Source organism: Strongyloides ratti, scaffold srae_chrx_scaffold0000003 (genome assembly GCF_001040885.1).
Source record: "Strongyloides ratti genome assembly S_ratti_ED321, scaffold srae_chrx_scaffold0000003".
In the NCBI taxonomy this organism is placed as follows: domain Eukaryota; kingdom Metazoa; phylum Nematoda; class Chromadorea; order Rhabditida; family Strongyloididae; genus Strongyloides; species Strongyloides ratti.
Window position 1 is genome coordinate 772578 of NW_020171511.1, and position 72089 is coordinate 844666.

The window sequence follows — 72089 nt, forward strand, 5'->3', positions numbered from 1 at the left end:
AATTGTTATCTAAGTAATATTATTACTAGTCTTATTCGTACTATCATCTTGAAAAGATTTTTTAATTATAAGAAATAAGATTGATCTAAGTAGGTATATGTCTAATAGTAATAATATGAATTGTATAAATCTTTAAAAATCATTAAATTACAATATATAACGTTTTTTAAATAAAAAATTTATAAATTTTCAACATTATTAATACATTTCTATTAATCATTAAATAAATTTTTGTTTGAAATAATGTTATTTCTCTTTTCCTATACAATTATTTTTTTTTTATTTTAAAAATAAACAAAAATTTAATACTATATTTTACAATAAAAAAAAAGTATTTTTGTGTAAATAGTAATTATTTAAAAAATATTATGCTTTTAATGGTATCTAATAACATCAATATCAAATAATATAATTGTTGTATTATATATTATTCTACCGTTTTTTTTTTAAAATCACTTATATATTTGCATACAATAATTTTATAAATTTATTATTATTATTATTAATTCATTTTATTTTATTGATAAATAAAATTATAACTTTTAAAATATGATTAAATTATTTTAAAAAATAAATAATTAAAATAAAGAAAATTTTTATTTATTTAATATTTAAAAAAATTAAACTAAAATATATATATATATAAATGATTTAATAACCTAATGAAATTAATGCACTATGAATAGCTTCAATAACTTCATTTAAATTATTTTCATTAAAAGAAAGTGGTGGTTTAAATTTAAGAATATTTGTATAAGGACCATCAGCATTTAAAAGTATTTGATATTCTTGCCTTAATTTTAATATTAATGATAAAGCTAATTTAGAATTTGGTTCACGTGTTTTTGGTGATTCAATAATATCAAGTCCCCAAAATTGTCCAATACCTCGAACATCACCAATTACTTGTGGATGTTGATTTTTAAGCCAATTCAATTTATGGTTGAATAACTTACCCATTTTTTCTGTATGTTCTAAAAGATTTTCTTTCTTTATAGTATTCATAACAGCTAATGCAGCACGACATGCTACTGGATTACCTCCATAAGTATTAAAATAACCAACTTTACCACCAAGACAATCAGCAATTTTTTTTGTTGTAACAACAGCTGATACTGGAAAACCATTTCCCATTGGTTTACCCATTGTTACAATATCAGGAATAAATCCTAAAAAATATATTATTGTTAGAAAAAAATGAAAATAAATAATTATATTATTATTATTACCGTCATCATAAAGTTTATGTGCCCAATATTTTTTTCCAACTCTACCAAATCCTGTTTGTACCTCATCAATAATAATAAGACCACCATGATCTTTGATATACTTTGCAACATCTTTAAAATATTCTTCTGGTGGTATTATTTGTCCACCACAACTTTGTAATGCTTCACCAATAAAAGCAGCAACACCATATTCATTTTCTTTATCAAGAATATCTTTAACTTTTTGTGAATATTTTTTTCCTACTTTTTTACATTCTTCCTTATCATTAAGTTTATCATCAGGTAATCTATATTCACCACGATAAATATCTGGTGTAGGTACAACATGAACCCATGATGGTTGATTAATTGTACATCCATGATTAAATTTATATGGTGACATTTCCATTGTTGTTGTAACATGACCATGATATGCATGATCAAGAACAATGATATCACGTTTTTTAGTATAATCTCTAGCTAAACGTAATGCTAAATCATTAGCTTCTGATCCTGAATTACAAAAAAGTACTGTATCAAATTCAGGAAGTGTTTTAAGTAATTCTTCAGCACATTCTGTTAATTTTGGATTAACAAAACGTACATTACATGTTGCGGTAGATAATTGATCTGATATCTCTGATACTACATATGGATGACAATGTCCAACTAGTAAAAAGTGATATGAATTTAAGAAACAAAATTACCGTGTTGAACATTTGAAATACAATCTATAAATTTTGTCCCATTTTCATCATATAAATATTGCATAGAAGCTCTAGAAACAACAAATGGATCATCTTCATAAAAAATTTGGCATTTACTTCCAATAACTTTTTTTCTTTTTTCTAGTAAATTAATTTTTTTAGAAATATTTTCTTCATCTTCTATATTACTATTATTTTTAATATTATTTATAGATGGGACATTAAAATATCCAAGTAATTGATAAACAATATTCATAATAGTATTATCAATAATATTTCGTTTAAAAATGATAAGAATATATTTTTTCTATAACAAAAGTCAATCAAAAGTGATATTTTACTTTTTAAATCAAATAGTATTTCATTTATATATTAATTGATAGGGGTTGGAGTAAGATCCTTAAACAAATTTTTATTAAAAAGGTGGATCCACAAAAAACTTTATACTTAATTTATATATAGATGATACAAATAAAGGTTGACTTCATAAAATCTTAAAATGATATAGATGCTAATATATAAATTTGAAACGCCTATATGCATTTATTTTAACCATTATAAATATTATTAAAAAAATGTTTTATGTTTGAAAAATTTTTCTAAGTATATTAAAAATAAGATAATATATATAAAATTCATCTTTAAAAATATATATAAACAATATTAATAAAATAAAAATATGTTAATGGAAAATTATTTTTTGTTATAACTTTTTTGATTCAATTATAAAGGCAAAAGAAATATAATGAAAAAAAAGATAAATTTTACATAACAAAAAACATACATTTTTATAAATATTTATTTGTAGTATTTTCTTTCACATTACTAGTTGTTTTCTTTACATTATCTTAAAATGACATATCAATGTCTCCATTTTTTTTTTCAATTTTTTACTACAAAATAAATTTATTTGTAATTATAAGTGCATTATCTTTTGTCAATTAAAATATTGTTTTTTATATGTACAAAAATATTATATAAAATGAATTGTATCTTTGAAAATACCTTTTATTTTACAATCATTTTTTATTTTACTACCATTTTCATTTAAAGTTTTTTTATTTTTTTTTACCATTAATTTAAATGTCAAATTATAAAAAAATGTTCTAAAATATTTATAAATTTTTTTTTAAAATCAGTATATAAAAGCATAAATATTATTTAAAAAATTTTTGCCAATGTTTTTTTTTTTTTAAATAAAAGTTAATAAGAAGATATAAGAAAAAAAAAATAAAAACATATTAAGATTAAAAAACATTTTAATATTCAATATCTTCATTCTGTCATGTTTTTCTATATGAAAATTTTAAATATTAATCATTAAATTCTTTCTCACTGTTTTATAAATAATATTCTTTGAAATTATAACATTAAATGTTTATTTTTTTTTATAATATTTTCAAATGTTAAAACAATTTATATTTATTTAACATTTATTCTTTATAAAACAAATTTTTTAATAGAAACCTTTAACCTGTGATATCATTCTTTTATTAAAAAGATAAGAATATTTAGATATGATGTTATAATAAAAAAAAGTATAATTTTTTTTTATTTGAAAAGCATTTATATAATTGAAGGTATTGATAATTTTACATAAAATTTAAGGAAGGAAATAAATTGCAAAAAGTTATATTTTTATTTTAAAATTTAATACTATTAAATGAAAGAATTAAATTGAGAAAACTAATGTTTAATATAAAAATTCACGTATTTCACTATTATTACTTTATCATAATTTTGAAATATTCTTGTAACATTCATTTTTAAAAGTATTTTATTTTAAAATATTTAATTTTAAAATATTTAATCTTTTAATAAAGAGTATATTACTATTAATTTGTTTGTTTATTATATATCTATTTAATAAACATGACATATTCAAAGATAAGACAAGAAAAAAGTTGATGAATGTTAAAAATTTTTGTCTTTGAAAATAATATAACTGTCCAAGAATATATATATATATATGAAACAAACTAATTTGATAATAATAACAAAATATTAAACAATTTCCTTGACAAATCCTGAACTTCATGTGAAACACTTATTAATAGATTCAAAATTTCGTACTTCTTTTAAATGATCATAGATAACAATAAATAATTTATTATTGCATTTAATTTTTTTTACTACTTAATCATTGTCATTCTACAACAGCTTATGACAGGTTTCATTGACATAATAAAAATATAAAACTACAACTAACTGTAAAATGTAAGATAACCTTCAAAATATAATTTTAATCACTACATAAAATATAATATTATTTTGTATTATATGAAATTAATATTTTACTGACAATTGTAGCTGTATCAAAAATGCAAAAAATTTATCTCACAATCATACAATGATATAACCTTTTTATAGTAAACTTATTTTTTATATAAAGGTCTTTTTTTATATAAAATAATTATCATATTTTTTTAAGATACCTTACTATAATTTGTTATCAATTATAATAATAATTATTTTATAATATTATAAAACATTATTAAAAATTAATTTGCATATATATTAATAATCTTTACATTTAAGACGAATAAAATTAAAACATTTTGTGTTTTTATAAAAAAAACTATATTTTTTTATTTATTATTTTAAGTAATAACATAAATTCATGTTTAAAATTAAAATGTGGTACGAGTTTTTTTTTTTGTCAGGCACACGTGATCTGATGATCTCATAAATCGTATATATTAATTTCGATACTATCATTAAAAAAATACAAGTAATAAAAATGTTTAAGTTGTAAAAAAAAATTATATATTTTTTTAATTTAATAATACCAGACATAAAAATCAGGAAAAAAAAATAATTATAATGTCTAGAAATATTATTTCATTTTGTTATTTCTGCGCATTAAACCAGCACGCCTAATATAATTGTATTGATCAGGAATTTCAAGAAGAGAATGAATTGCGAATGATAACTCCCCTTCATTAGTATTTGCTTTTCTCCTAATTATATCATGAAATTCCACAAAATGAAAGTTATCCCATGGTCGTTTTGGTAAGGATTCATCAAATACTTTCATCATTTCCCATGGTCCATCACCTACACCAACAACAATAATGGATAGTGGAAAATTACAAGCTTGAACAATAGCTCTTCTAGTTGCTTTTTCATTTGTAACTTGGCCATCAGCAATAATAACCAATATAAAATACTAAAATTTAAATATAATATTATATATATATTTAACATACCTCTTTATAATATGAACAAATTTCTATTGCCTGATGAATGAGAGGTGCAAAATTTGTTGGTCCACTCAAATTAACGTTAGGTGTTATACGATTATATGCATCTAACACCTCATCAAGATCTTTACACTCTCCTTCATTTTTAATTTTAAAGACACTCCAATCACCTGTTGTAGCATCACCAAAACCATAAACAGGAATACCTTTTCGTGTTGCAAATGGAGCTAATGTTTTTCCCATAATCTTTATAACTTTTTGATAAGGATTTTCAATTCCATATTCAATTGAATGAAGATTTTTTCCATCAAAACTATTTTCACCTTGATATTTATTTGATGCAGTATAATCAATACCAAAGATAAGATTTGTTGATTCAAGACCAGCTTTTTTCATAGCGTCAGATAATTGATCTAAAGAAGTTAATCTTAAAAGCATTTCTTGTGTACTAGTAACACCAAGTGCACTAAGTAAACTACTTTGACTTTTTCTTCTTTTAGCTTCAGATTTTGAAGTTATTGATGAAAGATCATCATTTCTAACATTACGTGAACTTCTAATCTTTGGTGCTTCACCAAAACCAAATTGAATGGGTGATTTTGAATAGTTTCCTCTAGTTAATGTTCCATCAAGTGGAGTTGTTTCTTCTAAAATTTCTTTATTTTCTTGAATTTTGACATCAACATTTACTTTTTCTTTCTTATCTTCTGGAAGTGGTTCATTAATATTATCTGTTACATGTTCAGAAGCTTGACTAAGTTGATCTGGAGGAATTTCAACAGATTGAATTTCAGGAGCATATGTTATAGTATCATCAACTTCATCAATACAAATTTCAATTTTTTCAAAAACATCCTCTGATATACCACCATTTACAACATTATCAGTATTTTCTAATTTATTATTTAATTCATTAGAATTTTTTTCTAACATATCTTCTTCAAGAACAAAATTACTATTAATTGGTTGTTGTTGTTGTGTTTCGACATAATCAATAGCATCTTGAAGATATATATCAGCAGTAGCTTTATTAATTAATTCATCATATTGGGACAAATTTTGTTGGTCTTCGATTAATTTATTATTATCATTAATTATTGGAACCGTTGAATGAATATTAGATGTTAAATGTTGAGGAAGACATTGAATTTCATCTATATCTTTAACCTCTTTTGATGTTGATCCTTTTGTTGCTTCTGTTAAGAAATTTTCAATGATAAGAACAGCATCATTTATACATTCTAATGGTTCATCTTTATAAGAATTATCTATTTGATTATTACTTCTTGTTGGTTGTGCATAATTTTTTAATAAAATATTCTCATCTTTATTAGTTTTAGGTATTTTATTATTGATATCTTCTTTATGTGAAGATATAATTTCAATGCTATCAGTTTTTTTATATATTTTTGTTTTGTTATCATTATTAATGTTACTAATTTCTGGATATTCAACAAAATCATTAATATCTTTAAGTTGATTTATATTTTTACTCTCAATATCTTCAAATATCTTTTGATTTAAATAAACGGTTTCTTGTTTAGGGTACATATTATTATCTTCATAAAGATTAGATTGTTGATTAGAGGTATCAGAAATTTGTTGAGGTTGTATTATGCCAATATTATAATGTTTGCCATGATTACTTTCATCAACAACAATTTGTCTATGCTGCGGTACTTTTGGGGCAATATCTTTTGGTTTTTCATATAAAAATATAGGTGACTCAGGTTTTATAACTTCTTTCAATGCTTCATTAATTTCTGATACATCGTTATTATTTGATAATGGAATATTTTCGCATGTTTTATTAGCTGTAGTTGGATTTTCATAATATTCTTGAAGTAAAATATTTATTTCCTCAACAGCTCTTTCACTTATAGTTTCAAGTTCAGGTTTCAATTCAATAGATGGGTAATCTTCATCACATATAGGTGCACTGTGTCTTTCATTATTATAGTCGTACGAATGATCGATTTTTTCATAACTAATATCACTAAATTCTTTTTTAAACTCATCTTCAGATGGATCAATTTTAACAAAATCATTATCACTATCAGACGATTTTTTATCCTCATTTTCACAAATTTGTTTATCATTTTCTCCATTGTTAATTATATTATTTGATAAAGTATTACATTTGTCGATTGAATTATGTTGATGATAAACAGCATCTTTTATATGTTTTTGTAATTTATGTTTTAAATTTTGAGCATCACGGTCAGTGCCACCTTGGTTAATTACATCTTCCATAGCTTGTTTAATATCTTTATCATAAAGTTCTGTTAATGAATTTGCCAAATCTTTATAATTAGAAAAATCATTTAAAGCAGGAATTGTACCAATATCAGTTTGAAGTTGTTTTGAAAAATTATGATATATTTTATCAGCAAGTTCTTTATATGTTCTTTCTAATGACATACTAGCATCATTTGAAACATCATTTTCAGGATAATTAATATTTGAAAAGTTGATGTTATTTTGTTGCTCCTGTGAATTGGCTCTAAAAATATTAAAAAATTATTATTATATCTGGTAAAATTTAACAATCATACTTTTGTGATAACTGTAAATTTGTTGTATTATTATCAACATTATTTGATTTGTTAGATTCTGTATTTCGTTTTAATTGTTCCATTACATAATCTGAACTAATTTTCTGCTCATCTTCTCTATTAACAATATCGTTCGAACGGTGATTTGCTGAATTGACTGTATGAAGTATTGTTTCAGTTGTATAGTGATCTGAAAGTCTCTTGTTATCTAATATAACAATATTTTTATTGCCATTTAAAAGTAATAAATCTTCATTTTTATTTAAATGCTTATCTATAGCATTCTTTGATTTATCACTACTTTCTACATTATCTTTTTCACTTTTTTCTAATTTATTCCATTCTTTTCTTGCATCAAGAATCCAAAAAAAAAATCCAACAAAAGCAATGGCAATAGTGGCTAGTAATATTCTTGTAAACGGAGCAAATATATAATTACTATTAGATTCATCACATTCTTCCCATTCTTCGGGATCATATCCTAATTCTTCACTATATACCATTTATTTTTCTAAAATTGTTTTTATTCATAAAAAATATCTTGTTTTTTAAATCAAAAAAAAAATTTTTTTCATTATAAAAATGTGTAAATAAAAAAATATTATTCTTTTTTTTTAAAAAGATGTAAAAATCATAAAATAAAAAAAAAATTGAAATTTATATTTAAACTTTATATATCAATTTAATCTTAATAATATATAAAAAGAGTGTTAACAAAACTTATTCTTTAAAATAGATAAAAAAATGTAAATTTTTTAAATTTGAAGGTAAAAAAAAAGTGGAATCTATTAAAATAAGAAGAACTAAATTAAACTACAATCTAATTTAATTTAATAATAAATGTAGGAGTAAATTTTGTTATAATATATAATTAGATTGTGAATAAGTATCTATTTAATAATTTATAATAAAAATATATAATCTGCTAATCGACATATTATTATAAAATACTTTGTGTATTATACCAAGAGGTATATAGAAATATTATGCTTGGTTATCAGTAAATTTCAAATACTCTCACCTATCATATCTCTTTGAATATAACCAAAATATCATTCTAAACAATAAGATCTTTTATCTGTTAGGTTGATTTTAAAATATTATTTTTGAACAGAAACAATAGAAACAGAAATAATATAATGTAAAGCTAATAATTTAATGAAAAATGCCGCATGTCTTTTAGAAATTGATAATATAAAAATTGTTAAACGATTGTATATAGATGTATTTTATTCATAAAAATAAAATAAGTGAAGTTTATGTTACTGCAAAAATGATATAAAATTTTTATGCTTTTGAATTTTATTTATTTTCTTTGCCATTAAAATTTTCTTTAAAAATTATGATAAGATAAATTTTTAAATACTTTTTAAATACCTATATAATTATTATTCATATCTTTCAATCAAATATTTGAACTATTTTTTTACACTATTTGAATATAGGATATATAATTAAATTGTAAGATGTATAAAAAAAACTATACATGAGTATAATTATAAATAATTTTTAATATTTAAAAATTTAAAAAAAAATTTTTATTTTACAATTTTTATAACACTATTTTAAATCAAAATGTTTATCTCCTACACATAATATTTTTTAAATTTTTATCAAATTTAAGTAGAAGAATATATTTAAAAATAATATTCCATTTAAGTAATGACTTTTTTACAATTAAAACTTTTTTCATTTATTTTATTAATAATAATTAAATATTACATTTGAAAAATATTAAACAAGATAATATTATTATTAATTGAATAAACATCATATATATTATGTTAACAGAGAATATTAAATGATAATATATCTTAATTATTTACGTAGTCTGTTAAAAAGTTGTTTACTACCGTTAATTTAAACAACCTGAATAATATATTAAAGTTGCTGAATATTAAAAAGTAAAGTAAAAATTATTATTACATATTCTTAATTTTTTTAAACTATTATTTTTATAAATTTAATTTAAAAAAAAGAAACATTTGATTATACAAATTTTTTTTGTAAAAATTTAAACAATTTAAGATAATAATTTATTTTTTGATTTATATATTTATTTGTTATTTTATATTCAAACTTCTAAAAATCACACAAGTGATTTTTTTATATTAAATAACGTTAATTTAAAATATTTATTTTTAAGTTTAGCATTCTTAACGTTTACAAAGTATAAATTGTAAACTATAATATAACTTTTCAAGATTATTTACATTGAATTTATCATAGATAATTAAAGTATAATCTAAATAATTTTTATATAAAATTATTCAACTTTAAATAACGTAGTAGTTGAATAAATAGTGTATTTATAAAAAATACAAATCAGTTTTGTTTTAATATTTTTATAATAAACAATCTTTTATAAAAACATCAAAAAGTTGTTTTTATTTTTTTTTAAACTAATTTAAAGGAAAATAATATGAATAAATGAAAATAAATTTTTAAATAATTTTTGACAATATTTTTATTTAATAACAAATAAAAAGATAAATTTAATATTTAAAAAGTTTTATACTATCATAAAAAAATAATATTTAACATCAATAAATGTGTAAAAATGAAGTTTTAATATACTTGATAGGATGAAAAAATGATAGAAAAAAAATATATCAATTTGATTTACTTGCTTATATTACTTAAATCGCATATTACTAAAGTAAAATATTAATCTTAACATTATCGTACTGTGATATTTTAATAATTCTCAGTTCTATTTAAACTTCTGAAAATTGAGTGTAATAAAGAATATAATTTTATAAAATATTTTAAATTCTTTTGAAAATATCTAAAAAATTTTGATATTTACAAATGAAAAAATTATTTATGTCAAAAACTTAAAGAAGATAAAAAAAAACCATTAATAAAAAAATAAATATTTAAACATTATGATTAGTAAATTTTTAATTAAAGGGAAAGTGTTGAAAAATAACTAAATACTAATTTTTAAATATATAATTAAAATTTCAAACATTATTTTTTTTGTATTAATTTTTTCTTTGTTATTCTTTCTTCTTTTTATTTTATGTTATTTAGAAGTCAATTGTAATAGATGTTTTTTAAAAAAAAATTTGTTATAATTTTTGAGGTCTTTAGAAAAATATTTCAAACGATTATTGTTGATGAAATAACTTTTCTAATTTAAGTAAAATTCAAATATTTATTTTTAAAATATATATTTAAAAATATTATTTACAACATAAGTAAAATAATCTTTTTGTAAAATTTGTAATGTTCTATAGGTTTAAAGAACAATAAAAATCAACATTTTAAGATCTAGTAAACAAAAAAAAATATGTTCTCAACTTTTTATATATTCCTTATTATTTGATATTTCCAATACAATAAAAATTGTTATAAAAGAAATTGATGATGATAGTAAAAGCTTAAAGTTATAAGGTTCAACGTCATACAATAAAAATTAAAATTAAAAAACAGAAATTGTTTGTGGTTAATTCTGTGTAAAACATATTAATGTTATTTTAATAAAAAACTTTAAAAGAATTTTTGAAAAGTTTTACTAATTTTATAATTAAAAAGTTAACATGTATCAATGTTAATTTAAAATAATTTAAAAATGATAAAACAAATTAATTTAACTAAAAATAAAAGTATAAAGTTTAGTTAAAAAAATATCTGTTTATTTTTTTATCTAGAATATATTTTAAATTAAGAAAAAGTCGTAGAAATAATATATCATTTAAAATTAATATTACAATTGAATTTATATTTTATTTAAAGTGTACTAATAATTTATTTGACATAAAAGTAAGAAAAAAACAAATATTTTTTGAATTAGTTGTAAATTTGATATGAAAAGATAAATGTAACGCAAATATTGTTATAGAAATATAATATCACAGATATTAAAAAAATTAAATACAATATAATTTATCATTCATTAAGACATATTTATTATGTATGAATTATACTCTGTTCTTATATATGTATACAAGTATTTTTTTTTTGAATATTTTTTTAACTTTCAAAAGCAATTCAAGAGAAAAGAAGTACTTTTTTTTTTTTTATGTAGTATACTAATAATAGAATATTAATATATTTACATAAATTATTTTCAAATCGCATTATTAAAATACGTTGAAATACTATTTTTAATATTTAATGATTTATAATTGATAATTTTTTGTTTAAAATTCAGTACTCTATAAATTATTATGTCATTAATTAATTATACGTTGAAGGTGTATTATCTTAAGAATATCTGTCATTTATTTGCTTTTTTAAAGAATATAATTTTCATAATTTTATAGAAAAAATATATAAAATTATAAAATTAAATTGAAAAAAATTGTCCTACGCCAGTAACAGTTGTCAGGAGCCATCCAATTAAAGTACTGAAATAACTCACAGCTGAATAAACTTGAAGATAAGACGGGATCCAGTAAATTCAGCAGAAAATGCATTCAGAAGTAAATAATTATTTTAAAGTGATGTTTGCGGCTTTTTTTGTCATATGGTTCTTCATCATCTTGAAATAATTATTTGATTTTTAATGATAAAATGAGTTTATACGAAATAGTAATAGAACAGAAAATTTTTTATCAAGTTTTTAATTTATTGATTTTGACGCTGTTCTTTTTTATGACTCATGATAAATAATTAATCAAAGAACATTTTTTACAAAATTTGTTTGGTATTAACCTTACTTGATGGGTATTTTTAAGTGATAACTAATTTATTACTTCAGGATGATAGCTTTTTTTAACCAAAATAATCATTTCAAAGTGATGAAAGAAAAAAAAGCATCTTAAAGTGATGTAAATGTTTTGAACATAAGTGTAAGACGCTTCAAACTACAATTATGCAAATTTTAAAAGAAAAGTTTTATATTTTACATTAAAATATTCAAGTTTATATTGATGTAAAATAAACATTATTTAAAATATTATATATTATTGAAAGACGTTGTCCTGTTTTAGTACGTAATCATTAATTTTCAAAACATATAAAGCTTTTATTATGATTGCCAAATTAAAAATCATAATAAAACATTTTTAAAAACTTGGTGGTAAAAAAATAGCTATTGAAAAGAATAATTTATTACTTAAACATTTACTTTAAAAAAATGATTCAATATTTTGCAATTATTGTAAATCCAAAAAAATGGTATTTAAAATTTATTAAGGTTTTAATATCACTTAGAATAATAATGAGATTAATTTAATAAATAATAATATAGAATATCATAACACAATTAATATATCACGTTTAATTAAAATTATTTTAATTTATTAAAAGGTAAAAAAAGTTAAGAAACAAATGTAATTTAAGAAAATTTATTAAAGTAAAAATATAGTTTTATAAATTTGTCAAAAAAAACCCTTAAATTGTGATAATTATCTAAAAACAAACAAAGTTATTATAATAATTTAAAAAAAAAAAATATTGGCGATGCGTTTATCGGGAATCGAACCCGAATCGGCCGCTTGGAAGGCGGCCATGCTGACCATTACACCATAAACGCTGATAATAGGACGAATTTCTAGAAAATTTATCATTAAACGTATTTTTTAATTTTTAAATATTCTTGGTTACAAATTAAATTGAGAAAAATATTATTTTTTTCAATTTAGAAATACGTTAATTAAAAAAGTAAAAAAAAGTTATAATTAATAAATAATTTATTGAATTTAATACATTTATCTTAAATTTGTTTTTGTATTTTCAAAATTTTTTAAAGTTTTCTTCTGCATTATAAGCTTATATCTACTAATATTAATTACTTTTAATTGTTTACATTTAAAGCCACCAATGGCCTATTCCAAAATTTTGAAACCTAAAGAAGATACTTCAGATATCATAAATTACCTCAAATTGGTCTTTTTATAACCGACAGTTTTATCTGAAGCATTAGCTAAATCTTTTTTATTTTCGTTTGTTTGTTATCTATATGTTTTTTTTAACCTATATCAAAAAAGCATATAAACAATTTTTTAATAAATGGTCAACTTTTTTGATTTAACCAGTAAATAATTTTTATTCGTGTGTACAGAATACTGAACCGTTTTTTTAAAATGTTCAAAAAGTATTTTCTATATCTATCTAAATTCTTTTTATTAATTTTTATTTAATTTAACGATAACGGCTATTTCTAAAAATAATTATAAAAGTAATATAAAAAATTGCTTTATTAAAAATATTGAATTCTGTTTATTGTGAATTGTGATTCAAAAAAAGCATGTGAAGTGTTTTTGAGAAGGTACTTTTATTAATAAAAATATTTTTAAATTAAAAGTGCTTTAAATATTATAATTAATATTGTAATTTCTTAAAATTACTATTCATATTTTAATCTATTACAACATGAAATAAGAATGCAATATTACGGAAGAAAGTTGTTATTCGTTTAACTGCAAAGAGAAAGCCCAAAAATTCAGAAACCAAAGTGAAATTTTGAGAAGGTATTGTGATAAATTGATTAAAAAAGATGATAACTTACTATTTTTTATTTATTATAATTTTTATATCACTGAAAAAATCAAAATGATTCAAACAAATTACTTGACATCATTTTATCAGCACTAGTTATTTAATAATGTAACCTAAAGATACTGCGTATATAAAATGTCTCATTTTATATTGGACAGAATAATACTTTTAATAAATGTTAACATCCCGCAATTTTAAAATTTTATAAAATATATATTCGTACTAGTAATTTTATAAAGAGCATTTTAAAATATATATGGTATTTTTATTAAAATATAAATTTAAAAACTATTTCTTAATTTTATTTTTTTTACTTTTTTTTTAATTTAAAGATATATTTTTAAAATTGGATTATTTTTTATTCAAAATTACGATAAAATAGTGTGTATTTATTTTTAGTTTACAAATTGTCTTATATACATCAATAGTGAATATACTAAAAGTTATAATGATTGACGAAAAAATTATATTTTAATACAAATAATTAACTTAGTTCATTTTTATCATTATCTATTTTTTAGATTTAGTAAAATAATTTATTATTTAAGTTTGAAATTTCTATGTTATAATAATTTATATCACAACCTAATATAAATTACCATATTGTTGTTTTAAAAAGATGCTTTATTAAATTTAAAAAATTAAATTTATTTACCATTGAAGAACTTTTTATTTGTTTATTACATTTTATTTTTGTAATATTATTTTATAAAAATAAAAATGTTTGCCTTAAATATAATAATAAGTTTATTTTTATTTATTAATTTTTATTTTTTTTACTTTAACACATTAATTTATCATGTTTGATAAACATATTTTTAAAATTTCTACCTTAAACCTATTATTATCTGTAATGCACAGGTATTAGAAATAGTAGAAAAAAAGTATATAAATGTAAAAAATTAGAATAGTAGTAATTATTCCCTGAAAAATGATTTGTTAAAACACAACATGTTTTTTTACTCATTCTATCTCATATCATTTTTTGCCGTTAATATTATATTAATAAAAACTAATTGAATTATTTATGTTTTATATTGTCTAATTTGATGGAAGGATGATTTTGTTTATCATTTTCTCACGTGATAATTCTATCCGTGGCAAAATTGTCAAGATATCCTACTCACTTTTTTTATCTATGTGTTATCATAAAACTAAAAAGTTAAAGATTTTAAATATTCAATCAAATATTTCTAAAGAATAGTGTAAAAATTTTTTAAATTTTTAATGTGTTTATCTGAAAAAAAAAAGTAATTCAACGTAAAATGTTAACAATCTAAGAATTAAACTTTAATTTTATTTTTACAATAGTTAGAAAAAAAATTTTACCATTAAAAGTTATTTTACATGAAACACTATAAAAAACATTAAAATAATTAATTAAATTTTACCTATAATTTTTAATTCGATTAAAATATTTTTTAATATTGTTAATAATTTTAATGATATTATATGAAGTATAATATTATTGTTAATAAATTTTTAAAAATTATTAGTTTGTACTATACTATAAATAAAAAATGTTGATGTATATTTCTTTTTAAAATAACGTTATAATAAATGTATTTTATTAATATAATTTTAATAAAAGAAATTATAAAAAAAATCAAAAAGTATTACAATTTTGTTACGTGAGTTACAGTCTTAATCTTAGATACTTTTTCCAAAATATTACTCTTTTTCTTTTTTATTACTTTAAAAAAATATTCTTTGATAGAATAATTAAAAAATAAATATATTACTCCACTGCTTCCATGACAAAAAAGATATGAAAATTGTGTTAAAAAAACTATAAATTCTGGAACATTTAAATATTGTATACTAATATATAAAAGTGCTGTAAAATATGTTATAAAACAAATTGATAATACTTGAAATTTAACTTTTTTTAATAATTTTGATGTATTTTTATCCATTCCATATGATTTTGTTTTAAAATAAAGTTTGATTATATAAATAATATTCAATATAATTAAAATAATTAAAAAATATAAATTATTTATAATTAATGCTGGTCCAGCTAGTTGATTATAATCTATTGTATTATTATGAGATAAATAATCTACAAATGGATCAAAAAAAAATACATGATGTTTAATACTTAAAATTGATGATGAGTTAAAGAAAAAAAAAAATACCATATAAGTTATTGGTATTAGAAGCCAAAAATATGTTTTGTTTCCATCAAACAAAAATGCATGAACACGTTGATTAAAAGCATCAATTAATCTATTAATTACTAATGTCATTGCTGTACAGCAACTACCTGCCCATAATGTTATTGTAGATGCACCAATAAAAAGATGAATTTTTGGAGCTAAACAATAACTTATTTTTAATATTGAAAATATTGAACAACATAATCCATAAATCAAAGCCAAAATATCAATAAAGCACAAAAAAAGAATAATTTTGTAACAACTATATAAAATTAATTTTTTTTTTATAATAACATAAACGCATGGTATATAAAATAGTAGGAGTATAGTTGATAAAATACAATGAATATATTCTATGTAAGAAATGTTTTCTTTTAGTAAATTAGCTGCATCTTCAATATCACTTTTGTCACATAAATAGTATTCATCATATAAGTGTGGAAATATATTAGGATTAAACATTTTTTTTAAATTTTGACTTTAAAAAAATTTAATTTTATATATAGTAAATAATTAAATAACTATTTTTATTATAATAACTTTTTAAATATATAGCTATTTTAAAAAAAAATTTTAATACTTAAATAATTAATATATACCTCCTATAAAAACATTTTTTTTGATGTAATTATTTGTTTAATTATAATATTTAATTGCTTATTATATAATTAATTTAAATTACGTATAATTACTAATTAAAAAAATTTTTTTTTTATTTTTGCTTTTAAACATGATGGATTTTAATAATTATACATTAATATTTATAATATAACAAATTCAAAAAAAAAAAACAAAATATTAATAAATATATACAATTTTATTATACTAGATGGTTAAGTATATATTTTAAGATAATTTTTGAATTTTTATATTTATTCTAATAAATCATATTCTAATTTTTTTTCTATTTATAGTTTGCCTATTTAACATTATCATATTTTTCTTGTAAGTTAATTTTATTTGATTTTTTTTTATTTTTATTTAAACTTTAGTAACTAAGAAAAAATTGAGAAATTTTTCTAATAAAGATAGTATCCACTATTATTGCCAGTTATCTCTGGAGAATTATATAACATTAAAAAATATTTACACTAATATGACCAAATAAATATATATAATATGTATTTTAACATTAATAAAAATGATTGAAATAAAGTTACTTTTTTATTAAATTAACTAAATAAAATGATATTTATTACATTTTAAGTAAGATTGTAATTACAAATGTTTTAATAATTATAAATAAAATCAATTAATTTAATTTATCTTAACTTAAAATTTGTTTATTATATGTTACAATCAGTGAATGCTAAAAAGTTGTATAGTTAATGGTACCAACATAATAAAAACTTTTATAAAAAAATTATATTTTAAAATTTTTCACCATCATATATAAAATGCATTTTTTAAATTTCTTTTTAAATTTATTATATGATACCATTTTTAAACAATTAAATGTCTAGTTTATTTTTAGAAAAATTATATTTTCTAGACATAATTTATATTTCAATTTAATACTATATTTTATTCATGAAAAATGTTATAGATTAAACAAAAAATTCAATTTTTTTAATATAACTTTTAAGATTTTTATCTGATAAATATTTGTACTTAGCTTGAACCCAATGGGACGTCAATTTAATAAAGAAAGGGTATTTGTATTGTGTATGCTTTTTTATTTTTTGAATATTTATCTATTTATTCCTTTTGTTTAATATTCATACTTGATGGTTTAATAGTTGGCATTTTTAATAATCATTATCACTAATAATAAACTATCACACTAGATTACTAGTTTTTAGCACGACAAAGTAACTCCACTTATATTAAATTTTTAACATTTTTTTCAGTTGTCATGTTAATACTAAAAAATTACACGTAAGTTTTTTTTTTATTCATTAAAAATGAAACATTAATTTTTAGTTTTTTAATATTATATTTTTTAATACATAAGATTAATGGAAGATATGAAAATTTTTCAAAAATTTTTAAAAAAGCAAATCCTGAATTAATTGAGGTGTTAAATAATATGCAACAACCACCAAGACAAATTGGAAGTCGTTTAGATACTCCAGTAAATGTTAAACTTGGTTTTTATATTGAAAGTCTCGGAAATTTTAGGGAAACATTAATGGTAAAAAATAATAATAATAATTATATAATATTTTTTTTTAAAGACATTTGATGCTGATGTTTATATGTATATGTCATGGAATGATCCAACATTAAGACATAATCAAAATCATACAATTTTAATAAATTCTCCGAAAATACTTCTTCAAATATGGCGACCAGATTTATATTTTTCAAACAGTCGTTCTGCAGCATTCCATGATGTAACTGTTCCAAATTTTAGTATATTTGTTGATAAATATGGTACAATTTCTTATGGAACTAGAATTACTCTTAATGTTGCATGTACATTAGTATTAAATGCCTATCCATTTGATAATCAATATTGTATGATTAAAGTTTTATCATATGCATATATAAAAAATGTTATGAACGTAACATGGTTTAAAGAGAATCCAATATTATATAATGAAGAAATTGGATTACCTGAATTTGAAATTGTAAAAATTAATGAAAACTATTGTGATGGTACATATAAATATGCTAGAACTAAAGATTCATTTAAAAAAGATACTTTTAATTGTTTAACATTAAATATACATTTAAGAAGATCAATTGGTTATCATGTTGTACAAACATATATACCTACTGGATTAATTGTTATTATATCATGGGTATCATTTTGGATTGATAGGTAATAAAAATATTTATTTTTATTAATTATTTTTTTAGACGTGCTGTACCAGCTAGAATATCATTATCTTTTTCAACTTTATTAGCATTAACAACTCAATCAAATGGTATACGTTTTGGTTTACCTCAAGTTTCATATGCAAAAGCTATAGATTATTGGTTTGGATCATGTATGATATTTGTCTTCTCAACACTTCTTCAATATGCATTTGTTAATAATTATGTTAGAAGAAGTGAAAAATTTGAAAAATTATCACAAATACTTAAAAAAAATGCAAAATTAATGGCTGACGAGTATAATAAAAAACATTTTAATAAAGCAATAAATTATGATAAAAGAAAAAAATCTTTGGCATTTGATGAATTTAAAAAGAAAAGTACTATTGTTAATGATAAAATTCATGATAGTATGGATTTTCCAATTTATTGTGTAGGTTCTGAAAAAGTATCATTTTTACCACCACCATATAATCAACAGAAATTGAGTCATATAAATAGAAGAGAATCATTAAATTATCTAGTTAGAAGAATGGGAAATTCTTGCAGTCCACCAAATATAAGACGAAGAACTGAAAATGGTAGTATTAGTGAAGAAAGTTCTTTTATTAAAAAAAAAGATTTGGCATATAACATTTTTGATTCCATGGAATTTATGGATATTGAGGAGAAGAATTTTTTACAAAATGCAATGATTGATGGTGATATTCAGGGAAAAGAAAATTTAACATCTATGGAATTAAGTGGAATATTTCATGAATTATCAAGAGAATTTTCAAAAAAAAGTTTTAATTTAGATGTTTATTCAAGAATTGCTTTTCCAATTTTGTTTTTAATATTTAATATCTTTTATTGGACTAATTACCTTTTGCAGCATCAACTAAATTAAATGCCATTTTGTTTTTGTATAGAAAAAAAAAAGCAAACAAAAAATTATGTCGTTTTAAAATAGAAAAAAACTTGTTAAAATTTGCAAAAGATTTTATAATATTTTAGATGTCGTTAAAATGTTCTTTAACCTATGTGCAAAAACATTTTGAATATCATTATTTATTATAATGAGAAACTTTGCATAAATATTATTAAAAAAAAAAAAAAGTTATTTTATGTAATTAATAAATCATTGCCTATATTTTTACTGATATAAAAAATATTTCTACTTTGAAAATATATTAAAAAAATAATAATCATTCAATTAAATAATAATTTAAATAATTTATTATTGCCTAGAGACAGATGTTTGAAGTGCATTACTATATATTTATTTTAAAAAGTTAAATATAAGCATATGTTTAATAAATTTTATTAAAAAAATCTACATTTTACTACTTAATTACTATAAAAACAAAAAAAATTTTACAAAGTACATAGATATAAAAACTATTAAAATTATGTATTTATTGTATATACTAAGTAAAAAGAAATATATTACTATTATAAAAGAATAAAAATACCGGGTAATAATGGATAAAATGTTATGGCAGTTTTTCTAGTCCTTTTTTTTTATTTCCAAAAAATTTATATCCAAAAAAAAAAAATAATATTCTTATATACTCCAGTATCATATTTCTTTTATCAAACTTTAAACTTAGATAAAATAATTTTTATATACTCTTTGTAATATAAAGTATGAATAATTATAATCGAAAGCCACATTAAATTTTTTTTTTAAAAAAATGTAAATTAAACCAAGAATAAAAAGAAAAAAATATCTTTAAATTTTTGGTATAGTATCAAAAAATTATTTGCGATATACAAATAAACATTAAGATATAATTTGATATGAAAATCTTAAAATATTGTTTTTTTAGTCTGTACAATTTTTAATTATCATTGATAATTAATTTGAAGAGACAAATTAAGGAAAGGGTTATATATGAAAATACTATCGAGGATGATGATGAATTATAATTTGGGTTACGTGATCCTTTATTTTCCCAGTCATCTGAAATCATATCAACAACATTATCCCATGATCCATTATTTGGATGAGGTGCTTGAAGTCCAAGAACTCCCAACATAAGTGGATAAACATCAACAAGATCAATTGGACCAGTCTTATAATTAGATTTAAATGCTGGACCTCTAGCCATAAATATTCCTAACATATCAGGTGATTCATTATCCCAACCAGAGATTTCTTTAACTTCACGTCCTAATGCTTCTGAAACATCAGTAGATGGTATTTGTCTCTAAAAATTAATGTTAAATATATTTATTTCTATTATAATATACTTACTGTTAATAAAATTGTTCCAGGTTTAGTTATTATAACAATTGGTGCCATGTGTTTTCCATGTTTCCAATGATATCTTTCAGGAACTTCATTATGCCTATAAACACGAACTAATGGTTGTTCATCTCCTTCATAATCACCCATTGGTGCCCATTGATCACATACTTTTAATTCAAAAAATACTGTATCTTCCTCACCTTCATGAGGATAAACAAGCATCATAGATAATGAATTAACAACTCTTTTAACTCTTGAAAAATCTTCTAAACATTCATCCAAATAAAATTGTTCTTCTTCATCAAAAGGCATATAACCATGTCCAGATAATACAATAAAATTTGTTGTTTCAAACAAATTTTTTGCTTCAAGTTCTTCTTGAATTTTTCTTATTGTTACATCTGCAGCAGATAATGCCTGATTAAATTCATGACTATTTTCTCCATAATTTTGTAAAGCATTAGCAACACCATTAAATCTCATAAGTGCTAACTAAAATATATTTATATATATTATTTTTAAAAAAAAAAAAAAATATTTAAATTGATATTGTATATTACCTGTTGACGATAGGGTTGGAATTTTTTAATATGACGCATTAATGATGGAATTTCAGAAAGAAGATTTGTATCATTTTTATTTCTAAAATTATGGCGACGTTTTTTATCAACTCTTACTATTTGATCACCATGAGCTCTCTTAAAATATATAACATTATAATATATTTTTTTAAAACTTACATGACATGTAGAAAACCAATAACAATGTACATTAACATTTGCCTTTCCAGCAGTATACCAAATTGGATCAGGTTCATCAATAAACCATCTATAATCTGTATCATTTTCACCTTCATCTCTTTGAAAAAGCATTTCATTTTCTTCATCATACATAAAATCACTTGACATATGATGATTTTCAGGATATAATCCAGTTGATAATGATGTCCATGTTGGATATGACCATGTTGGAAAAATTGGTTTTAAATAATCAGTTTGAACACCATTTTCTAATAAACTTTGTATTCCTAATGAAAGTTTTGAATTTGTTTTGTTAAACAAATTATTTCCATATCCATCAATTAAAAGAACAATTAAATTTTGTCCAAGTGCATCTTGTTTAGTAGTAGCTGATAATTGATCAGTTATTATAAAAAATAAAAAAACAAGTATCTTAATAATGGAATACATTATGTACCTAAAAAATTAATAGAAATTTTATAAAAATTTTTTTTTTATTAATTAAATTAACAAATAAATTTTATATAAAATAAAAAAGTATTTTTTTTTAAAAATAAATAGTAAATTGTAACTTTTATTATTACTTTAAATAATCATTATATAAAATAGTTAATTATACAAGTAATTTTACAATTGTTAATGTTACTACTTTATCCACAACAAAATAGTTTATACTTATTAATGGTATTACAACTGATATTTAAAAGATTGATAAAGATTTTTATAGGTATTATAACTTATTTTATGCCATTTTATTAAATTTATTTAGTAAAATAAACTAATTTTATATATCAAATGTAAAAGAGGATATTATGTATAAATCTTTTCAAAAGTTGTTAATATAATCGAAACAATAATTATAACCTAAACTTTAGAATGATCCTGGCAGTTTTTGTAAAGTTTAAATAAGAATAAGTGTTCAAAATTTAAAATTATATTAACTTACTAATACTTACGAATGTCTGTTAGTATATATATTATATATATATATATTATTTGATAATATTTAAAGTATTAATTTTAATACAATGATGAATGATAATAAAAGCTATGATTAGTTGTAGAAATGTTTGAAACATTAGTAGATAAAATAACTATGTTATTTTATTTTTAAAAAGATTGGCAATTATTATTAGCAAATCTCACAATCTGACTTTTGTCATAAAAAAACATAAAATATAAATGATATATATCTTTTTATATTAAAAAGTAAATGTTACATATCGAAAATTGACTATGCTTATGATACTACTTTCAAGTATATAAAATTACATTACATTTATTAAGAAAAGATTATGTTAAACAATAAAATAAAAAAAAATAAAATGAAAATATATGATAAAAATCATTAATGATTTTTTTTTAATATAATAGAAAAATATGTTATATAGTAATTTTTATATATTATCTATAAAACTAAGTTTTTGAAATGGTTAATTCAAATATTTATTATATACAACTTTAATAATAAATAACTTTCTTTAAAACTAATTTTAAATCATAAAATGCCATTTAACTTTTAAAGAGATGATAATAATTATAAATATAAAAAAAAAAATTTATACATTTTAAAATACTTTTCGTCATATTTGAATTAAAAAATCTTTTATATTATAAACTATTATTATTTTTATGTATAAAGTTAAAATTTTAAAATAACTATTCTAAATAAAGTATAATTTTAAATAGAAAAAAAAAATTTAAAAAATAGAAAAAAAAAATTTATACTATGAAATGTTATTTGTTCTGTTTTTGTTTTTACTATTACATTACTATACAATAAATCAAAAACGTATAATTTTAATTGTATAAATATAAAATAACAGAATATCTAATGATTATTTTTATTGTATTTTATTTCTTTATATAGGTAATGTGTCCAACAAATTTGACATTTTCATGAATACAATATACAAAAATGGTAGTATTAAAAACAACAAAGGTTATTTAAAAAATAACTTCAAATATGACATTGAAAAGAGTTAACAAAAAAAAAAGAACAAATCAAATTATGTTAAAATTTAGCTTTTAAACAAAATATTTATATATTTATACATGATTCATTTTAACATTTAATTATATTGATAATTATAATCTAACTAATATATTTAGGAATGCTTATAGCTTATCATAAATCAAATCAGTATATACTTTATTTAACTTTCATTTATAAAGTAAATAATAATTATAAAACTACCTTGAGATTATTTACTTGGCACATTGTAATATGTATGTTGAATAATAAACAAATGTCATTTCGGCACTACTTAATACCTAAAATTCTAATAAGTGTAGGCTGTTTATTAGAAATTAAGAAGATGCAAAAATTTAGTTTAACAATGTGATTCTAACAAATATAAAATAAAGATACTATTAAAAAGCAAAAATTTTAAAAATATATAAGAAAATCTGTTTATATAGTGCAAAATTTTACTCACACATTTTCTTAGGTAATCAATCATTAAAAATATAACAAAACAAAAAAATGGTAATTTAAGATAATTCTTTTTTTTTTAAAATAAATTTTAATATTAATTTTGAAAAATGTTATAATAATATTTATATTAACATGTTGTTATTTAATAATAAACATTACATAATTTTGCTATCTTTTGATTATATTTAATAATATACCAACATATGTTTTGGTGTTTCTTAAAACTAATTTTAAAATCATTTTATACCATGTTACTATTAATAAAATAATTTTTAAATAAAACAAATAGATATAAATAAATGTTTTATAATAACATTTTTTAATAATAAGTAATGTAATTACAATTTGCAAATGAGGCACAAATAATATCATTAAATATATTTATTTATACCATTTTCTTAAAAAATAATAATAGTTTATTATCTATTATTTAACTTTTTTTTAATTAATTTAACAAAGAAACAAATATTAACTTCAAAATATATTGTTCTATTATTTTATTGTTGTTTCTTTTAAACTATCAAACAAATAATAAATTTTATTTCTTATTATAATATGTTTCTTCTTTTGATTTTAAAAATGCTGCTATTTATTTTAATAATATTTTTATTAAATATTTATAAACGATAAGCTTATTTCTTATTATTAACAAAAGATAAAATTATATCAAATAAAAATTAATTACTTTAAAATTAATTTTTTAAAAATAAAAGGTAAAATCTATCATATATCAATGTTTACTTAACAAAAATAGTTAAAAATAAATAAAAAAATTAATATCATTATTTACAATAACAAAATTATTTAAAATAAAGCTAACCTAATTAAAAAAATTTATATTAAGGTCAAAATATGTTTTATTTTTTTAATAATCACATTATAATTTTTAACTTTTTTTTTGATAAAAATTGATAAATAAAATGTATGAAATAATAATAAGTAAAATAATCATTAGTAAAAATATAATTAAAATTTTGATAATAATTTTAAAAATAAAAGTATTAATAAAGATAAAAGATTAACTAAATAGATAGTTACTAAGTTATCTAAAACTATCCATCATTTCTCATTTTTTAAAAACAAAAAAATCATATAAGTTTAGTAATCATTTTTAATTGATAAATTGATATAAAAATTTAGAAATGACAGGTTAAAATAAATTAATCTATTTGAAAAAAAACAAAAAAATTTATTTTATAATAGTGTGAAAGAATAAAAAAAAATGCTAATATAAATAATTTTTTTAACTTTACGATATAAATGATTTATATATAGTTATTAATCATACATAGTATTTTTTATTTTAAGAAATTTCTTTTTTTATTATAGATATTTGTTTTTTTTAAGATTCAATTTATATAAAGTTTCTACCTACTTCTGATATAAAATACTTGAATCATTAAAATAAAAGTTCAATTTATTTTTTATTAAATGTTTGAAGAAATATTTGATTTCAAATGTTGTTTCAAATTAAAAAGTTGTTAAATATTCATGATTCATTAGTAAATTTTGTATTGATATAACAAATAAATATAGGTTATTTACTTTTTTAATATTTGATTATTTTTTTAAACTTTTTTTTTGTATACAATATAAAATTGTTTCTTTATATAAAATATATTTTTAATAATTTATTACTTTTTTTTATTCATTATTTTTATGTTGATGTATAATGTGAATGTTAAATAATAAAAATTATTATAATTTTCATACAAGAATAAGTAAAATTTTCTTTTTCTCTGATTTTACTATTATTATAATAAAATATAGAATAGGGTAATATTTTATGGATCAGTAAAGTGATATTTCTTCATTAATATATTCTTATCTAGGAAAAGAAAAGAATTTTTATTATCGGATATAATTTTCATTATACAAGTAGAGTTCATTTTTATAGGAAGATATGATATATATTAAACAAGTAATTTTAAAAAGGTACAATTATGGAAAGTTTTAAAAACCATTTTTAAAATGGTAACTAAAGTAGGACGTTTTAATTAATTTAAATATGACCCATATATAAATTGTTGTATTAGAAGATATTTGTAAGTAAAACTATCTATTTTCAATTATTTTAATTATATTTCAATTTTATTAATTTTTGAAAATATTATATACAATCATGATGTATATTTTTATTTTAAAAAAATTTTTATTCTTATCAATATTATTAATTACTTTTTCTTTTAATCTGTCTTTAGCTTCAGAAGGTAATTAAAAAAATTATTTACTTAGGTTTTTTTTTCAAATTTTATTTAGATTATCGATATCATTGTCCATCAGGTCTTGCAAAAAAAGATAATACAGGTGTTTATGCACAATGTTTACCTGGTGATTACAATATTCATACATGTGGAGATAATTATTATTGTTTCTTTTCTGGATTTAATTATATTTGTTGTCCAGAAGGTAAAGATATTAAAACAAAAACTGTTAATATTGATGATATTGAATGTCCTTTTAATTCATTTGTTCAACTTGATGGAGCTGGTGAAATGATACAATGTAAAAGAAATAATGATTGTATAGGTTTAAACTCTCAATGTAATAAAGGATATTGTTGTAGTGAATCTAAAAAAATTGAAGCAACAAATTATCGTGTTAATCCAAGAAAGAAGGAAAAAAAAGTTGTTAAAGTAGATTTAAGTACACTTGATTGTCCACATCCATATCTTACAGTTTTAAATGATGAAAGTTTACCAACTGTTTGTAGTAAATTTAAACCATGTTCAAGTAGTAGTGAAGATTGTTTATCTGTTGGAAAAGTATCAATTTGTTGTGAAAAACTTAGTAGTGCTGCTGATGTAGATGATAGTGATGAAAGTACTGAAACAGGACCAAATATTTTAAAAGTTTATGAAGAAACAAGTGATGAAAAAACAATAGAATCAAAAGAAAATAATGAAAATATATTTAATGAATCAAAATCAATTCCAAGTACAACTAAAAAAATTGATACTACAACAGAAGTAACAATAAAAAAATCACAAATGTTTGGAGGTAAAATTATTAAAAATGAAGAGCCTTTAGAAATAACTGAAACGACAACATTAAGAACAACAAAAAAGAAATTAGTAGGAAATTCAATTACTATTCCATTAATTTCATCAACAAAGGTAGATGAAGAATTGACAAAAGTTAAGAAAAATGAATTAGAAGCATTACCAATAACTAGATCAAAAATACATTCATCTAAGAATATAAAAACATCCTATGATGCTATTAAATTAGAACCCCATTTTATGGGAGGTTATCAAAAAGTTGAACAAGAGGAAGATAAAAATAACAAAAGAATTATTGTTCAAAAATTTTTGATGGATCAAATTAAAAAAGGATGGCCATATGAAGATCAATTTTACTGGCCTGAAGGTTATAGTGAATAATTTTTAATAAAAATAAATAAATTTTTATACAACGCAAACGGTCAGTAAATTCTTTTTTATATTTTTTTTTAAAATATCATTTCTAACTATCAATTCTTAATAATTTTTTTTTGTTTTTTTTTTAATAAACAAACAAAACTTGTTAATTTTTTTTTTAAATGACTTTTTTGTAACCACCAATTAAATTATTGAAAAATATGTAAAATTATCAATATATTGTTAAAATTGAAAAAACTCGCGACAAAAAAATTTAAAATAAATTGTTATATAAAACAGATCAATTACATATATATCACATTAATGTTATAAAAGCAATAATCAAATAAAAATGTAAGTAACCAAATAGAATTTTTGAATGTATGAATTAACTAAAATAAAACTTTAATAAAAATTTCCTCGTTGAAGGTATTTAAACATTTTTAATATTATTTTATCAATGGTGATATATTGCGAGAAGATAAAATGATCTGTTTTATTCATTTGAACTGATCTATTCCTCTTCCTCTTCTTCTTCTTCTTCCTCAGCTTCTTCAACTTCTTCAACAACATCTTCAGCTTGTGGAGTTTCTTCTTCAACAGCTTGAGTTTCTTCTTTTGGAGCTTTCTCTTCTTTAGCTTCTCCATCAGCTCCACCTTTCTTTGACCAATCTGGTTTATCAAACTTCTTTTTAGCAACCAAATCATCGATAACTGTTTCCTTTTTAACAACTTTAAGATTAGCACGGAAATCTTGTTTATCTTCTTTCTTAGTTTCTGCCATTTTTTTAAATTTATTGTCATATTTAGAAACTTTCTTTAAAACAGGCTTAACAAATTTACCACGAAGATCATTTACAGCAATTGTAAGTTCATTAATCTCTTGATCTTTAGCAAGAACAAGTTGATTAATATCATACTTTTGTTCTTCTAATTCAACAAGACGAGCAAAGATGTCATTGTAAATTTTTTCAAGTTTAGCATGATCCTCAACTCCATCAATAGCTGGAAGTGGCATAGTACGTTCAGAAAGAATTTTTTGTCTCTCTTGTTCCTTTAACAATTGTTGTTGTTTAAGGTCTTCAGCAGCTTTCATCATAAGCAATTTCTAAATAATTAAAAAAAAATACATTTTTTAACATTAAAAATTTCTTAAAGAATTTAAAAAAAACATACACGGAGTTTCTTCTTTCTTTCTGGAGTCAAAAAACCTTTTTTTGATTTTTTCTTGTTTCCGGCTTCTTCAAGACGTTTTCTGACTTCAGCCTTCTTGCGTTCGCGTTCCTCATTCTTGCGAGCTGATTCCTAAAAAAAATAAGAAATTTTTAAAAATTATTTTAAAAAATATTTTTATTACTTCATCAGTATCTTCACCTTGACAACCTCCATAACGGATGTATTCATCTTCCTCTGGATACCAATCGTTAACCATGATTTTAAAGAATCTAAAAAATTTAAAAATAAAATTTAATAATGTAAAATAATATAAATAGTATAAATATATTTCGTAATATTAAAATTAAAAATTAAAAAAACTTTTTTGAAAAAATATTTCATACTTAACTATTGATAAAAAAAAAAATTTGTTATATTTAAAAATATACACATTTTTATTATTTAGTATATAAATATGATAAATTGTGTAACTAATAATAATAATAGGATATATCTATACAATCATTGATGTTATTGTTAAAGATACTGATATATTTCAAAGATTGAGAAGCGATATATACGAAAGAATTCTTTAGACTATAAGATGTATTATTTTGCCATCATAGAACAATATAAGAGGGATGGATTTGAAAGATTAATATTGAAGAGGATGGTTGATTTTCTTGTTTTAAATGTGTGTGGTTGTTGTCATTTTTATTAAACTATATTAAAATGAGTTATCAGAGAAATTATAGATAGACGTGGGGGAGAATAATAAAGACAAAGATACATGGCTTTCAATATAATATCTGGCAAAAATTAATGTATTTATATATATATTGTGATCAAAAACGACACTACGCAACTTGCTTATATTACGAATAAAAATAAGATAAGAGACAAACACAAGTGTATTAAAACTATGGGTGCCGTTGAAAGCTTTAGAATTTATAGATATATATTTAATCACTTCTGTTAATTAAAAGATATCATTTAAAGCATATGGAGTTTTTACAGATTGAGAGAGGTATACATTATTAAAGAATGTCATAGAGTGATAAAGTTTTATGAAAATATCTGGAAATAAAGATTTTAAAATATATATTAAGTGAGAATAATGTTTTATATCATCTTTTACTACATGGCACAATATATTTAACTTTTAAAATATGTTACTACCAATAATTCTTTTCATTTACTGTGAGTTTAACTGAAGAGAAACAGATTGATAGAGGATAAAATTAAGCATTAAAATTTTATGAAAAAAGAAAAACATATTAAATGTAAAGCACTTGATAATAATTCTATTATATAGATCATTGTCATATAATGATTGTATTTTACTTTTGATCATAGATAAATTTTATCAACATTTTATTATTTGAAATGATTTATCCGGAAGATTCACTTCATAGTGCAGAAGAATAATTAAATATAAGAACAATGATTACATATAATTCATACTTAAAAAAAAGCAATATTAAAATTAACAAAAGACATTAATTTAATAAATATTATTTAATATTTGTTCTTTTTTGAAAGACATTTGTTTTGTCAAATAGCACTTCAACGCCTACAGAAAATATTAAAAAGATTATTCATTGGATATTAAGTTTATTTTGAGATTTAAAAGAAAAATAATTTTAGAAAAAAAATTATTTGTTGTAAATTTTTAATTTATAAATATTTTTATATTTAAAAAGAATTAACAAATAACTACATTTATTAATCATTTTTTATCAAATACATTTTTAAAATATTTTGTTTAAATAAAAATTTTTTATATTTTTTTTTGTTGAATATTTGAATCATATTAATATCAATTGTTGAAATGACAATCATGATATTTATTATACAGATAATTAAAATTTTTGAGACAATGTATGATATGTTCATGTAAAAATTTTCATAGTTATTAATTTTATAAATTAAAGTACAAATATTAAAAATAAATATTTTTCTTTTGATAGTGTTATTGGTGACTTTTTTATATTAACAATGATAATAATTAGTATGTTATTTTAAAAAAAAAGATATTGTTAAAGAAGTGTTTAATGAAATAATAACAGTGTAAAACTGTGGGTGTATAAAATATTATTTTTAAACTGCGTTTTCTTTTAATACTTGGTTAATTTATATATCTTTATAAATTACTTTAATATAAATCAAAAAAGTAAAGAAATATGAAAGATGAATTGACTACACAAAAATAAATTTAGATGTATAAAGTTCAATAGATTATTTTTAGTTATTATGGTATTTTATAATTTAATAACTAACAATAGATTAAAAAGTAAATATATTACTTTTTTTTTTATTAAATATAACAAAATGTACAATAATGAAATTTTACAATAATATATAAAATAATTTTAAAAAAAATAGATATTGTATTAGCAGTGAGTCATATTCTAGAAATGCTTTTGTTAAATCTGGTAAATAAAATATAATTTGTAACAACGTCATATAAATTTGGTTGAAAGATTTAAATTTTAAAAAGCATAAAATTTTTAAAAATATCTACTTGATAAAAACAAAAACAACATAATATGTAAATCTGTAAATAAAAAAAATAATAAGATAAAAACATTTTTTTTAATTAAATTATTTTGTCTACAAAAACTTTTACTTAAAATAACAATATGTAATTTTCTAGTTTCTAAATAAAACAAAAAACGTTGTTACATATTAACAATGAAAAAATTAAGTGTACTTTTATTTATCATATTTTATTCAACCAAAAATAATTTTTTGTTTATATTTCTGGCATATAAAAAAAATTATTCTATATCAATATATAATTTAATAAAAAAAAAAGTATATATTTATGTAGATTAAAAAAAAAATTTATAATCACTTTTTTTTTTAACTATTATTTTATTTGAGAATTAATGTTTTATTATTATAATATTTAATTATAATAAACTATAATTAAATTGTAATCAAATGTTTAAATGTACAATAGTATAGATTATACTTTTATATGGTACAGTTCAAGATCAAAATATTGTTTTGTCTAATAAACTACATATCTACATAAAAGTTATTAAATCTAATATCAATCTTTCTAATCTTGTGTGCAAACACTGAAGGTAGATGTTTACAAAAATTTACCTTCACAATCAATTTCAATGATTGTTATAAAATATATATGTATATATATATATATATATATATTATACATTTTAGGTGTGTAAAGCATTATAATTTAACTATAAGAAGAAGTTATTATATTTATTACACTATAATAATTTTATGAATTTTTAAATATTAAATTATGATAAACATTGATTATTTATTTTCTTTGTACAGTGATATTTAAAATTTTTTAAACATTACTAATGTTGATAAACCATGTGTATGTAACTTTTTAATCATTTTTTTTGTTCGTTACAATACATTTTTATAATTGATATATTCATCATAGTATTTATTTTAATAAAATAAATGTTAAAATAATAATATAAATTATTCTAATATTATATTTATTTTTAAGACTAGTTAACTTATGTACATAACAATATCATATAAAATTTTCATTACAATAAAATTTTTTTTTAATATTATTAAAAATTTTATATACAAAAATTTTTTTGATCAATTATAATATAATGTAAAATGTAATATTCTCAAGATAACATTAAATTATTTTGGAAGTAAATTTTATTTATATAAATATAAATTAATTTTTGACCAAAAACAAATTTAATTTTGTATTTAATATACGTAACATTTTGTTTGTTAGATGTTAATTTATTTATAATTATTATTAAATTTTCTACATCAGTTGTCACGTTAAAATCAAGATTGAAATGTTGTTTTGTATAAAAGTAAACATGTATATATTCTACTGACATTTATAATAACCTTCAATTTTCGAAATATCTTTCTGATTTTTTCTACCATATAAGATGTTCATTATAAGATATAAAAAAAATTGTCATTTTAGAAATTATAATAAAATTACTAGTAGTCTCATGCACATTATCATATTCCGTTTTTAGTTTTTTGATTGATGTAATTAATAAATTAATTTATGAAATATTTATATCATTGTAAAAACATTTATTTTTATTCCATTTTTATAAATTTATTTCTATCTATATTTTGAAAGTTTTTATTTTATAAAATGAATTATTTTAAATTTATCAATAAATTATTTATATATTTTTATATAGTGTAATAAAATAATTTATGAAATGACTTTTTTTAGATGATATAAAATCGTTTTATTTAAAAGATATTGTGTTTAATATTTGTTAAAAATTTTCTATATATATATCAGGAAAAAATTTTATAGTTATTATATATACTTTTTTTTTATTTTAAATTATTTGTATTTTACTCATTATTATTTTTTTTTATTTTAAATTTTAAGCTAATTATTAAAAATATATCAATTGTAAATGTTCATATTTTGTAATAATAAACGTAATTTTTCTAAAATCATTAAAATTGCATTTACATTTGCTAAAATAATAGAGTAAATTAATCATAAATTAATTTTTTTTTTTTGATTTAGTAAATTTAATATTTATTAAAGTTTTCCTGTTTTTTTTATATATTTATGTAATTTTAATTTTGCCATTTTTTTAATGTGGTTGTTAATTTAAAGAGTCATTGAAATAATAGAATTTTGATAAATGATTTTTATATATGATGTATATCTTGTTATTTTTTTTAGCAATTTACTAGTTTGAAGAATGATTATTATTTATATTTTAACAGATGGTATTTTAATTTAGTTGATAGTATTTCTAAAATAATTTTTTAATTTTTATATTTTTTTTTATAAATTTATAAATTATCATCTTGTAATAATCAAAAAATTTTTTTAATTATTTAATTTAATTATTTATGTAATTATGCTTTTGTTATTTACAATTACTTTTTTAAAAGAAAATTAAATTTATAACATTATTTTAAGTTAATATAAATTTTTGTTCCACAAAATTAACATATTACATTGAAAATACTAATTGTTATTTTTAATTAAAATTAATACTACTAATTTAAATTAAATAAAATATTCATGATCAAATGTAAAAATAAAAATTATACTATACATTTTAAAATTATTCATTTTCTTGATTATTATTTAAATTTAATATTTAAAATAATCTTACAATTATTAAACTTCATCAATTCAATAATCATCTTTTATAATCCTATTGAAAAAGATAAAAAAACATGAGTGAATATTTTTTAACAATAGATTATTAATATTACATATGTGCATATTTATGTTTAAAAAGATATATTAACTGCTTTTACAACATTTAATAACTAATAAAATTCAGATGGCATAAAAATTTTGTTGTTATATTATCATTTTATTTCTGTGTTCAAAATTTATTTTAAATAGATAAATAAAATTCTTTATTTTAAATTAATAACATTTTTGACTATTTTGTTCTTTCTTTATCAATCATGTAAAATTAATAATATAAAAACTTTTATATTATAAATATTGTTTTTAAATTAATAATTTATTTATTTTTATATTTTTTAAAGCTATTATTTAAAATCACTTCTAATTAGGTAAAATTTTAATTACGCTAAAAAAAATAATTAATGGTTTACTACTTTTGATATTTAAATATTTTTTACATTATACAATAAAAAATAAATTATTTTTACAAACAAACTATCTTTTTGTGTAATAAATAATTAAATTTAAAATTTTTAAATAAAATGGAAATACTTTCCTTTAGTTTTAAAAAATCATTCAATTTATCTTGTTTTTTTTTATATATTTTATATTTTTAAAATTAACATAAACAATTTATTATGCTCATCGTTTATATTACTTAAAAATACATTAATTATCTGTTAAAAATATTTTGCTATTAAAATATTAAATATTTATAAACTTTTTTTTTATAGAATTTAAAAAAAAAGAAATAAAAAAAAGAGAATATCTAGAGATGGGAAATTGTTTAGCAAAAAAATCGGAAGCAAAGAATGTCGGAAATCCAGATTCAAAAATTCGAAATATTGCCGAAATTAAAGACGATGATCTTAAGGCGATTTTTAAAGAATTTGACTTAAATGGTGATGGTTTTATTCAAAAAGATGAATTAAATCAGGTAATGACAAAAATGGGACAAGCGCCAACAAACGATGAATTAACAGCAATGTTTAATGCTGCAGATAAGGATAGAGATGGTAATATTGATTTTGAAGAATTTCTCTCAATTGCACACGCAAATCCATTGTCACTTTCATTAAAAGCTGTTTTTGATGAGTTAGATGTTGATGGAGATAGTTATATTACAAGATCTGAATTAAGAACTGCTTTTCAAAAAATGGGTCATAATTTATCAGATCAAGATATTAAGCAAATATATAAACATGTTGATGCTAATCAAGATGGCAAAATAAATTTTGATGGTAATTTTAATCTTTAATTAATTAAAAATTTTTTTCTTTTAGAATTTTGTAAAATGATGACGAAAAAGAAATAATCTCAAAATTATATATTCATAAGCTATATACTTTATACTTCTTTTCCTCAAGAGCTTAATTATGCTTATAATTTTTTTTTTACTTAAAGCTGCAAGAAATCTTTTTTATATAAATTCATATCTATAATTAATAAATAGTTATGGAAAATTTGAAAAAAAAGGAATTATTAATTAAAACAATAAAAATTAATTTTTGTTTTATATACATTTTTAATGGTATTATTTAGCTTTTGTTTTTGCTATAAATAATAAAAATAAATATATAATAAACGGTTTTGACTGATTAATGATAATTGATATAAAAATATTTTTTTCTTTAAAAGATATGAAAAAAAATTTAGTCTATTAATAAAAAAAATACAATGAAAACTTTAAAAAATGAATTGTTTTGATAATTTATAATGTCAAATTATTTCTTTGTATTGGGACATTTAATGTATTGCATAATTTAGATGATGAAGTTTTGAAAGAATTGCTCGGAATACTTGGTGCTGGTTCATTGTTTATAACTGTTGTTGGTTCAATAACTTTAATATAATTAAATTTACTTATAAATTAAAAAAAAAAGACTTACCGTTAATTTTTACGTCAGATTCATTGTTAGTGCTATCACTAACTAAAAACTTTATACAAGATAAAAATGCACCCATTATAATTAATTTTAATAGCTGTGCAAATCTTTTTTTAATTTAATAGATTATATTATTTAATAGTAATAACTAATTTTAATACCTATTACTTCTATTATAAAAATTTTTATTCTGTATAATAGGATTTTTAATATTATAACAGAAATGTATAATAAGATTTTCTACTTAATGCTATCTTATTTAAAAATAAAAAAAAGATTAATAATAATTTAAAGAGTACACGATATTAGATAAATGTAAATTATTATAATAATTAATATTTATATGTTCTTTTATTTTTAATTTTTAATAACAATAATTTATTATTAAATAGAAAATAATGAATAATAAATAAAATTAATGCGTATGAATCTTTATTACCATAACAACAGCTAAAAATTTTTTTTTAATTGTTTAAATATTAAAATGTTTCATGAAGTATAATCATATTAAAAAGAGAAATTTATTTTTACAATTTTATTTATTATTAATTTTTTTTTAATATATATATATTTTTTAAATTAATTCATAATGGTAACATCAAAAAGATATTTAAATATATTAGCATAAGCTTATTAAAATCAAAAGATGCTTTCTTAGTTGGTATAAATTATTAGAGATTAACAACGTATGTTTTTCAATAAGTCAAAAGAGTTTTAACATGTTAACATGTTGTTAAGCATACTTAACTTTTTTTTTTTTAATTTATAAAAGCTTTCTATTGATGGATATTAAAGAGTATAATCAACCTGTATTGAATATAAAACAATTGAAAATACTTTGCATAACAATAATCTTGACCCTTCTTGAAAAGAAACATTAAAAGTAAACCGCTTTATAAACAAAAATGGTTTAAGATAATTATAATAATAATTAGAGGAAAAGATTATTTCAATATTTATTAATTAATCACAAAATTACCATAATTTTTTTTTGTTACCTTTTTAAAATACTAACTTAAAATTTCTTTTTTACATGAAAATATAAATAATAAAGTAAAAAATAATGTGTTTTTTTTTTTTTTAAATATGTTGATATTTTATTTTTCTATGCATAATTATTAAACCAAACTACAGTAATATATCTTTTTTTTTATGTTGTTTATAATATATAACAAAAAAAATATATATATTATAAAATTAAATGCAATTTTTATAAAAAAAATAAAGCAATATTTTTAAAAGTTTATAAAACTAAATTTTATGATAATTTTTTTTAATTAATTACTTAATCTTTTGAATTTTAAAAGTATTTAAATGTAAAAATATTTTGATATATTAATTTACAATACTTCAGTGTTATATTTTAATAGTAACAAGATACATAAAAATAATAACACATTTTATAGCTTGAAGTATATTCACATCAACTTTTAAGTACTTTATTTTACACAACCATATATCACATTACAATTATAATTGTCGGTGAAATTGTTATGTCTTCCTATTAATACAAAAGAATCGGTAGTATATTATGTAGAATATAGATACAGACAAGACTCCTTCGAGAGATTGTTAATCTTAATATTTTGACAAATACACTTGACAAATTAGGTTCTCTTAAAAGTTGTGATAAAAAGTTAAGTATGTTAAATTAAAAAGACATGTTTATAATATATTAAATTTCATCACTTTACAAGATGCTTTACCGACAATTTTAATTGTAATGGATAAGCAGGAATTTATTTTTTTTATATGCTTAAATAGAAAAGTAATTTTATTCATATCTTTTATTCATATATATTTTAACTACTGTAAAACAAAAGAATAAATAAAAAAAAATAAAATATATAAATTAATATTTTTATTAAAAAAAAATATAAAAATAATATTTTTAAATTAATTTTATTTATATGATAGTACTTGATATGTTTTCTATTCATAAGGTTTGAAAGTAATCTCTTTTTTAATTTTTTTATCACTACATATTTCAACATTATCATCCTCCGACATTAATTTTCTCTTATTAATTGGTAAAACATTTTCTATAACATATTCATTCTTACAATAATTAACATCATCCTTTTTTGTTTTATTTTTTCTATTTGAAAACCATATAGATATTTTTGATTCTTCCATACCAAATTGTTTAGAAATTTTTTTTATTGTACTATTATTAAGATATGAATTTTTCCTAAATTCATCTTCAAGTAATTTTATTTCATCAACATTTAATTGTAAATTATTTTGTTTATTAGAATATTTTTCAGAAGTTGATGATGATAAGGACACTGTATCTGGTGACAATTTCATATTCTTTTCATTTATTTTATTTTTCTCATTTTGCGTTGATTCTTGTGAAATATTTGCTAAAGATGTTGTTGATTTATTAATAAAAAATTGATTTGGATTTTGTATCAATAAATTTGATGTAGAATTAATGTTATTTGTAAAAGTATTTTGTAAACACAAATCTCTTAATGGATTTGACAATAAATTTAAAGCTGGTATTGGTGTATTAATAATTGAAGGTGTGTAATTAAATAATGGTACTGTATTTGTTCTATTATGAATATTATTTATTAAATTCATATTTAATAATCCATTATTTTGTGGTAAAATTTGTGATAAACGAAAATTTGAAAATTGATTAATATCATCTGTTAAAAATGTTTGACTTCTTTGTGATAACATTATTGCTAACTCTTCAGCAGCTCTTTCAGATGCTCGTGTTCTTAATATTCTATTAATTGAACTTACACTTGGTGGTTGTGAACATACTTTTTCAGCAATTAATTTTTCTCTTATTTCCCATGCAAATATTGTTGGATTTTCCATTTTATATTGTTCAATTTTTGCAACAACATGTGGCGTAGCAACCTAAAAAATGTTTTATTAAATATAATAAATCTTATTTTTTTTTATAATAATAAATATTACCTTAGGTTTTGTTCCAATTCCACACAATTTATTTTTTTTTTTTGAGTCAGGACTTTCTGATGGTGAAATACTTCTTTTTTTAGTTATAGGTTTACTATTAATTGTTGCCATTATTAATTTTTTTATTTTTTATAAATTAAATAAAATGCTCTATAAAAGACTATAAAAATTAATAAAGGATATAAATAATATTATTATATGAATAAGATATTATAAATATTTAATATATAAAAAGAAGCTAGCAATGATGATTAATCTTATAACATTTAATGAATATCTAAATTTTATAAAAACAAAAAAGAATAGCCACACCTCTATCTACAATTTAGGCGATTAAGCTGGTACTTATAATAATAGAAATACAACACTATTAACCTTTAATTGTATATTGTTTCAGTGAGAAATACATCTAAGAAAACTTCTTACATTTTTGAAGAGGACATTAAAATTACCATCTTGTACAATGATCAAAGAAAGTATTTTTAATAACAGTAAACTATTCGCTTTTTACTTTTTTTTTTTAAATTTAATATATAAAGTTAAGTAAGATGGGTAAATCTGTGCAACTGTAATAAAGGTGTTAAACAATAATAAATATTTACTTTATAAAATAGTATGCTATAGTTTTACAATACCAATTTTCCTCTATCATTGGTAGATTTAGGTAAAACATATATATATATAATATCCTTTTACAATTTGTTATAAGTGACAAAAGTTTAAAGATAAAAAGTTAGTCTTTCTATTTTATCAACTTATTCAGACACATTAAAATGTTTCTTAAAACAAATTTAACTTAATAAATGTAAATTATCAATATTATTAATGAATGTTGGTAAAATCGGATAGTTGAGAATTAACATAAAAAGATTCAATCAAATTGATATTTAATTCTTAAAAATCCATTAAACTTTTTACAAGTCAAATTACAATTAAGTGAAAAAAAAATTTTTTTTTATATTTATTACTAATGTTTAATTTAAAAACTGTATTTAATTTGTCATTTTCAAATAAACTAAAAATTATAAATAATGTTAGTTTATAAAAACTTTAATTTAAGTTACAATATGTTGATAAAATAAAAAAAAAAAGTTCAATTAAATATTTTAAAAAAAATTTTTATTTTACTTTTAAGATAATACAAATTTAAAATATATATATTATTTTATTTATAAAAACCAAGTAATTTTAAAATTTTTTTAAATAGTCAAGATATTATTCCAATACTTTTTTCAAAATGTTAAAAAAATTATATTTATTTTTTACAATAATAAATTTAAATTAAAAAATAACTAAAATTATGCAAAAGATGTTTTCATTTCTTGATTTAGTCGTTGATTTATTGGCATTATTATTTCTTTGTCATCAGATAATGTTGATACCGTAACTAGTTTAGCAAACATAATTGTAAGTGGGCTTTTTATAACACTTCTAGGTGGTTTTTCTTTTTGACAAATTAAAATTTGTTTAAATGCTTTACGGAAATCTCGACTAAACCGAGAATAAATTAATGGATTTAACATAGAATTTAAATGTCCCGCCCAGGTAAAAATTGAAAAGATTAAACGTTTATCAGAAACACACTTAAAATAAATAAATACTATTATTATTTTTTTTGAATAATAAACTTACATCTTGACATATAGAGAGTATTGGAGATAATATAAAAAATGGTAACCAACAAAGAATAAAAACTCCAACTACAATTGATAATGTTCTAGCTGCACGTTGTTCATGAACATATTTAACCATTTGTCTTGATTTTTCTTTCATACATAATCTTTTTCTTAATGATATTTTTCTTTGTGCTTTTTCATGAAAATCTACAGATGATTCTTCTTTATCTGATAATAAATTTATCAAACTTTTATTAGTTGATGTTCTTCCTAATTTTTTATTTGGGCATTCTTTAAAACTTATTGTTGATGTTTTATGAGTTACTCTTTGTGATAATGGATCTTGTTTGTAACAATTAATAAATCCACCTACAGGTGTTGGTGTTCTACATTCATTAGATATTGGAAGTGTTATTTCTTGAAACTTATTTAAATCAGAAGATTTACTAAGATTTCTAGATGAATATTTATTCATATAAATGTATTCTCCTCGTGATTGTTGATTTATTCGTCCACATCCAGTAACATCAGAAAATTTATGATATTGTGTTGGATGAGAAGTATCATTTGAATGATGTGATAAACATTGAATACTTACACCCTTTGATGAATTTTTTATTCCACCACCATAATGTATTCTTAAACCTGTATCATCATTATTTAATATAACTTCTTCAGAACCACCATTGATTGAATTTTTTGCAACAACTTTTTTATTTTTTACCTAAATATATTTTATATTATAAATATTTTTCATATAAAAAAAATATATACCTTTTTAATACCTAATTTAAGACTTTTAGAATGTCTCGTAGCAATTAGATAAACTCTTCCATAAGCAAATAAAATTAATATAAGTGGAATATAAAATGAGACCAAAGACGAAAAGACAATATATAACCAATTATCAGTAAATATACATTTATTCTAAAATTTAAATTTAATAAGTTTTAAAATGTAAGCAAAAAAAAAAAATTTTTTTTTTTATATACTATTATCATAATATAATAAATAATAGTTGAATAAAACTTACATCATCTAGATAAAGTTGCGGAGATGCTTTGCGCCACCAGATAATTGCAGGAAATGATAAACCTAAATAAATAAATTTTTAAACTCTTTTTTTTTTACTATCATAAAAATATATTTTATAAAGTTATATTTTTATTATTAGATAATTGTATCAAATTTAAATAAGGAAATAAATTTACAGAAATTTTTAATCAAATTTATAATTAATAAATATTTATGTAAATTTTATATATGATTACACTTAATATTTTTTTTTTAACTTACATGCTGAAGCCATCCAAACCAATCCAATTGTTATTAAAATTTTTTTTTTAGAAACTTTATCACGATACCCAATTGGATCTTGACCTGCCATATATCTATCTAAACTAATTACACAAAGACTCCATATTGATGATGTTGAAGCAAGAATATCAAAAGCATGAAATAAATCACACATTGGTAATCCAAGTAACCAGACATGATTTGTTATTTCAAATAAACTATTTAATGGCATAACAACTAATCCTACAATAAGATCGGCAATTGCAAGTGAAACAATCAAAAATCCTGTAGGATTTCGTAAATATTTTTTGGTACAAACTGCCAAAACTACTAAACAATTTCCAGATATTGTCATTATACAAAAAAAAGATAACAATAATGTTAATGCAATTTTTCCACATGAATTTAAAAATGTATTATGTTTTTCGATATTGTTATCTTCATTATTTATAATATTCATTGCTGTTAACAACATATCATTATAAGAATTATTTTTACTTTGAGACATATTATTTATTAATTTATTAATTACTTGTTCATGAAGTAGAATTGTTTTATTTTTATCATTATTATATGAAAGTGGTAATTGATCAAGATTAATTGATAAATTAGAGCTGTTAATAATTTTACTTGTTTTTCCTTTTATAAAAGAACAAATATAAATAGAATAAAGTAAAATTAAAACAACATTCATTGGATTTCGTTTAGTTAAAAGAAAATAAAAATATTAGCATGTAAAAAAATTTATATCTAAACAAATATATATTTATATATCTATATAATCATTTGAAACATTTATTAAAAAATAAAATTATATTTTAATATATATTTGTGTAATGTGAATTGAAAGTTGTGGGAAATAAAAAGATAGTTTTTCTGAGAAAAAGTATATTGTAAACATTTACAAGAAGTAATAATTTTTTTTTTAAATTATTATTATCAAAGTTATAATAAAACGATATTACTTTTATAATAAAAATAAGTATATAAAAATAAAACAAAAGATTAGTTAAAGGTTTTAGTTAGACATTTGTAAAAGATATATTATAATAACATGATTTTTAAAATTTGTCTTTTTAATGATATGTTATGTAAAGTAATTTTAATAATAACAATAATCATATGGATATATGTAAGAATAAATTTATTAGAATTATTAAATAAAAGTATCCAATAATTTTGTATTTAAAAAAAAATGAAACATAATTTAATAGTAAATAAAAAAAAAACTTTCATGAGTGACATATATATAGATATATATTTGATATTTAAAAATAATATATTATAACATGAAAAGTTAAAAAAGTAACAAATTTTATTTAAGAATATCATTTTCTATAGACACATAAATAAAAGTTATTTTATGAATTATAAAATTAAAATTTATGATGTTACAATTGTAGTTTTGTGCCTCAATAGTCAAAATAAAAATTTCTAACATTTGCTTCATTGAAAAATAAAAAATACTTAAATTATTATAAAACTCATAAGTTTATGCAATAATTATTAAGACTATAATAAGTTAATAAAAAAAAGTAAATAAAAATTACTGAAAAGAAATGATAATGCATCACTAAGATATGGTTGTTGTAAACTTTTAAAACACACATGTTTTTCTGGACACAATTATCTAGGCTCAGATTTTTTTTAACATAATATAAGCTAATATATATATGATCTTAAAAAGTAAAATTTTATGTCTAAATAACTAATATTTAATTGGTAAAAACTTAAAAAATTAAATTTTTTTTTTAAATTACTAAAAATGTAAAATATTTAATAATTTGTTTTTATAATTAAACATTAATTTTAATATAAAAAAATATTTTTAAAAAGTAAAATCTTTTTCTTTTTAATCATAGAAACGGTTTACAATTAGCTTACAATTTTTAAAAGCAATTTTAAAATATGGTTTCAAAAAAATGTTTATTCATTTATTTATCATCATTGTCCCATGCATTTAGCTAATTTTTTCTACTAAAATAAGTTACCATGTTTTTTTCTTGAAAAAAAATTTTGTTTAAATAAAAATAACTTAAAATTACACAATTTCTTTGGAAGGTAATAATTGTTAATATTATCAATGTAATGGCTTTAAAAATTGTTTTTTTTTAAAAACTTTGTATATATAAAAATAAAGTTATGATTTAAAAAAAAATGGAGAAAATAAAAATTATTTTTAATTCAAAAAAAAAGCAATTTAATGATTTGTTGCTTTAATCCAAAGTTTAAAAACATTAAATAAATAAAATAAGATTTTGATGAGTGCTTATTAAATTTTTGTATATTTAAAAAGTTTTAATAATGTTAATTTGCTAAAAAAAATTTTTTTTTATTTATATAAATATTAATTTAAATATTTAGTTTTATATTTTTTTTTATGATAAAAGTTAAAAGCATAACTGTTAAATGATCATTTTAACTATTATTCAAAAAAAATTTTATTTACATGTTTCATTAAAATAATATTTATTAAATATTACTAAAAAAATATATATTTTTTTTATCAGAAAAAAAAATTAATAAGTAAATTTTAACAATATACATGTTATACATAATGCATAGACATAAAGTTTATCATTAATTTATATGGAATAAAACAATTAGAACTAAAATTTAATCAAAATTAATAATTGATATGTAGTAGTTTTCAAATACACTTGTAAAAATGAAATATATTTTTATGATTTAGTAAATAAACATTATTTTGATTAAACTAAAGTCAATTTTACAATGATATGGTCATTAAATAAATTTTTAAAAGCAGTATAATTTTTTCTACTCAAAAATATTATAACCATCCCACACAGCAGGCAACATACTACGAATGATATTTACATTAATAGTATTCTATTTATCATGAATATTTTGATTTAAAAAAAAATTAAAAGAAATAAAAAATAGTCTTTTTTTTTAATAAATTTATAAATAAAGCTTAAATTATAGTCTTTAAAGAAATTAAAGATATTATTTTTATCTAATTCTTTGTTTTTACCAGTCTTTGTAATATTTCGTTATAGAATTAAATAGAAAAAAAAATATTTATAAAAATTATATTTAAATATTTAATTATAGTAAAAAAATATGTAGTAATAAAAATTTTTTTTGGTTTTAATAATTTTTAAAAACTTTTAAAAAGTTAAATGTGAATGACGTTATATCTTTAAAAGTTGATAATAGAAAAATGAATAAAAAATTAACAGAGTTATGAATATTAAAAGTACATTAAATTTATTAATATAAAATATATCTAAGTATACTTACTTTCTTAAGATGAATTTCAATTTTATTTTCAAAAAAATGTCCAAAATTTAAATTATTTTCAAAAACATAGAAATTATAAAATATTCAAAGGAGTATGTCTTATAATGAACCTTAAAATATGGTTATTTTAATTATGTTAACAAATTCTAACCAGCTTTAGCATACAAATGCATTTTACTCAACGAAAAATAAACAAAAAATTTCCATTATCTTTTTTCTGATCTCTTTTTAAATTTAATAAGAATATATCGTCAAAAAAACACTTTTTAAATTTTTATTTAAAAATATTTTTATATATTTTTTTTATCACCTTTAATTTAAAACTCATTCATATTATAAATTTAAAATATATAATATAGTTGTAAAATATTATTAAAATTTCATAAGTATAGTAAAGTCTACCAACATTAATTAAATAAAATATTCTTATTCATAAGATTTATAAATTTAACACATAGTAAATTATAAAATAAATTGCTTTATATGTAAGTAACAAATATTGAAATTGATTTTACTTTAAATTAAAGAAAAGAAAACGAAATGATCATAAAATTTTACTCTAACTAAAACATAAATCATTTCTTTTCATTAAAATTAAAAAAAATATTTTTGTTAAATCCTTTTCAATGAAACCTTTTTAAAATTTTAAAAGATTTCTTTTTTATAAAAAAATATGTAACCAAAATTTATATATTTTATAATAACTATTTAAGGCAATATTGAGAAAATTAAATAAAATTTTTATTATAATAAATATTCTTAAAATGATACATTTAAAAAAAATTAATATTAAAAATGTAAGAAAAATTTATTTTGATAAAAAAGTAAACGACTTTTTGTACCCCCCCTTTCAAAACAAATGAAAATTTAATAAATTTTTAATTATTTCAAAAAAATGCATTGACCGCCCATTATTATATTAATATAGTAGCTTATTGTCCTTTATACACACATTTAAGAATTTATATAAAGAAAAATGAAATTAAAACAACTTTATAAAATAAATAAAATATTGTTATTTTTGAAAGAAAAAAAAATGTATAAATACATATATTATTATTAAGATATAAAGTAAAATTAAAAAAAATATATATCTATATAATAAAATGATTTTTAAATAAATATATTGTTTTAGATATCTAGAAATGACTAAATGATTCGTTTAAAAATTATTTAATTTTTAACACATATATTAGTAATAATTGTGTTAAACCAATATCTCCTTAAAGCATCTTATGAAAATTAAAAATTACCACGAGTCTTTGCTTTTGAATAAAAAAAACGTGAAATATAAAAAAGCTTTAAGACAATTTAATACTAAAAGATGTTTTAAAAATTGACTTTATAATTTTTACAAAATTTTAATATTTACAATTTTTATGAATAAATTTTTAATAGAAATTTAACATATAAATATTATTTTTTTTTATGTAAAATGACAAAAATAATTATGAAAATAAAGATGCTAAGAAAATTATAAAACAAAAAATTTTAATCAAAGTAAAACATATGCTTAAATTTATATATACAGGACTTCAAAAGAAAAGCAAATTAATAATATATTTTGTTTTTCAAAAAAATTAAAAGGTATTTTTTTTTTCAGGAAATAAAAAAAATAGTTAATATAAAAATAAGTCTGTAGAATATTTTATATAGAATATCACTCTATAAAAGGTGATTAATTTTTAAACAAAAAAATATCATTCCACATAACATTTTTAAACTATTGTTAAATTAAACCTTTCATTGATATTGAAAAAAAAAATCATAAATTTAAAATGTATGCATTTATTATAAAAAAAAAAAATAATTTTTATAAATAAAATAATTTTAATTATAATATTAATAATATATTATAATATATACATTCTATTACTAATAATCATTAAAAATTTGAAATAAAATTAGTTAAAAATAGTTTGTTTTTTTGGATATATAATTATAATAATGTTAAACAAGTTTTGTTACATACAAAAATAGAAATAAAAATGAATGATTAAAAACAACAATAGATGATTTTTAAAAGTTCATTATGATGGATTATTAACAAAAAGTGTACAAATAATTCGTTAAAAATATATATTAAAAAGAGGCTTAATTTACGTAAAAAAAATATTGTAATCTACTCTTGTTTCAATTTTATTTGTTATAAATAAACATAATATCATATATCTTTTAACATTTACGTTAATAAAGATTAAAGAATTACTAATGAATATTTTTAAAAAAAATATATATCTCAAGAAATTTAATCTTTTCTTCTATCAAGAAAGATTTTTTCACTTTAAATAACCTTAGTCTCTCTGATCTATAAAATAGATACTTTATTTACTAAATAACTTTAGAAATTTCTCTTATTTATCATAATTTTATGTAATCTCAATGATTATACATAAATAAAAAAACGAAGAAGATATTTTTTAATTTTGAAATGTAGTTTTGATAAAATGTTTTAAAATTATTACTTATTATGATAGTATATGAAAGATATTCCAAATTTATTTAATAAAAAATAAAATAGATTGATAAATTATTCATTATAAAGTATTTATTTTTAAATACTTTTCTATTAACTGTAAAAATAAGTGAATATTTTACATAAATTTGGTTATCAACAAAATATATCCGACTTGGTAAACAAAGTTTCAAAGTGATTTTTATCAAAACACTTTTATTAAATTGGCATTGACACTGTTTCCTGATAAAAAATTTAATTTATAAAAAAGGTTGATTGAAAAAATTAAATTTAAGTAGTAAGATGCACTTAATACAACATATTATTATGTACTTTTTATTTTATACTCAATGTTAAAAAAAAAAATAGCATTTTATACGGCTACAAATTGACATTTGTAATTTTTAATGTTTAAACTTTTAATGTAACAAAGATATCAAAATGTTATTTATTAAATTATAAAATTAAACTTTTTATTTAAAAAATATCAATTTACAATACAAGTAACAACGTTATATAAAATAATAAATAATTTATAAAATATAGTTTTACTTCATGAGTACAATAAAATTTATTAATTTTTGTTTATCAAAAAAAGAAGAAATCATAAAAATTTTATTGAAAAACTATTCTATTATTTTAATAAAGAATTGTTTTAAAAATATAATTTAATATTTTTGTATTTAATTGGAAATTATAATATATATTAAAAATAAAAAAGATAATATTTATTATTAAATTATACATCAAAGATTTTTAAATCTATTTAAGTAAAAAAAATAAAATTAAAAAGTAGTAGAACATTTCATTAAACAAAATTCAAAATAATATATTGAAAAAAGTTTATAAATTACTTATTGTATTATTAATAAATTTTTTAATCATAAAGAAGTTATGAAGCTAGAGAAATATATTATAACACATTAAAAAATTCTTTTTGTTAGAAATAATTTAAATATTTGTAAATTAAAAATTTTTTTATTCAATTTTATTATCATTTTACAAATATGTATTCCTTGTATCAGCTTAAATAATTACATCATTAGAAAATCTAAATAATATGAGAAATTCACTTTATTATCTTCGGTTTCTCAAAGATTAATATATTTGTAAATATTTAAAACTCATAGTTCTTTAATTAAAAGTATTGTTTAATCAACATTTGAATAATAAAAAATTTTCACATGAAAAATTGTCAATGATATTTATTAATACCATGATGAGATACATTTCTATTGTTTTATGGTAATTTGTAGATCTTAAAAATAATATTTAAATAATTTGATTTATTTTTAAAAATTTTTATAATTTCTATTTTGTTTTCAAAATTTCTTGGTCTATGATACTAAATATATTTAAATAAACTAATCTTTTTTTATTGAGTACATTAATAGATCATTAAAAATTTAAATTGTTAAATAGTATCTTAAGAAAATTTTTTGATATTTTACTTGATACAAAAGATTTCAACAGTTTTATTTAGAAAATAATATAACTAATATATATATATATATTTTTTTTATAAATATAAAAAAGAAGAAATATATTAAAAAAATTTTTTTTTTCAAATGAAAAATAGTACTTTATAATAGAAGTTATATATCTTGAATAATACTTTTAATATTGATAAAATTGAAAAAGTAATTTATAATAACCTCAAGGAAATTATTGATATATCAAATTTTGTCATATTATTCCATTAAATATTGGAAAGAAAAAGTTATCATAATATAACTTTATTACTCATCTAACTATAAATTTTAATATTTTGAAATTACAATAAATTATTTCATTTAACATAAAAAAATTTTTTAACATTTTAATAAAGAAATTAAATATTTTCTTGTAATACAAAAAAATTAAAAAATAATTGTTTAATTGTATTAAATATTTTTATTTACTTAAAATTTAACAATATGTGAAATATTACACTATTTTTTTTTAAATTAAATACATATGATATTATGTATATATATACATATATATACACTACTATGATTATTTTAATTAAATTCAATTAAATCTCCAATAACACATTTTAGTATGGTTGAAAGTAAATATTATTTACCTTTTCAACCAAAGAACATTGTTGTTGTTTAAAATTACATTTTACTATTTAAAGTGTTAACATATCATATATTTGGTAAGAAAAATTTTTAAATATTATTTCAATTTAAAAAAAAATTTTTTTTATCTAAACATTTCTAAAATTTTGAAGAAAAAAAAATTCAATCTACATTTTTTTTTTGTTATTTTATTAAAAGTAATAAGTTTATTATATTTTCGTAATTCAGATTATCTTTTAGTATTAATCTATTTTTCCATCATAATTTTTTAACAATAAGTATTTAAATTATATATAATAAAAATCAACATTTAATGTTATACGTATGGTAAATTAATAAAAAAAAAAATTAAATTGAATTCATTATTTTGTTTTGAAAAATTGTTTTTAAATGAAAAATCATTTATCAAATATCCTTATTTTTGAAGATAGCAAATGACTTTATATACGTAAAAAGATAATATTAATGCATAAAAAGTACATTATACGTTATATAAGAAGTATCTTTGTAGAAGTGATACATGAGGAAGATAAAATACATTAAATTTCTTAACTTAATTACACGATAGAACATTAACCGGTATAACTAACTTTTTTTTTCCATTTAGTTTAATCTTTTATTTGTGAACCAAAACCTTTTTTATTTTAGATATTACCAAATTCCAAAGATTAATTTTGATTTATGATTACTAAAATATGATTTTTTTTATATACATAAATTTTTTTATTTCTATCAATAGAATAAGCAAAATTTTTAAATTAGTTTTTGTTTATAATATTTTTTACAAAAAAAAAAAAAACTATAATCCAATACTTAATAGTAGCTCATTTAAAATGGCATCTTTTATTCAGAGATATATTATAAATGTTTACTTAAAATTTTAAAATCACCGAAAAATTTCACATCATTTATTAATACTTTAATTAGTATTCAGTAATATATTTTATTATAAAAAAAAATTTCATGTTTTTCTAATATAATTAAACAATTTATAATTAAACAAATAAATTATATTTATTTTAACCATACTTCATAAAGCAAAAAAAAGATTAAATATAAAAAGAGACAAATATTTATTGATATACTTATTGAGATATTTTTTTTATCTATTATTTTACAATGAATTTCAACTTTTTTTGACGGAAATTTTTACTACATTGTTAAATCATACTATTGAATATTTATTTAACTATAAATTATTTTCTTGAATTATTTTTATAGCAATATAAAAAAAAATGATAAATACTTCAAACTTATTTCACTTATAATTATAGTTGTTAAGTAGAAAAAAGTGGAAAAATTAAAAAAAATTAGTTATTTTATAAGAATAATTATATTTTTCTTAATCTTTATTTTTTAATTTAATCTCTTATATAACAATTTATTTGCATTAATTTCCAAAATTTTCTTTGATGACTTACTATAATATAATATATGCTTATTTAAATTTTATATTTTTACGTTTAAAAATTGAATAAATTCTTATTGGTGTATAATATCATATAAACTACTTGTAATGTATTACTACAAAACTAATAATTAACTATTTCTAAAACACTTTAATCTTCATTCTGAAAATATTTTAAATGATTAAATTTTAATTTATACTAAATTTTAGCCATTTATCAAAAGTATACAAAAAATTAACTATAATTTTATCATATATATTCATATATTTTTTTTTATTTTTATAAAAATATTCATTTATTATAAACTTTTATTATTATTATATTATAGTTTTTTATTTTAAAAATTTTAATAAATTTTTACTAGTAAAAACATTTCCTTGTTCTTGAAAAACATTTAAAAAAGAAATTTTTTTTTTGTTTTAAAAGATTGTAAAGTTTCTATTTTATGAAAACTTTTATTGGTCATTCTTAAAATATGTTGATGGTTTTGATGTAGAAAAAGAGATCTCATCAAAAAGGATAATCTCTTTTTGTCATTCAATTTCTACTGAATACTCAATTTCAATTTTACTTATTTATTTCATTACCATTTCTTCATTACGTCTTTTTCTCAAAATACTTTATAGATATTACTTTAAAAAGATTATACGAGGTATTAGAATATAATAAAAAAAAAATTTAAATAGTCTAAATTTTGGCAAAAATTTTTCTTTTTAAAAAGAAAATATCTGAAAAATTATTGCACATACTTTAAATCTAAAACAATTCTTTTAATTATTTTATTTTAAAATATATTATACCAAAATTTTTATATTTTCATGACTTATTTATTATTATGTTTTTTATAAAAAGTTTGATATTTATATAAAAGAAAATAAGGAATATTTAATGAAAGACAGGGAAAAAAAATACTGTTTCATTTTTTTTTAATATGAAATTTTGATAATTTTATAAACAGTAATAAGATGATTTTACTTTAAATCTCTAATGAATAAAGAAAAAATATTAATGAGAACCAAGTAAAATAAATGATATCAATTAATTTGATTGTAATCTTGTTATTTTATTTTAATTAATATTAGCTAATACATATTGGAAAAATTAAAAATGTATTCACAATTTTTAAAGAAATATTTTAATGTATTTTTAATAATAAGTAAAAATGTGTCATTATTGTTGCTTAAAGGTGATATTTTATAATGATATTCATTCACAAATATGTTTATATTTCAATTTTTGAGATATATTAGTTAACATATTTTTAATATAACTATTCTATATTTACATTTTACAACATAAATATCTTATATTTTACTTCATTTTTGTGGTTCATTTTAAATAAGTACTTTGTTGTAAAATTTCTTATATAACTACAAAAAAGTTTTCAAATTAAATATATAATATAATAAATATAGAGAAAATAAAAATATATTTTTATATTTACCAATTAATTATTCATCTAAAATACAAAATAATAAAAAATTGAAAAGTTATCCACTTAATTTGTGTCTCTTTTTTTTTATAAAATTTGGAACAATTTAATAATTTTATATAAAAATATGTAATAGTTTTTTAAATTAATTTATATATATAAAAAAATATTATGAATTTATTTATTATGATATTTGTCACTTTCAACAAGTGGAACTACTATAAAATATTAATATACAAAAATAATGATATTAAACATTATTATATTACTATATTTATCTAAATAAGGTGTGTATAATAATAAATGCAATATTATCCTGTTTTTTTTTTATTTAATCTAGTATAAGTATAAACTGTATAAAAATTCCATAATATTATACTTCAAAAATTGTAAAAAAAAATTCAATTTTACTAAACTTTCAGCTTTTTTTACTATAAAATTATATTTAAAATTATTGAGTGAAAATAAGTTATCAATGAAAATAACTTCCTGTTCAATGTAAAAATTTTTAATTTCCTTAAACAACTTTTAAGTTTTGTGTTAAATATATATATATATGAGTCGTTAAAATTTAATATTAGGACTATTATAGTCATTTTATAACATAATTTTTATCAATTTATTGGTTTAAATCTTTATTTTAATGATTTCTTTATTTTGATATAATTGTTCTGTTTTTATTAAAATAATTATTATAGTGATTATTTTCTTTTCAATATATTATTTCTTATAACATTTTTTTATAAATTAAAAAAAAAAAAGATTTAAAAAGGATGCGTATAAATTTTTTATCCAATATATGTATAAAAATAATTTTTTTAATATTTCCTTGTAACACCAATATTTATTATTTACTATTTTTTGAATATTAATAATTTAATATATGTAGTTTTTATGTTAATTTATTTTTTTTCTTTAAGTATGATCATTAAAATGTTTGAAAATTATATATATATACATATTAAAAGTATTGACTGTATCTATATTTGACTATATAATATCAAATAAATTTATTTGTTTTAAAAAAATTTAATAACATTAAAATATTTAAATATTTAATACTTTTTAATTTTTTTTTTCTAGATCATAGTTGTTATCTTCATAACAACTTTTATATTTACTAACTAAAAAATTATTTTATCTAAATGAATTTTTTTGAAAAGTTACTTAATCATTGTAAGCAAAATAAAGTAAAATTAATTTTACTTAAACTTAAAATGTTCAATAAATAGTATAATAATCGTAATCTTTATATAGTTAAATAAAACTCCGTCTTCCAATTATATCAAAAAAGCATTTTACAAAATTACATAATATATTAATGTTCAATATATTTTGAATTTTTACTTAAAAATACTTAATTATATAGAACCATTTTTATGTTTTTTTTTAAATCTTATTCTAATCATTTTATCTTTAGTAGAAATGTACATTTATTTTATAAAGCACAAATATTTTTTTTTATCAATTTAATTTACCATTCTGTAATGTATCATTTTAAAATACACCTATAATTTAATGTTTTTTTTATCTATATAGATTTATATTTAAAAGATGCTAAAAAAAAATTAAAATGATAACAGAAGATTATAACATATGTCTACTGGTAGTACAAAAAAAAGAAATACATTAATATATCATAATTCTTAACTTTATTTCAAAATAATAAATGGTTTTTATAAACATGATTTATAATAACATTTTAGCCAGTATTATATACATTACATGTTGTTACTATAATTATTTGTGGAAAAATTTTAAAAATCTTGTACTTTTAAGCAATATATATAAAATAAAAGAATTAATAATTGAATACTCTTATATTTCAAAAAAATTATTTAATTCTATTGTTAAAGTTTATATACATTTTTTTCAAATAAACAATAAACTTTAATGTGCTTAAAAAAAAACTAAACTATAATTGTTAAGTATTTTAAGAAAATAAAACAAAAAAACTTTATTTCATCAATCAAGATATTTAAAAAATATTACCATAAATTTTGATTGATTATTATATTATATATTACTTTAATTACCTAATTTTAAAGTAATTTATCTTGTTGGATAAATTTTTTATCCATTCACATTAAAAATCTCACGAAATTTTGACTAAACTCATTTTTCAAGCTTATTTCTTTTTAAATATTAAGTTTTATTAATTTCATTTTAACATCAATCTTTTACCATTTCGTTCATTTTTACTTTTTAGTTAAATAATTATTATAAATCTACTTTAAATTAATAATTTTTATATAAGTAATATAAAAAAAAATTTTTTTTATTAAATATAATAAATTTGATATATTAATAATATAATTTATTTTATCAAATATCTTATTGTATTTTATCGGAAGGAGAAATATATTATAAATAAATATAAATATATATATATATATTTTATTGTGTTGAATTCAAACATCATCATTTTTAAAAAAGGAAAAGAAATTTGTGTTAATAATAAGTATCTCTTTTACAAATTTATTGTTTATATAAAAGATTACTCCCTGTAGCAAATATTATAAGGATATTGTAAAAATTTGTGTACTCCAAATAATTGTTAATATGTTTTTAATTTTATTTCCCCTAATAGTATTTGTAAATTACTTCCTAAAATTGAAAATTAAATATTTTATTTCATGTTCCAAAATTTTATTACTTTTTCTAATACTTTTTATATTTTTTAAATATTTTAATTAATAAATATTTTATTTTATTATTTATATTTAATAATTTACAGATTTTTTTAATGTCTTAAATTTGTAATGCAAAAAAGATCATGAATGATTCCATTCTATTAATTAATAAGAATATAAATATTAATCAACTTAATTTAAGGTAATTTTTAATAATTTTTATTATAATAATTTTTTTAGAACATGGAAAGAAAAAAGAGATGATTGGATTGTTGTTTCTATATGGCTTGCAATGTTATCATATGCATTAATATCAAATATTATTATAATTTTTGGTATACTAAGAAGTAATACTATGAGAGCAGCAACAAGGTAAAAAAAAAAATTATATATGTATATTTATATTTATCACTCTTAATTTAATATTCATACATTTTATAGTTATTGGTTTATTATATCACTAGCCATATGTGATATAGTTATGATTATTATAAGTTTAGCACATTTAATTCCTGCTACTGCATTCCATGAATCATTTACACAAGTAGATTCATTAAGAAATATAGTAATGCTTTCACTTTATGATCTCTTTTGGTATACAGCTGTTCTTCAATTAGGATTAATGGCTTTTAATAGGTATAAGTATTATTATAATATTAAATTTAATATTTTATTAATATATATATGTATAGATTTATTAGTATTGTTTATCCAATGGAATATAAGTGTATATTTTCAAGAAAAAAGACAAAATGGTTTATAGCTATCATGTATATTCTTGGTGGAATTGTTTCACTTCCAACATTACATCCATGTTGTAATATTGTATGGGATTCTGAATTATATATTACACGCTATTTAGCTGATTTTTCATGGCATACATATGTCGATATGACTGTTAATAGTTTTTCATTACTTTTAATGGTTATTTCATATGCAATAATTATTTATAAAGTTCGAGAAAGTAGTAAAGCAATGGCTAAATATCAATTAACTATTAGAACAAGGGTATCTTTTTATATATAAATATATTTATATTTTAAAATTTTAATTCATTTTTAGCTTCTTTTCCAAAAACAATCTACAGATATTGAAAGTACAAAATATAATAGTAGGACAATGTCAATGCTTCCACCAAGAGGACAAGTATCAAAGAAGGAAATGAGATTATTTATTCAGGTAAATAAATTTTAAATAAAATATAAATAAAAAATTTTTTTTTTTTAATTATATATTAATTTAAGTTTTTTGTTGTATCATTAGTATTTTTAATAACATGGACAACATGGCAATGGTTACCAAATATTTCTGATTCAAAATGGGCATATTTTGTAATGACATCATTATTTTTTATAAATAATTCCGTCAATCCAACTGTTTATATAATATTTAATACACAATTACGTAGAGAATTATGTTATATGTTTTGTAAGAACAAAACAATTAAAAATGGACAATCAGGAAAATTAAGAAATAAAAATCCTGCTGTAAAAATGCTTAATTATTTGGGAAATCAACATAAAAATGATCCAAGTTCAACAGATGGTGATATGGTTAATTCAAATAGTGTTGTTTGCGGGCGCAAATTATCATTGACTGACAATAATAAACCTGAAGATGTTTAAATATACTTTTGATAGTACTATTGATCACTTCAGTTGACATTTTTTTTTTATCCAGTCAAAAACGATTACATATTTTATAGAATAACTTTATAATTAAAAATTATTATCCCTTATACATATATATATATTTTATAATTTTTAATAAAGCATAATTTTAAAATTTATCATTTTCTCATACATTAATTTAAATAATTGAAAATAAATAAAATTATAAATAGTTTTTTCAAAAAATTTGTGAGAAATTTACATCATTTTCATTATATAAACAAAATTTCTTTCTTTTTTTTTCAAAAAAAAAAAATCTTTAAAGTACTGAATTTTTTATTAAACAATACATTAATTAATGTGAAAAGAGTAACTAATTATGTGGAAATATAGTTTTCATGTTATAAAAGAAAAAAAAAATAAAAAAGTTTATTTTTCTTAACAAGTTGTTATTTTACTTTTTTTTTATAAGTGTATTTTAATGTATGTAAAAAAAATGCTTCATTTTAAATACAATAAAATATTCAAATTATATTTGTTTTATCTTCTTACTCATTAATTGAAATGAATTGTTAAGTATTTCTTTTATTTAAATGCATGATCTTTATTGTTTTTATTCTTAACTTTTTGTATTTTTAAATGGTAATAAGATGTGTTGTTAAATTTTTTATCAATATTATTAAAAAGAATTCTAATTCAATATTTATAGTCTTTGAAAGTCTTAGCTTGTTACATAAATTTATCAAGTATCAATACATTATATCATCATAGTATAATTTTAAATAGAAAAATCTTTATAAAAACGAAGATATATGATAAAACTAAATGTTTTATATTAAATATTTTTGCAAATAATTTTTTTTCTTAAAATTTATTTCCTTTTTAGTTGTATCATTATGAGATATTTCTTTAAAAACATGTAAATATCAATGATAATGTAAACTCTCAAGTGTATTTACAAATTTTAACAAAGTATAATAAAGAAAATATAGTGTTTATTGTTTTAAGAATATATTTATTCTTAAAATGTTTACACTTGTTTTAAACATTACAATTTATTTTAAAATGTAATTTTATAAATATCTGCAAACAATATTGATATTATTCTTTTAAAAGATAAATAGATATATTTTTTAATTTTTACCATATTTAAATATATTTTAACTGTTAATATTAATTTAAAAAATAATATACAAATTATTAATGTTATTTGATTTTGTTACAGTTTCTTTTTTATTTCTTTATGAAACAAATTATACTAGTTATTATTTATAATATATTCAAGAAATGTTAAATATTTTCACTTTAAAAAATACTATCTTAAATTAAAAATCCAAAAAAATTATGCATGAAAAAAAATTTTAACTAAATTAGATATTAAATTATTGCATGTAATAACATTTTAAAGACAATAATATAAAATATACGATATTTTTATATAGAAAGTCAAGTCTACATAACAACTAAAACATTATAAAAAGAAATTATGTTTTTGAAATCTTACACCAAATAGATAACGATAAGATATCTATATTAAATATAAAATTTTATAATTAATTTCTTTATATTTTATTTTAATTTCATAAATGTAAATATTTTTTTTTACTATTTCAACAATATCTTATATATGATTATTTAATACTTATATAAAAATTATAATTTAGACAATATTAAAGAAATCATTTCGATTTTTATATTCATTTTGGTTATAAGTATGTTAATATAATCTGTGAATGTATTGACACATTTTATCTAACATTAATTTAATATTTAATGAAAAGTTTTAACAATTATTTAATTATTTATCTTTTATCTATATATTTCTTTATATTCACTATAACGTTTTTAGTATTTTGTTAAAAGAGAGCAATATAGTTTTTTTTTATAATCTTAAGATAAAAAATTTTTACAATTTTGCATTAATTTAATCTATGGAATTTAAAATGCATATACGAATTATTTTAAATATTTAAGTATAAAAAAAATATATAAATATATGCATTTAGGTTTGAATATTAATAATAAGTAATTATTTTAAACTTATAAAATTAAAAAAAAATATATATTTTTATTTTTAAAAATTACTAGCACATTAGTAATTATTTCTTAATTTACTATATTTGTAAAACATTTTAAAAATAAATAAATGAGAATTATACAATTAGTTTACATGACATTAAATCAATATTTTTGATTAAAAATACTGTTCACTTCTTTTGATATTTAATATTTTTATATAATTTTTTTAACATTAAAATTTTCCCAAACTAGTTTAATGTATCATCATTTTAATTATAATATAAAAATTTTTATATGATTTTTAAACATTTAAAAAATTTCATTTTTAATAAAACTAATGACTTAAAGCTCCATCATGTTTTGGTTTACCACACACTTATTGAAATACTTATTTATTTTATTTTAAACATTCCAAAAAAGGTTATATATTTAGTTAGTGTTAAGTTATTATTTTTTAATAGGCATTGAAAATATTTTTATAACAATAATTTAATAATGTAATAATATTTTAATATTCAAGTTATATATAAAATAAGTTGAATTTATACAATTTTTTGGTAATAATTTGGTTTTTAATGTTAACATTAATATAATAGTTTTAAAAATTTAACTTGATATTTTATTTAATAGGATTATGCTTGTCAAACTATGATTTATATATGATAAAAAAAAAATTATCTAAAACATGTTTCTTTTAATATGCCATATGATTATTTTTAATTAATTTATATTTATAAATTTTTTTAAATATTTTAAATAGTATAGATGTTATAAAAATAGTCTTAAATAAATTTTTTTTTAAAGTTCTATTAACTATTTTTTTTTTTTGTAAATGCACATTTCTATGAAAAACATACGAATAGTTATAGTTATTATAGTGAATCACCTACCTACATGTATACTAAAAATATTATTTATTTTTTTACAAACAAAAATTATTGTATTTTGTGATAAAGTAATATTCATTAAACAACAAATATATATATATATATATTATTTATATTCGTCAGTTAAAAAAAAAATAGTATTTTTCTATTGTATGATAACAACTATATTCCAAATATAATACATATATTATAATTTGAAAAATCTTTCACCTTTTCTGAATGATATGAAGAATAAAATATATTTAAATACTATAATAATAATTATTATATAATGTATTAAATTATTTTTATAATAAATAATTTTTATATTTAATATCTTTTTTAATTAAAATATGTAATCTTTTAATTGTCGTATGTAGTCGATTAATGTTTAATATATTAAAAAAAGTATAAAAATCATTACATTGAAAGATTAAATAAAATTGCTTTTTTTTTATAAATTATATCTATAATTTAGATATTTGAAATGACATTTTAACTATATTTATATAATAAATCTTTATTATAATTGCCCATTTATTGAAAAGTATTTACACCTTATATTATATTATATATATATATATATATATATTTTGAACAACTATTCTATTGTAGTTTGATATCTTACAAAAATTTTTCTTTAATTTAGTAATATTAATTTGTTATTTCTAATGTAGATATATATATATATTCCAATAATTTGATAATATATCTTTTTACTAATGTTTATTAAATTATAATTATCATTTTTACTTGATTTATATTTCAAATATATATATTATATATATTAATTATTATAACTAATAATGTAATATTGGTTATTGTTATTCATTAATTATTCACTTCAATACAACCTGTATTTATTTTGTTGATATTTTGAGGTTAGATACTCTTGACTTTATTTGATTTTATATTACAGAAATATGATAAATGTTTGTAATTTTGTAATGACAATCGTTAAAAATTTTATATCATTGATACTTTACTAATATAATATATTCTTAAAACTGTTTAGTTATATTAATTATTTAAGATCAATCATATATACATAATATTAAACAATAATATAAATATAATAATAATAAAATGATTATATAATACTATTATAAGTATATTTTAATAAATAAATTTTAAAAATTTTTATTAATTACAAACCCCCTAATAAAACTTATACAATCATTTTTGTATTAAAAATTTTATAATTATTAGAACTAATAAAAATCTAGTAAACAATCCTAAAATTTGATATTAAAATGATTATACTCTTATGATTATAAATTTTTTTTTTATTTTACATTATATATATATATATAATTAAAAGTTCATATACATGAAATTGTGTTGTAAAAATTATTTAAATAACTTTAAAGTTTCTTGTCTACTACAACAAATTGTATTATATAAAAGTATAAACTTTTAACTTATTTTATTCTACAAAATATATTCTTTATACAAAAGAACTTTTTTCTTTTCTTTAAAATTATTTATACTATAAAATATTTAAAATACATTAGAAATTTTTCTTTTAAATATAAATACTTTTTGTAAACCATATAAGTTTATAATCTGGTGATTTTTGAAAAAAAGAAATTTTTAAATACATATTTCTATTATAATAATTTAAATAATAATATAGTACTAGAATAATTTATATTTGCACGTTATCTTTAGTTACAATTCTTATATTACAAAATTTATATTAAAAGAAAGATTTATAGTTAATTTACTTCTCATATATCTTATATTCTTATACCTACAATTTGTTAGTATTCTATTACAATAAATATATTCTTATAATATACTTATTATAATACTATGCTAATAAAAGACTTTTATGGAAATAAATTTTAACTATACAATAATTCATTTTTTTTTTCTAATAATAATATCAATAATGTGTATATTTTTTTTTAGAATGACCTTTGAATGATAAATTATACAATGTACAATTTTTAAATCTAACAGATTCTTTCTTTTAAAAAAATACTAAATGTGTAACTGATGAGTAAGTAAAGGAACGTGATTGATTAACATATATATTTATATATACAATATTCATATATTTCATTTTCTTCATACTTTTTAATTACTTTGTAAATTTTTTTTGTTGTTATAAATATACTAAAACTAACTTTTTTTTTTATAAAATATAATTAATCATTAGAATTTTTAAAAATTTTTTCATTTATTTACATATGAAATAAAAGAATGAGATAATATTTCATTTTAAAAATTAATCTTGAAGATTAATTAAAAGTTGTAATGTTGAAAAAATGTAATGAATAATTTATTTTATATAGTTAAAAATTAATAATACTTTTCTATTTTTAATTATAATTTGTATTTATTTAAATGTTATAATTTATTTTATCAAATGACCTTTAAAAATTTTTTTTTTTTATTTTGTAAAAATGTATTACCTTATTGTAAAAAAGAAATGTTGATGGAACATAAGGAGGTTTTTATATAAATGATTCGGCATTTAAAAGAATGTATCTTTATTCATCATATAATGTGAATGTAATTTAATTTGTAGTCCAATTCTATTTTAGGGTATTATATCTAAACTCTTTTTTACTATTAAATTGTTTTTCTCTTTTTATTTTTAATTCTTTTCAATGATTTATATTTTATTTTTAAATTTATAAGGATAATTTTATATGACTTTCTTTAAATATAGTTTTGATAATATATTATAGGAATTTTAAAATATATATTGTAACTTTTTATTATTAATAAATATTTTTATTATTTGTTATTTCTATTGAAAATATGTCATAATCCTGACCTAAAAATTTTGGCATACATGTATGAATAAAGATACATTAAAAGCTGTATCTCTCTATTTATGTTGCTATAGTTAGTAAAACATAGAGTTTACTTCAAAGCATATATAATACCTACCTTTTATTACAAAACTAAGAATATATATATATATATATGGCAACTAATATAATGTACATTTTACTTTTTATTCAATCAATGACTAACAATCATTAATGGACAGCATTTACTTTTAAAAGTTCTTGAGCATATGAAAAGTATCTTTGTATTATATTAACATAATAAAATTTTAATAGTACTTTTAGATTTCATATTATTCATTTTAATAATCTTTTAAGTTTTCTCTTTCTACATCATATTTAAATTTATATTCATATAAAAACTTATCCTTTTTAATATATATATATATATATTAAAATTTTCAACATATTTTATAATTATATTTTTGTTATATTGATACATTTTAATAAAAATAACATAATAATAATGTTTAAAACATATATTATATTTTCAATTTTTAAAAATGTTTTGTATCTTTAATAATATTAATTTATGCTTTAACCATTAAATTTAATTTCCATTAAGAAAATTAATGTTATTATTTATATATATATATATAATGTATATGTATATATAAATATAATTTATATCCATAAAAAGAAATATAAATTTATCTTGAACTTTATAATTGTAATATACCAAAATCGAGATTTTAATAAAAAAATTTATTCTATGTTATCTTTAAAAATACATTAGGGAATAACTTTTAAACCAATCTCCATAAACATAAACTTCTTAACATTATTAGATAACATTTACATTTTTACTCAATGTTAACTCAATAAGCCAATTGATATATATTTTCTTTTTTACTGTCCAAAGTAAATACAATAATATTATTTAATTTATAAAAATATTTTGTTAATCATAAATATCCAACAACTACTAACAACTTATAAAAATTCTCTACAATAAGTTGAAAGTTATATATTAAAAAATTTATTATTATAAGAATTATTAAATTAATAAGATATTTTATATCTATAAAATTGACATTTACAAAAAATAAATTTTTAACTTTTTTTTTTAATATTATTATATTATATCAGGAATCCACTTTTATTTGTTATATTTTACTTTATATAATTACAATCGTTTTTTTTTTTGCTAAAATTATGAGAAAAAATATGTTATATTATAAATAAAAATTTATGCATGTACATAAGATATTAATCGAATACAATAACAATATGTTAAATATATTTTTGATTTATATTTACAATAACTGTAACAAAATTTTTTAAAAGAAAATATTGTTTACTCACCATAATAATACATATTCTTAGTTTCTTAGATAAAAGTTTTTTATTTTATTTTTAAATTATATTAACTTTGTGATTATTATATTTATATTATATATATATGAAAATAATTATCAAAGACATTTTAAATTTCTATTTTATTTAGTTAATTCTTTGTATTAGTAAAAAGCGGCAAATACTAGTATCATTAAAAAATGATATGTTTAAATTTAAAAATTATATTAACTTTTCTTTATGTATTTGTCAAAAGAAACTCTAATTTTTAATCATATTGAACAATGATAGATACACTCAAACATTATATTTGTAAAATAAATTTAATATTATTTATCACATTAATTTTTCCATTTATTTGTTGTTTTTAAAGTTTGAAAAAATTTTTTTGTTTACAATGGAGTATTTTTCCATTTCTTTTTTTTTTTTTTCTTGATTTTACCATCCAATTTATATTTCTTTTACATATTTTTTAATAAAATGAAAACATATATTTTATTATTTCTATATTATACTTTTTTTTTAATATAAATATTTAAATTTTATTGTATAAATATAAATTTTTTTTTAAGTGTTTATATTAATAAAATAAGAAAAGATTATTAAAATATATTAATATTCAATAAAATTATATATTATATTTCAAATTTTTTATAAATTTTTTTTTTACTTTAAAACTTTTTTTAATATTTTTTTATTGTTTAAATATATTATTTACTATAAATACATTTCAAAACATTAAAAAAAAATATTTCCTTTTGCAAACTTTTAAAAGTTATTTTTCAAATATTATAGATTATTTTTTTTTAAAACTATTATAAATTTTATAAATTAAATAAATTAATGCATTTACTAATGAATTATAGTATATATACTAATAATCTTTTTATAAATATTGTTACTTTTTGAAAATATTTGAAAAGATATGTTACCATTAAAATTTTTATTATAAAAAAGACAATAAAAAGTTAGTATAATGTTATTTGTTATTCTTTAACATTCTATTTTTTTTTTTCAATATTCAAAACATATAATTTAAGATAAAAAGTTTATATTTTAAATCAAAAATATATTGAATGTTTACATATATTTATAATTCAAAATAATATTTACTATATTTATATAGAATAAAAATTTTCGCCTCAATAATTTCATGGGAATAATTAGAATATTTTACTAAGGATAACTATGCTTCTGTCTTTTATCACTGTTTGATTATGACCGATTGTGTAACTTTACGCAATTCTTTTATTCCAACATTATAAATATTATTTGATAGTATGGCTTTAAATTATACAAAGGCAAGTAGTAATTTGATTGCTCTTATTCAAAAAAGTTGTTTTTACGTATCCTTTATACAATTTGGAAGGATTTATAGACTATCAAGAATAATTACTGTTGGTATGTCCCTTTAAGAATATATAAGAAATATATCTTTATATATTACTTATACTCAATATACTTATTGCTTATCTTTAGTTGAACTTATTTCTTACTCTATGATATTAAATAAATAATAAATATTTTATATATAAAGGTTTTGAAAAAAGGATTTTAAAATAATTAAATTGATGATTAGTTTATATTTGAGCCATTTATAATGATTACTTTAAAAGTGGAAATAGGCAAAAAGAAGAAATTATTTATTTTAATTAGTTATAATGTTTTAGAATTAATTTTCTTTTTAGAAAATGTTTTGAAGATAATTATTAATTTATATTAACTTTTTTTTATAATAAAGTATAATAATTAATTAAAAAATATTAAATATAATATTATTGAATATACAATAATTATTATTATCTATCTATTTAAAATATTATTATTTTTTTATTACTAAAATAATTTTATATTATTATTATTATTATTATTATGTAGGTATATTGTCATTATTTTTATCTTTAAATTCTTTCTATTTAACTTTAAACACTTATTCTTAATAATAAAGGAAGTTACTTTTCTCATTATTTTTAGTAATTTTTCATTCCTATGGCATATTTAATAGAATGCATAAAATTTTAAAAAGAACTAACATTTTTATATCTAAAAAAAATAATATTAATTTTAAGTTATATATCCTTGTCAATTTTTTGTAAATAATAATTTATATGTTTATAATATTTGTCTATTTTTTCTATTATAAAAAAAAATAATAGATGTGGCAAAAATAATATTTATTTGGATATTTAAATATGTTATAAATGAAAAATGTTTTTAATTATATAATATTGTTAAAAAGAATATTTAGAATAATATATAAAAAAAAAAAACTTTATAATTTTTGTAAATATTTAAATTTCTATTCCAATTGAAATAATTATTTACTTTTTTTCTATGTAAAATAGGTAAAAAAATAATTTTTTTTCTATATATATATATTTTTTTTTTATTACGTTGGTTGTACTTTCGAAATAAAAAATGCTTTAAAAAGGAAAGTTGCTTAAATATAAAATTCAATTTAGTTTACAATTTGCGCATTAAAAAGTCGTTGTATTTCGCATATCTTTAAACATTTTCATATTGTTGACATATATATTCGATTTCTACCTTAGTTGAGTTGTTGTCTTTCTAAGTATAAGATTTCATTTTTATATTTTTCTGTATTTTAATATTGAAGAAATTATCTATCAATAATTCGTTTATATATATACATTTATTTTTAGTCGTTATATTAATTAATTAAATTTTTTTTTTATCTTATAAAAAATGCTTATTTTTTTGTCACTTGTAGTAAATTATTTTTCACTTATATTAATTTTCAAAATTTATAAATATTTATTATTAATTATCATTAAATTTTATGTATATATAATAATTTTTTTTTAGAAAAATGCTGCCGGGTAGTATATTTATTTTTCTACTCCAAATACTATTTTCTTTTGCATCACCAAATGATGTAAGTTTATATTTTTTGTAATTTTTTTTTATAGTTTTTTTTTTTAAGGGTATTTCCGTCTCAGTTGATAACCATATAACTAAAATACATTCTAAATTTGTTCCAATGGTTGCTTTTCTTTGTGGTTACCGTAATAAATATTCAAATGATAATGGTGGTTGGACTACTGATAAAAACAAATTTGCTACATGTTTAACAGGGAAATTAGATATTTTGAAGTATTGCCGTAAGGTAAGATATAATATATAAAATAAATTATATACTTAATTTGTTTTTAATCATATTTTGAATATTTTAATTAAATATTATTATTTTAATGTACTTATATAATTTTAGGTATATCCAAATTTAAACATAACAAATATTGTTGAATATTCTCATGAAGAAAAAATTGATAGATGGTGTAATGAGGATGCTACTACATGCAAGTATAGTCATACTGTTCGCCCCTATAGATGTATTGATGGTGAATTTGTAGCTCAAGCACTTCAAGTTCCAAATGGTTGTACATTTGGGCATATTAGTAGTAGATCAATGTGTAATGATTATTCACAATTAAATAGCAAAGCTTTTGCTGAATGTTCTAAAATGAATGATAATAAAAAACCAATGGTATTACGATCATTTTCAGTTTTACAACCATGTGCTATTGATCTTTTTCGTGGTGTAGAATATGTTTGTTGTCCATCAATTAAAAAAACAAATGAAATTTTGACTAATGATATTAATGAAATAACTGAAGGAAATGATTTTGAGGAAGATGAAGAACTTGATACTGATGAATTAATTAATACAATTGAAAGTAATGATAATGGTACACTTATTGAAAAAAGTGAACAAGATCCATATTTTAAAGAAAATACAAATGCAAATAATGAACATGAAAAATATAGAGAAGCTGAGAAACGTTTAGAACAAAGACATAGAAGTGAAGTATCAAAAATAATTAATGTTTGGTCTGAATTATATGATAAATATAAGAATATGAAAGAAAATAATTCAAATGAAGCAGAAAAATATAAAAAGGATATGGTTGGAAAGTTTAGAAAGACTGTTGCAAATATTGAGGAAGAAAATAAAGAAATGAAAAAACAAATTGAAACAGTTCATGAAGAAAGATTAAAGAATATATTTAATGAGAAAAAAAGAAAAGCTACTCATGAGTTCCGTGAAGCTTTAGCTCGTCATGTTGAAAAAGATAATAAAGCTGAAATTGTACGTACACTTAAAGCATGTATTCGTTCAGAAGAGAAAGATAGATATCATATGTTGAATAGATATCGTCATTTACTTCGTACTGATGCAAATGAAGCTGAAAAATATAGAAGTGAACTTCTTCATAATCTTAAATATATTGATTTACGTATTAATGGTACAATTGCAATGCTTGATGATTTTCCAAAACTTGCTGAGGCAATCGGTCCAATTGTCAAAACATTTTGGCGTGAGTATCGTAAAGAACATACACCAGAACTTGATTCTGACTTTTTAATTAATGGTATGGAAGAAAATGACAATATTAGACTCGTCAATCTTTATAAAACTCATTATGAAAAACTTCATGAGGCTGAAAAAAGTATGAGAAAAAAATATTTTTTGAAAACAAATATAAAAAAAACCACAACAACACCTAAATTGACAACTACACCAACAACAACAACAACATCAACTTCCTCTTCAACAACAAGTACAATTAAAAATAGTATTTTTAGTGAATTGGAAAAAGCTGACCTTGATTCTGCAGAGAATGATAAATCAAAAGAAATTAAAGTTATTGAATATGTTAAATTTAACAAAAATCAAACTGATGATAAGAGTGATTATGATGAAGATGAGGATGGAGATGATGATGATGATGATGATGACGATGATGATGATGATACATCAGAAGAAAAAGATAATAACAAAAAGAATGATTCTTCTAGTGATTCTAATGAAGATAGTGTACCAGTAGAAATTGAACCAATAATATCTGGTCCAATAATGGATTCATTTATTGATGAAAATCCATCATATGTTAGACTTTCAAAGATGGATCATAATCGTCATATTTATAGTCATAATAAAACTCAAAGTTACCTTACAAGCAACTTTATTATCTATGGTTTTATTGGAACATTATGTTCAGTATTCCTTGTTGCAGCTATAACATTATACTCTAAAAATAGACATTCTGGATTTGTAGAAGTTGATGTTTGTACACCAGAGGAACGTCATGTTAATAATATGCAAGTTAATGGTTATGAAAATCCAACATACACTTATTATGACGCTAGTGTAATTGTCAAACCATCAAATGAAGAAACTACAGAGCAATAATTATATGAAAATCAATTCTTTTAAAATAATTTTTTTTAGTAATCAAAAAAAACCCAATTCAAATTAACAGTGTATTCTTTTTTTGTCGAACAGTAAAAATTATAATTTTAGTCGTATACATCTCTGAAAGTGATTTTTTGATGTCATAGCTTAAAATGAATAAATTAAATAATAATACCAAAATTCTGTTGTCAACATAAAAAATGAAAAAGAAATACTACAAATTTTGTAGACAAATTGTAAACAAATAATTAATTAATTAATCTTTTTTTTTTAAATAATTATCTTAATCACAAAGTATATACCCTTTTTTTTTATCAAATTTTTTTTATCACTAATTGACATTTTTTTTTTTAATTTTAATTTTAGTTGCCGCAAAGTTGTGGAACTTCTTTTTTACTTAGTGTTATGTATCTTTTTTATATGATACAACATTTTATTTTATATATTGTACCAAAAGTAATATTAAAATTTTTGATAAGATTACTTTTAATTGGTATAACATTTTTATGAACATTAAGAGAAATTTTTTGTTCACATAACAGTTAAATTTTATTAATTTTATCTAATCTTTAAAATTTACTTTATTTTGAAGAATAAGAAAATTTGATTGATATATACAAATTTTATTGGTTAAAAAATTATAGAAAAAAAAATATATGTTTATTACTAATAAATTTTATCGTTACATTATGTAACAATGTTTAATTAAAATATTTTGTATTAAAGTAAAATTTTATAAAATATAAAAGTAATGTTATTAAATGGGATAGAAAAAGTTATATATTTGAAAAAAAAATTATTGTTTATCATTGATATTTCTCTAAATATCTAGAGAAATTTGATATGAGTAAAATGGTATTTTTAACCTTCATTAAAAATGAAACACTCCATTTTATAATTTTTTCAAAAAAATTGTTTAATGAATTAAATCATTTTGATGAAAAAAAAAGTATAAAAAAAAATACAATTAAGAATAAATTTGTTTGTATTAATTTTTTATCTTCTTTTAATTTCCTCTCAAAGCAGTTATTTTTAATTTACCTTTTCTAAAAAATAAAAATAATATTATATTTTAATCATTGTTATTTTTAACTTACTCATCCAACTCTGTTGCAATAAATTCATTTCTTACATCATCAGGAATAACAAATTTTCTACTGAATTTTTTAATTACAGTTGTTGAATTATTAAGCTTAACTTCTTGTTCAGCTAATATGGTAAGACGACCTTTCTCGACATAGACTTGAACATCCTCTGCTCTAAAATTTGACATATCAATAAAAACTGTTATTTTTTTGCGTTCACATATAATCTATAATTAAATATTATATTAAAAATAAAAAAAAAAAATTTTTTTTACCTTAGATGGAGTTTCTCTTATTTTTGCTAACTGCTGATCCATCTCTTTGACTGGTAATGAATAGTCAAATGGATTTTTCTTATTTTTTGAACTATTTTTATTATCAGAAATAAAAAATGGTGGATTTGTTTTTATTTGTTTTTGATAATTTGTAAAAGTATTTTTATTATCAGAAAAAACTGGAGTATACAACGGAGTTGGTAAACATTTATCACTATATAATGAGGATGATAACCTTTGTGGTAAATTACGTTGTGAATGTCTGATAGTTTGTGAATTTGGGGCCATTGTTATTATTTCTTAGTAGTATATTATTATTATAACTGGAAACCTTATGGAAGTAATAATAAATTTTAGCAACTTTAAACAAGTTTACGACTAAATTGAAATTTTTATTAAAAGCGACATTATAAAATCAAAACATATGAATTGAAAAGATACGGTTAGTAAAATTTATGTTTTCAATAATAAATGGACAATAGGATAATTTTTAATACGTAAAATAGTCTTAACATATTCAACTCTTTCTCTTTTTTTCCTTCTAAATAATTACCTATTGTAATCCAGTCACAACATAATTATAAATAAAGGACTATATAATTATTTTTATGTTTAAAAACAAAAAAAAAGAAAATATGTTATTTTTTTTCAAATATAATTGAAAAATAATATAATTTTTAAATATTTTTACAAATGATACAATAAATTTTGTAAATAAAAAGAAACTCTAAAAATCATGTACAGATATTATAAATGTATTATATGATCTAGGATATAATTTTAATTGTTCTATATATTTTTTAATATTAAAAAGTGTAATTAAGATGATATGAAATAATCATATTATAATTTTATATAAACTTAATGGTTTATTAATTATGGAACTAATAATAATATGACACAATAATTTGATAAATGATATTACAATTAAACATGTTATTTTTAAAAATAAAATTAAAATTTATTAAACGAGGAAGAAAAGATATTCTATTTATCATTAAAAATGAAGGAAAAAAAAAACTAATTGTGATGTATAAGGTTAATCAAATTAATGAAATTTTTTACAATTGTCGATCATCATAATATCAATTTCTTTTTTTAAAAACTAATAATTAAATAATATTTACCGTAAAACAAGTTGTTTGCTATAGAAAAAAATGACAATTTAAATTATTTAAAATATCTTACCTTTTAATAAAATTCCTTGAATTTTAGTTGTAACTAACAAATAATTATTTGAATATTAATATAAAATAAAGATATTTTCTAAAATATCGAAGGTCAATTTAACAATCATTATATCATTTTATAAAATAAAAGAATTTATTTTTGTATTATTTACCACTTGACTGAATTATGAAGATTATATATAGTTTATAAATACCAGATACAATAAGGAATAAAAAAAAAATTTTTTAAACAAGTAAAAATGAATAAATATATAAAAAAAATGTCGTTAATAGCATGTAACGGTGAATGAAAAAAAAATTATAATATAATATAAATAGGAATTAAGTATAGAATTGTATAGTCAAATATTATATTTTAAACAAAAAACTTTTTTACCTTTATAACTAATGGTTATTATAATAGAGTAATAGATTAATAAAATTTATTGAAATAAAATATAAACTAATAAATTTTAAAATATTTTTAACTTATATATATTTTTTATCAACAAAGTTTGTTTGAAGGATTTTATATACTTTAAAAATCTGGTCTACCAAATATGAAAAGGAAAATTATTTATTTGATAAAGTTTTTTATAGCTTTTTAAAAAGGTATAAAATAATTCAAACAT

At 18.2% G+C, this 72089-nt stretch overlaps 14 protein-coding genes across 14 annotated transcripts; 5 read left to right on the plus strand and 9 right to left on the minus strand.

The window, feature by feature from the left end:
- Nucleotides 1–651: 651 nt before the first annotated feature.
- Nucleotides 652–2171, minus strand: SRAE_X000197500 (5-phosphohydroxy-L-lysine phospho-lyase; the record flags this gene model as incomplete). The annotated part of the gene is made up of 4 exons (XM_024654995.1): nucleotides 652–905; nucleotides 957–1169; nucleotides 1230–1877; nucleotides 1916–2171. The coding sequence occupies 4 exons, from the start codon at nucleotides 2169–2171 to the stop codon at nucleotides 652–654; spliced, it is 1371 nt and encodes a 456-aa protein (XP_024499444.1).
- Nucleotides 2172–4751: 2580 nt separating this feature from the next.
- Nucleotides 4752–8176, minus strand: SRAE_X000197600 (von Willebrand factor, type A domain and Copine domain-containing protein; the record flags this gene model as incomplete). Its single annotated transcript, XM_024655006.1, has 3 exons — nucleotides 4752–5084; nucleotides 5125–7621; nucleotides 7674–8176. The coding sequence occupies 3 exons, from the start codon at nucleotides 8174–8176 to the stop codon at nucleotides 4752–4754; spliced, it is 3333 nt and encodes a 1110-aa protein (XP_024499445.1).
- A 7223-nt stretch (nucleotides 8177–15399) lies between these two features.
- Nucleotides 15400–17405, minus strand: SRAE_X000197650 (7TM GPCR, serpentine receptor class t (Srt) family-containing protein; the record flags this gene model as incomplete). The annotated part of the gene is made up of 3 exons (XM_024655017.1): nucleotides 15400–15478; nucleotides 15744–16674; nucleotides 17375–17405. Coding segments are annotated over 3 exons (1041 nt in total), but the record flags the coding sequence as incomplete, so codon positions are not given.
- Nucleotides 17406–18137: 732 nt separating this feature from the next.
- SRAE_X000197700 (Gamma-aminobutyric acid A receptor/Glycine receptor alpha family and Neurotransmitter-gated ion-channel transmembrane domain and Neurotransmitter-gated ion-channel family and Neurotransmitter-gated ion-channel ligand-binding domain-containing protein) lies at nucleotides 18138–19934 on the plus strand (the record flags this gene model as incomplete). The annotated part of the gene is made up of 4 exons (XM_024655029.1): nucleotides 18138–18160; nucleotides 18206–18416; nucleotides 18460–19049; nucleotides 19088–19934. The coding sequence occupies 4 exons, from the start codon at nucleotides 18138–18140 to the stop codon at nucleotides 19932–19934; spliced, it is 1671 nt and encodes a 556-aa protein (XP_024499447.1).
- A 934-nt stretch (nucleotides 19935–20868) lies between these two features.
- SRAE_X000197810 (Ectonucleotide pyrophosphatase/phosphodiesterase family member 6) lies at nucleotides 20869–22468 on the minus strand (the record flags this gene model as incomplete). Its single annotated transcript, XM_024655040.1, has 4 exons — nucleotides 20869–21237; nucleotides 21285–21770; nucleotides 21839–21976; nucleotides 22019–22468. The coding sequence occupies 4 exons, from the start codon at nucleotides 22466–22468 to the stop codon at nucleotides 20869–20871; spliced, it is 1443 nt and encodes a 480-aa protein (XP_024499448.1).
- A 4109-nt stretch (nucleotides 22469–26577) lies between these two features.
- SRAE_X000197900 (Cysteine-rich repeat-containing protein) lies at nucleotides 26578–27838 on the plus strand (the record flags this gene model as incomplete). The annotated part of the gene is made up of 2 exons (XM_024655051.1): nucleotides 26578–26665; nucleotides 26715–27838. The coding sequence occupies 2 exons, from the start codon at nucleotides 26578–26580 to the stop codon at nucleotides 27836–27838; spliced, it is 1212 nt and encodes a 403-aa protein (XP_024499449.1).
- Nucleotides 27839–28328: 490 nt separating this feature from the next.
- SRAE_X000198000 (Troponin I) lies at nucleotides 28329–29246 on the minus strand (the record flags this gene model as incomplete). Its single annotated transcript, XM_024655062.1, has 3 exons — nucleotides 28329–28922; nucleotides 28991–29119; nucleotides 29172–29246. The coding sequence occupies 3 exons, from the start codon at nucleotides 29244–29246 to the stop codon at nucleotides 28329–28331; spliced, it is 798 nt and encodes a 265-aa protein (XP_024499450.1).
- Nucleotides 29247–34896: 5650 nt separating this feature from the next.
- SRAE_X000198100 (Calmodulin-like protein 3) lies at nucleotides 34897–35436 on the plus strand (the record flags this gene model as incomplete). Its single annotated transcript, XM_024655073.1, has 2 exons — nucleotides 34897–35362; nucleotides 35405–35436. 2 exons carry the CDS (start codon nucleotides 34897–34899, stop codon nucleotides 35434–35436), a joined length of 498 nt encoding a protein of 165 aa, XP_024499451.1.
- A 396-nt stretch (nucleotides 35437–35832) lies between these two features.
- On the minus strand, nucleotides 35833–36086 carry SRAE_X000198200 (Hypothetical protein; the record flags this gene model as incomplete). The annotated part of the gene is made up of 2 exons (XM_024655084.1): nucleotides 35833–35963; nucleotides 36011–36086. 2 exons carry the CDS (start codon nucleotides 36084–36086, stop codon nucleotides 35833–35835), a joined length of 207 nt encoding a protein of 68 aa, XP_024499452.1.
- Nucleotides 36087–37939: 1853 nt separating this feature from the next.
- Nucleotides 37940–39055, minus strand: SRAE_X000198300 (Paired box protein Pax-6; the record flags this gene model as incomplete). The annotated part of the gene is made up of 2 exons (XM_024655095.1): nucleotides 37940–38884; nucleotides 38945–39055. The coding sequence occupies 2 exons, from the start codon at nucleotides 39053–39055 to the stop codon at nucleotides 37940–37942; spliced, it is 1056 nt and encodes a 351-aa protein (XP_024499453.1).
- Nucleotides 39056–40242: 1187 nt separating this feature from the next.
- On the minus strand, nucleotides 40243–42364 carry SRAE_X000198400 (Dopamine receptor 2; the record flags this gene model as incomplete). Its single annotated transcript, XM_024655106.1, has 5 exons — nucleotides 40243–40527; nucleotides 40577–41284; nucleotides 41335–41487; nucleotides 41594–41655; nucleotides 41857–42364. The coding sequence occupies 5 exons, from the start codon at nucleotides 42362–42364 to the stop codon at nucleotides 40243–40245; spliced, it is 1716 nt and encodes a 571-aa protein (XP_024499454.1).
- A 12894-nt stretch (nucleotides 42365–55258) lies between these two features.
- On the plus strand, nucleotides 55259–56740 carry SRAE_X000198500 (G protein-coupled receptor, rhodopsin-like family and GPCR, rhodopsin-like, 7TM domain-containing protein; the record flags this gene model as incomplete). The annotated part of the gene is made up of 6 exons (XM_024655117.1): nucleotides 55259–55317; nucleotides 55356–55487; nucleotides 55557–55751; nucleotides 55808–56123; nucleotides 56178–56294; nucleotides 56360–56740. 6 exons carry the CDS (start codon nucleotides 55259–55261, stop codon nucleotides 56738–56740), a joined length of 1200 nt encoding a protein of 399 aa, XP_024499455.1.
- A 9800-nt stretch (nucleotides 56741–66540) lies between these two features.
- Nucleotides 66541–68925, plus strand: SRAE_X000198600 (Beta-amyloid-like protein; the record flags this gene model as incomplete). Its single annotated transcript, XM_024655128.1, has 3 exons — nucleotides 66541–66606; nucleotides 66655–66837; nucleotides 66943–68925. The coding sequence occupies 3 exons, from the start codon at nucleotides 66541–66543 to the stop codon at nucleotides 68923–68925; spliced, it is 2232 nt and encodes a 743-aa protein (XP_024499456.1).
- A 1009-nt stretch (nucleotides 68926–69934) lies between these two features.
- SRAE_X000198700 (Alpha crystallin/Hsp20 domain and HSP20-like chaperone domain-containing protein) lies at nucleotides 69935–70576 on the minus strand (the record flags this gene model as incomplete). The annotated part of the gene is made up of 3 exons (XM_024642697.1): nucleotides 69935–69974; nucleotides 70026–70240; nucleotides 70289–70576. The coding sequence occupies 3 exons, from the start codon at nucleotides 70574–70576 to the stop codon at nucleotides 69935–69937; spliced, it is 543 nt and encodes a 180-aa protein (XP_024499457.1).
- Between the last annotated feature and the right edge of the window lie 1513 nt (nucleotides 70577–72089).